A 72,089-nucleotide genomic window follows, 5' to 3' on the forward strand; every position below is an offset into this window, starting at 1 on the left:
TATTTTTACACTCTGCTTGAATGGTGGTTTCCCATGGTATTATATAGTATAGTACTAAGGGAACCATGTTTGTTTTGATTATTTTTTAAAATATATGGTATGTTATGTTTTAATTTCATGGTTCGGTAACCATGAAAACCTTCACTTTATGTAACCACTGATTTGATGGTATCTCATGATTTGCTTAATTTTTTTCAATTATACCCATACATACATGGAAAACAAAGATATAAAATTTCTTAATAAAAATATGCAAAAACTACTAAGGCTAAAACAAACAACTACAAAATATTATAATAAAACCAATTTTAAAAATAGATCATTTAGATTATCTTAAAGTTTTAATATTATATATACTTAAAAACATAGAAAATATAGATATTAAGAAAATAATATTAGAAAAAGTAATAGACTACGAAATTGAAACTATAAATTGTCTAGAACAGTTATACGGAGAAATTTACCCAGAAGGATATTATTCAGATTAAAAAAAAATGTTAGAATATATTAGACAAACTAGAGAAAATCAAGAAAACCTAAATAATGAAATTAATTATAGAAACCGAATTAGACAAATAATGAAAGACCTAAAAGAAAAATTAATATGGATAGAAAAAACCTTAGAAAATTTAGATAAAAGTATATGTGATAGTTTATATAATTTAAAAAACTCACTACAAGAAGAACAACACAAGATGATAAATAACATTGAAAATCTAGAATTAGATATATATTATAGCACAGATAGGATAAATTATTATACAAGAATTTGTAACTCTGCAATTACAACAGGATAAAATAATTAATGAATATATCTTACGAAAAAAGTAAAGATATTAAAACAAAATATCCACGCACTAATAAAAATAGATTCACTAGAAACCTACTAAATCTATTTAATCTATTAAATCCGCACACCCCCTCCAAATGGTATCAGAGAAGGTTACCCTATTTTTTCTTTTGTGTCAATGTCCATTACTTTTCTTTTATCTGTAGAATACTATTTTTTTCACATAAGGCCACTGATTTTAGCAATTTCAGGTAAGTTTTTCTCTTGAATTTTTGCCCGAATCTTCTTCCAATTTTTGAATTTGATGAATTGGTGGTTCCTTCCTCTGTTCTTTAATCTATTTCTTTTGACATATTTTCATTTTTCTTCACACTTTTGAGTTTCTTTCTTTTTATCATCTCAGCTGAGTGTTCGAATTTCAGTTAAGTTTTTTTCACTAAATTTCTTCTAATTCTCTTCTCGCTTTAAAATTTATTATCTGAAATTTATTATTTTCACCTTCTTCTAGCGTATTCAAAGGATTGTAATATGTAAAATGTAGTTGTGGCCTATGAGATTGGGAGTTGAAAATGACTAACAAAATGTTTAAAAAATTCATTTGTTCTTTTTAATTTCAAAAATGCCCTTTCATGTTCTATTAAACACCAGTCTGATTGCTTCGAATTGTAACTTTCCATTTCATCTTCCATACACTCTTTTCTGCTCCTATTTTTGATAGAAACGTTCAACTACTGTTAATACTAGATTGATGAGCACATTTTGAAATATTCTGCTCAAAATTATCATATTTGTTCATGTTGAATATAGTACATGTAAATTGGTGTTATTTGGTATTTTGCTATATATATAAGCAAGGAACGGTGGAAGAATACAACACATATAGATTGTACCAAACGCAATATACGTTATATATCAGGGGTGTACCATTATCTTCATGGACTATGACGTGTGTTATGCATTTCATATTAGCAAATCAAGTGTTCTCCGACCCTATTCTTCTTTCATTTTAAAGATGGAACCTAAAGGCAAATGTTTAATTTGACTACTCATACAGTTCAAAGGTGATACAAGCATGGTTAGCATGGAAAATATTAGAAGGGGCTTCTACATATAGATAGATAGCTTGGAGCTCGGAGTATGCTATGGAGAAACAAATGCACAAGGCCATGAGCGATTAAGATGCCATTTGGGAAATCAAGAAGGGTTCTTGTGGGTTATTTCCTAAACACACTTTTGGGCTATTTTTGCTATATGCTATCTGTGTAAGGTAATAAGTATAAATAGCTCTCTTAGTTGATGACTTAAAATTTGAACTCCTTTGAGAGTGTATGATGGAATTCCTTTAGTATACTCATAGTATAAGTGAGATTAGTGATGGGTGAATTCCCATTGTTGATCTAAAATTTTTTAACCTTGATTTTCAGAAGAGTTGCTCATTTTTTTATTCAAATCGAGTTTCTCTATTCTAATTAAAATCAAGTTCTCCTCTTTCTTAGTTAATTGATTCAATTGTCCCTTCTTTCTTCTATTCTCGTCTCAATTTCTTCTAATTTTTATCTCTTATTTCTTCACTATCTTTATTTTGTGTTGTTACTTTTCTGCATTTTTGATATCGATTTTAGTGACTCGATTGAGATTGTTATCAAAAGGTTTGAATGGCATTTGCTCCTTACCTAACGAAGGAGGTACAAGGAGAGGGGTTTCGTAATTGAACGCAACTGCTTACTCCAAAAACTTCACATTGTTAAGTTTCAATTTCTAAAGGAATGGCTCAATTCAATGTAAGTTCATCTCTTTCCTCCCTCCAGTGATTATAATAGTTCATGTGTTTTGCTGTGTATTATACTATAAATTCCATATGAAGTTTCCGATAAAATAAAAATCAATAACAAGAGAAGAACATTGATGCAACCACTGTGTATCTCTGCAATCAATCAACCTATCTGCATAGCATTGGACAAAAGACACTAAACTTAGGTATTTTCTTGTCATGCTATCCCAAAATTATCTCTCCTATTTAAAAAGTGCATATCTTAAACTGGAATCTGATACCCATTTAGCTAAATTGGATTTTCTATGAATATATTACATTCATTTACTTGGAAATTTGAATTTTTTTCACAAAAGACGGCAACCTTTTATTTGCGATTTAAGAAAAAGAATACTAAATGAAAAAATAATCTTCTTCTTTAGAGTATTGTATGATCTTAATTTTCTCCCGAGTAATTTACTCAGAAAGAGTCTTATGCAAATAGTGGATAAGACTTTTTAAATTTTGGTTTACCTTAAATTGGGATTCTTTTTATTTGTGTGGTTAATAAATTTTCATTTACAAGGGTGTTACAAGTTTATTAATAACATATTGCTTAACTCTTTATATGTATTGTTATTGTTGCTCTCTATTTTCATTAGTCTTTCCCATTTCATAGCTGGCTGCTGTAGATGATTCTAAATTTTGCATCATAAGTCATTTGTTATATTACTTTGAGTATGACAAACTTTAATCATAAATAAAAGAGGATATATTGTAATTTAAAACTCTCTAGAAGTAAAATAATCAAACTTCTACTTGTATCTAGATTTGATTGATATCAACATTATTTATTCTAAAGACCAACTAATCAAAACCAGATTCATGCTTTGAAAACTTATGTTCATATTAATAGTTGGATGATTATGTTCTAAGCTCAAATTTCATCCTGCTTTTCAATTATGATGTAATAAAAAATTATGTTGGTTTTGACGGTGTTTGTCGTTGCACTACTGGATTGGCAGATCGAATTAAAAATGAAGCTCTTTAAAATACTCCTTTATGTGATCAGGTGTGTGTCTAACTCGGTTTATACTACATAACATCTTGTCCTCTTTGTTTTCTTTTATAAAGTCACTATCTTGTGTCAAGAAGCGCATTCACTGATTGGTCTTTCATGCATATAAATCATGCAACAAAGTTTAGCAACTTATTTCTTATAATTGGAAGCTAACCCCATATGTATTACTTGCTTTTAGAGTTGATGCAAAGCTTAATTTGAGGGTGACTAAGGTGGCGGCTGCTAATATATTATGTAGTTATGTAATGACCTGAAGTATGAAATTTAGCTTTTTTAGGTAATTTGATCATTTTATCCTTTTCTTTAGTTGTTATTTTTTTTTTTGTTTTGGGTGTGAGAATGGTTTACACGATTTTTAATGCCTTACGAAGGATTTTGGGAGAGTTTGAAGTGTTTAGGGGCTTTAAATGTCCTATAGTTGACTTTGATCAATATTTTGTGTTGTGAGAATTAGATGGAGAGTTGGACAGTTCATTAGAATCAGAACATTGAATTTGGGTTAGCGGAGGGGTCGGTTCAGGTTCGGAACCTTTAGTTTGCATTTTGACTCTTCATTTAAAAAATTAGTGAAATTTGTTGTAAAGGGGTTCCTGGGGGATATTTTGTTGAAAATAATCTTTTGTCAAAAATTCAATATCTCCATTAAGTCCAGAACATCGAAAATAGCATAGCAGCATATATAGTATGTTTCTATGGGGTCTCAAATGAATTCTGAGGGTCCGTTCGAAGGCATTTTTGACTTGAAAATCAGCTGGTGCACAACTGATAAGGTAAGTTGGTCCGATTTAGGTTGTTCCCTCCATTGCGGACACAACAGGGCTGTCACGAACACGAAGGTTTGATTTATCAATTTTTGAAAATATGATGTTTTGGCCGTAAACTCCAAGGCTAATTTAATTAGTCGGCTAAATTTAACCCGGGCAAATGCGAAGGGTTGATCGTGTTCACGAGATACTATTCACATAACATCATAAATGCTTCATTTTTGTGATTTTCCTCTATTTTTCGACCTTCAAGATTTGGAAATTTTTGAGGGTTTCTTTATCAATTTTTGTGTAGGTAACCTATAAACTCATATTCTTATTATTTTCCTTTGATTATATCTTCAAAAACACCTTTTTACCTTGATTTTGAAATGAATTTTTAGAGTTTTGCCGATAAAGCTTTAAAATGATTTTCCTTTGATTCATGCTCCATTTTTAACTCGTTTTTACATGGGTTTCAACTGTAGACTCCTATAACCTTGGAGAATGTGTTTTAAAGTAAAAATTCAATTTTACCTCTTTTGTTTTCAAACTCATTTTTCAAACCCGTTTTGGACCCTTCTTAAAAGTAGTTGATATGGGTATCAAGCTTTCTTTTGATGCGTAGATGTTATATTGTATATTTTAGTTGATTCTGAGACTGTTCAAAGGAAAAAAATACCGTATTGAAGGACTTTAGGCTTGAATTTCAATATTTTGAGGCAGGTTATGGCTTAGCTTTCTTCAGACTGGATTGAATAGCTAATGAATAAGTAAAGCATTATATGCTGTAGTGATTTGAATTGTGAAAACTTGATTTTTATGTATTTTGACCAATTTTTTCCCTTTTTAGTTGCTACATATTGATTTTGGGGCGTGGGGATGATTGACACAGTTTTTGGTGTGATCAAGAATGATTTTGAAGAGTTCGAGGTTTTAGAGACTTTAAAAGCCATATTGTTGACTTTGGTAAAATTTGATTTTATGAGTGTCAAATGATGATTTGAACAGTTTTATTAGGTCCAAAATGTTGAATTTGGGTTAGTAGCATGATTGGTTTGGATTTGAGATCTAAATTTTATATTTTGATCGTTTGGAAAATAATGAAAAAGGGATCCTAGGTGTGAAATCATTGAAAGTGATCTTTTCTCAAAAATTCAATGTCTCCATTAAGTCTAGAATGCTGAAAATAGCCTAGTAGAATATATGATTTATTTTCGTTAGGTCCCCGAATGAATCCCAAGGGCCCGTTCGAAATATTTCAAGTTACATTTTAGTTGGTTTGTTGAAGTATGGTACAATTCAAAATCCTTATTTGCGAACATGGTCCCCTGGATGCTAAGACGGAAAAGGAATTATTCAAAGGGGATGGTCCCCTGGATGCTAAGACATAAATGGGATCCAGGTCAGTTCGTCCTTCTTCGCAAATATGACGGGCTGCCACGAATGCAAAGGCCTAAATCATCAGCCTTCGCGAACGTGAAGCCTTGGTTGCGAACGCTAAGGCTAATAATTTGGCCTAGTCAAAGTTGACCCTCACGTACGTGAATGATTTATCCCGTTCACAAGACACTATTCACTAAAAACTATAAAAGCCTCATTTTTGCAATTTTCACATTTTTAGACCTCCAAGCTTTGGGAAGAGGTAATTTCTTAAGGTTTTCTCACTATTTTTTCATGGGCAAAGTCCTAAATCATATTTTCATTAATTCTCATTGATTACATCTTTGAAAATACCTTTTAATCATGATTTTGAAATGCGATGTTGAGATTTTATCGATAAAGCTTAAAAATAGGTTTTCTTCGATTTGAACCTCTTTTACGCTTGTTATTGTTTGGGTTATCAACTGGAGACTCTTATAACCTTAGCAATTTTTTTCTTAAAAATAAAATTTCAGTTTTACTCCTATTTTTGAACTCGTTTCTAAGCCCGTTTTGGACTCGGCTTAATTATGGACAATATGGGTATCATTAACTTTCTTTTAACACGTAAATGCTTTATTTTAATGTTGTAGTTGATTCTGAGGTTGTTTGAAAGTGAAAAGCTCTATGTTAAAGTAATTTAGGCTTGGATTTTGTCATATTGAGGTAGGTTACAACTCAATTTTTTTTAGATTGAGCTATATAGTTAATAAATTAGTAAAACATGCTATGGGTTGAGGAAAATAACTATTGGAGTTTATATTTCGGTATTATTATTACTATTATGTGCCCGTGTAAGGGTTTATATTTTGTCGATTGTTAACTTGAGATATCTTATATTGCGTATCGCTCATGTAGGGGCTTTATTTGATATTAGCCTTATCTGTGAATTTCAATACCTCTAGTCTAGATATAATGCCCGTATGGGGGCTTGAATTGTTATTATAGGCCTTATTAAGCATTGGTTGCCTTTATCATAGTAGAAATGCTCGAGTTAGGGGTTGGTATGATATTTATGATATTTTGTATACATATGTATTTTGATAGTGCCTAATAGAATTTATAATCATGAGTGGTGGACATATTGAGTTGATTCCTAGCTCATATATATATATATATATATATATATATATAGTGAGTTGATTGTGAGCATTACATCCCCATTTCATACATATACATTCATAAGACACTGGTACTATGAGGAACACTATTTTTGAAAAAAAATGAGCCATTTTATAAAAACCTCTCTGTGAACACGAGCCAGAGAGGCGGGTTGGGATACTGAGATATGAATTATAGTATATTGGTTGCAAACTCCCTATGAGTCCTATCTTGGGAGCTGCAAGCTTGGTAGGTGTATACAGAAAGTCATGTGATAGCTTTCATCATTTATCCCGTCCTTTTTGCATTGCATTTCATGTATATTTTTCATGACTTTCTTTAGTTACTCTCGACTTGTATTTAGTTTTTGTATATTCGCTGTGTATCTCTGTGTTGTTTTTGTTTCATATATATATATATGTGTGTGTGTGTGTGTGTGTATGTGTGTGTGTGTATGTATGTATGTATGTATGTATGTATGTATGTGCGTGTGTGTGCGTGTGCGCGCGCGTGTGCGTGTGCGTGCGCGTGCGCGTGCGTGTGTGTATGCGTGTGTGTGTGTGCGTGCGGGTGTGTGTATGTATGTGCGTGTGTGTGTATGTGTGTGTGTGTGTGTGCGGGTGTGTGTGTGTATGTATGTGCGTGTGTGTGTATGTATGTATGTGCGTGTGTATGTGTGTGTGTGTGTGTGCATGTATATGTATGTATGTATGTGCGTGTGTATGTATATGTATGTATGTGTGTATGTATGTATGTATGTATGTATGTATAGGCTTAAGTCATCAATAGACACTTAAAGTTGTTCCGAAAATTTGCTTAGACCTCCCAACTACGGTCTGTACCTATCAGACACCTCAACTTCTAAAATTGATACCTATCAGGCACAAAATGTTGATTCACTTTTCTTGGGTGTGTGAATCGAAGAAAAAAAATAATATTTTACTTTTTTTTAATTAAAAAAATTATATTTAAATTATTTTATTAATATATTTTAAATTATCCTAATTTCTTAATTTTGTAAAAAAAAAAAAAAAGAAAACCCCTCTCCCCCCTTCATCATCTTCTTCATACACACACCTCCTCTTATCGTCTTCACACCCTTCTCCATCCTCGTTGTCTTCACACACTCCACCCTCCCGTAGAATCGTCTTATATATATACACACAAAGAGACGAGGAATAAACAACCAAAGTAATTTCACCAAAAATAAGAAATATTAGTATTGTCCAAATCCATGCAAATTTCAAAGGTTAAAAAAACAATCATAAGAATTGCCAATTACAAGAACAATAATATAACCAGTATAATTTCACAAATGGGTCCATAACAAGATTGAACCTTTTTCCTTTCTTTAACATAATTGTGTCCATTTCCAAGATTTAAAATCAAATGATAACAGAAAGTTTAAATCTTTAAAACCTAAGAAAGGCAAACAAAAAGAAAAAAAGAAAACATGGGAAAGTTAGATTAGCTTAAGTTGAGTGAAATTCACCTTCAAAATTGGTGGAGAAGACAGGAGAAATACAAAGAATAACTTGGAACAAGAAGAGAAAGGAGTAAGGAAAAGCCATTGAGAGAAAATGGAGAAACAATGGAAGTGAAAAGTCAAGATCAATAGGCCAAAAATAAAAATGGAGAAGATGGAGAGGAAAATGAAAAAAAAAATGGAGAAAATATGAAAGAGCGAGTGGGGTGGCCAGCGGGGGGGGGGGGGGGGGGGGAAAAAGGGGGGGACGAGTTTTTTTTTTTATTTTTTAAAAATATTTATAATTAGTTTTTAATAATTATTGAACCCACAATGCCACGTGTCATCTTTCAAGTAGCCCTTTATGCCATGTCAGGCGAGTGTGTTACATACACTCTATGCCTGTTGCTGATTAGGCAAAAAAGGTCTTATTGGATCAAAATTCGGGTGGGTTAGAGGCCTGATAGATACAAAATATATATATATATATATATAGACCCTCAACTAAGACTTGTATCAATCAGACCCTTAACCCACTCGAATTTTGATCCAATCAAGTTTTTTTTACATAATCAACAAAAGGAATATAGAGAGTGTGTTACACTCGCATTACGTGGAACAAACGATGAATTAAACGATGACACTTGGCATTAAATTCAAAATTAATTAAAAACTATTTCATAATTAATTAAATTATAATTAAAAAAATTATAACTTTTTTTAAAAAAATAAAAAACTAAACCCCTTGCCCCCCAGCCCCACCCTCCTTTTCTTCAGTAACTCTTTTTTTTTTTAAAAGGCAAAAGAACTAAACACAAACACACACCCCGCCCCTGCTCCCACACCCTACACTCTCCTTTTCTTCATCTTGTACTAAAAAATTCTCTGGCATAGCTCTAATTTTTTCGACAAAATTCTTCCTCTTCTACAACGATAATGTAATGGAGAAAACTCAAAATGGATTAAGGAAGATGAAATAGCTTATTGATTTATGAAAATAGCATTATTGATTTTTCTTTTTAAATTAAATTTACAATTTTGTTGATTTGTGGAAAAAATAAATTTACACTTTTCTGGCAAATTTTTATTTTTTCTGGTAAAGTTTTATTTTTTCTGGCAAAATTTTATTTTTTTGAGCAAACTAATGAAGGAAAAGAATTAAGAATAAGATCGAACTAAGAACAAAAAATTTAAATCGAATTCAAACATAAATTCAAAACTAAGAACAAAAAAGGAGAAAAAGTAGAAAAAATGAGAGGTAAATTAAGTTTAAGAAAAAAATAAAGAAGAAGAGTGAAAAAAAAGATGAAGAGGGGGGGTATCAGATTGGGTGGGCGAGCCTTTTTAAAAAAATATATTTTATTAAAAAAAAATTAGGGCCCTCAGTGCCACTTGGCACGTTTTTATTCATTATTTAGTCAAAAAATCACGCCTCACGTGCTCCTATTGAGTGGACAACATGCGGAGTGTCATGTAGGCAAAAAAAGGTCTGATCGAATCAAATTCGGGTGGGTTAGGGGCCTGACAGGTATAGGTTTTAGTTGAGGGGTCTAAGTGAATTTTTGGGACAACTTTAGGTGTCTGGCAATGACTTAAGCCTATATATATATATATATATATATATATATATATTAAAAAAGTTAGTTAAGATGGTGTGATCTACCGTTTGGGACTTTTCTGCTTTCAAGTGACGTGCTTTTAATTTTCTTTACTTATGTCATTTTCTACTTTGCTCAGTCTGTCTATATACCTACTGAGTACAAATGGATCTTATTCATCCCTACTGTGTTCTTTCGATGTAGATCCTAGTACAAGTACAATGCACAGACCGAGTTGGTGCTACTGAGTTGGGGATATTTTGAGGTTCTAGCGTGCTCTGGAGTTCAGAGCTATTTCCTAGAACTTATCTTACCTTATTTGTGTCTTTATTTTAGTTTTTAGAGACAAATATGCATTTTCAGATTTTGTTATGTAATATATGCTCTTATACTATGTCACTAAAGTTTTCGGGGATCATTATATTTCTTTTTGATTTTCGTTGTTATGGTTCTTGAATTGGTATGACTTGTTCTAGAAGTTTCATCTGGTTTATGTTATTATTGATTTTTTTTCTTTATTAGTTTGGGTGATTGGTTTGCTAATAAAAAGTTGAGACATGATAAGTGGCATCATGACCTTAATTGTGGGTCATGACAAATTGGTTTCAGAGCAACCAAGTTCACCGATCTCATAATTATAATTATGGGATTTCTAGTGTAGTCTCGTAGATCAGTATGTAGATGTTTGCATTTATCTTCGAGAGGTTATAAGATATCTTTAGGTAAAACTTCTCTAATTTCATAAGTTGTTGTGTAGGTTATTCATACCCAACATTCTAAAATTGTGTTGTATTTTTTTCTGTGTAGATACTGAGGACTAGGTCGATAGGTTAGAGATGCTTAGTCCATACTTGATAAGGGAGCCTCAATTTGAGAATTGCGATCAACCCCAAGGTAGAGGATGAGCACGAAGAGCTACCTCAACCAAAGAACAAGCTAGGGAGGCGTCTTCCGAGTCTAGGTTATTTATTCTTAGGAGTATTATTAGACAGGCGATATGAGGCCAACTTAGGATCTACAGAGTTCAGTCAATACCCCGGTACTTCAAGGTCTTTTGGTTCTTCTCTTGAGTCATTTGGAGGATGTTCCCTTTAGAATATCTGGTATTTCTCAGTCTTCAAGTGATATTCCACCCTGAGTGCCGGTATTTGCTTATGGTATTCCCGCTTCTGGGGTACAACCATCATTTATAGTACCCCCATATATGGAATCTTTGCCTACCAGACCAACTATTTTTTTGTTGTTTTGAGTATAGTTATATCTTCTGATGGTCAAAAAAGATTTGAGAGGTTTATTTACTTGGGTTCGCCGAAGTTTATAAAGCTATTGGCGAGGATGCTTACGAGTTTTTGATTGATTGCAGGGAGAAGTTACATAATCTTGGATCCCTTGAATCTCATAAGGTTTCTTATACTACCTATCAATTGACGGATGTCGCTAAGATTGGTAGAGGTCGCTTGCCAGTTATAGGTCATTGGGTTCGCCTTCTATGACTTGGATTTAGTTTTTTGAGGCCTTTCATAAGTGGCAAATTTGCCACTCATCTATATCCAAATTCGTGCACACTACGATGAAGTGAATGTATATATGAGGCAAATTCTTTATTGAAATGCATTAAATCCTGTGCTTTGTATGTTTGTAGGTAATCGGATAAAAAAGAGTGAAGTTAAGCTGAAATGGGAAGCAAAAGACCAAAGTAATTGCACAAGTTGAAAATCAAGACCAGGGATCGACCCTCAGGTACCACGATCGTGGCTTGAGGGTTGCGATCGCAATCCTGAGCCAACTTAAGCCTTGGCGATCGCGAGGGGATCACCACTATCGCGTGAGTCGCGAATGCGGTCAACCAAGAGCGATCATGATGGCGCAAAAATTTCCAAAGGGTAAAATCATAAATTAGTAGAGCTTAATCCCAAATCTACAAAGCACAAACTCTAGCACAAATAGGGTATCTTGCAACTAATTTTCAAGTTTTGAGTAGAGAAAAACATTCTAATTTTGGGAAAGAACAATTGTAGTAAATTCTCAAGAGATTTTAGTTGTAATTCGAAATTGAAGTTTGGATTATTCTTGCTTGCTTTTAAATGGATGCATTGAATGTCAATATGGGTATATTTTTTTCTCCAATTTCATGAGTAGATAAAATTCTTATCTTGGGGTTTTGTGAAATTAGGTGGTTAACTTTATGTGTGTGCGTTGATTGTTAGTCTAAATAATTAGTTAAGGAGGTTGGCTTTTGCTATTACTCTAGGTAGGGGTGGGCATGGTATAGTATATACTGAATTACCATACCGAACTGAAATTTTTGATACTGTGATTTTTGTTATTATGGTATTTGGTATGATCTATGGTATACATTTTAAATTTTTTTGGTATATGGTATGATATACGATATTTACAAATGACATACCGAATACCATATCGAAGTATATATAGTTACATAAATAACCTTTTTATATATATATATATATTTATATATATATATATACAAAAAAAAAAATACTTAGTATTGGTATAAAAATGTTTAAACTTTGAAACTTTCGCTACTCTATCTTGAGTGAAATGTCTTTTTGATGTAATTGACTAATAAAAGGAATTGTTTATACTTCTTTTTCAATATTTTTACACGTGTAATGCATTTTTATGATACAATTAAGACATGTTTTTGAAAAGTCAAAGTAATAATATTCTAGTATATGAGTATATATTGTCAAAGTTAAACAAACTATGGTTACCGATTGACATACCGCAAAATACCGAAACCAAACATCAAAATACCGAACCATACCGAATTAATATGGAATGGTAATGGTATAATGTTTTTAAAAACTGAATACCAAAATTACCTTACCAAAGTTTCAAATACCGTACCATACCATACCATGCCCACCCCTAACTCTAGGGTTGACATGAGAATTATGGGTGAAAACCCCAATTGACTTGGATCCCATATCATCCTTGAAAGAGAGATGTGGGTGATGAGTAATAGTAGTCTACACTTTGATTTAGTTTCTCTCATGGCATTATATTAGAAATAGGGATGATGTGTGGGAGTGCTATGTTGATAAGCATTATCTTAGAAATAAGGATCCAAGTATGAGGTGTTGGGTTGATGAATTTGTTATGCTCATGAGGTACTCGAAAAAATCCATGAGTGAAATATAGTGTTTTGTTGAAAGACTAACACTGATACATAACGCCCCAAAACCTAGTCCCAAGATATCACACAATGCTCAAGACTACGAGTAGTCTTAAGCTAACTCTGTCTATCTTCTACTAAGTCTGAATCTCATAGTAAAGGAAATATGGACATAAATATCATACTAAGTACGGAAATTCATCTAAAATATCTGAGAATAATCTGAGTATAATCTCTAAAAATCAAATACTATAAGTCTGAATCAAATCTAGCAGTCTGACAAGCCTCTACTACTAATATCTAGAGAATCACTAGGACAAACCCCCAGCTGACTTGAAATGTCTGAAAAATACTGAAATCGTCTATACTAGAAAGCTGAAAATATGAATGACTAAGTCCCCAAACTATGAGGACTCACCAACTGTCGGATGTAGAAGGGGATGCTCAAAAATCACTCATGCTGCAGAAACTGAGCACTTGAACCCACATTATGAGACAATGTAGCACATAGACGTATATATGGATCAGTACTTTGAGGATGTATTGAGTATATGAGGGTGAATGCATAAGTAAAACAAATTGTCAATAATCATCATAATTTGTAAAACAATGCATGCTAAATATAAATGACTCACATAAGCTGGAATATCTGAAAAACTGAAATCTGTAATCATAAATAGTAAGTCATACTCTGTAAATCTAGTGAGTCATAACATTTATTTCCGAAAGTTGTATTAATGTTCTGTCTGTAACTCATACTATCTACGTGTAAAAAGGGCTCACTTCTGTATCTGAATTTGAAATCTCTAGTCTATAGCTAATATCTTTCTGTAAAAATATAATCTGAATAAAACTTTGAGCCTTTACACTTAGTATTCTTGAAAACTTTTTTGTTATTCTTTTCTGTTATGATGAAAGCTTAAAATTTTAGGGAGGTTTTTCTAACCGACATATATCATGTGAGCTAACATAGAGTCCAACGTCTTGTTCCCCTATAGGGAAAACCTCACGATGAAGAGAGGTGCCATACTTTTGCCAAAGAGTATAACTTAATCTAAGTGATCACATTTGTAACTGTCATCCATATAGAAATGAGAAAAATCTGATAATCTATACCTACGTCGGCTACGTAGTTTGTGAAAGATAGGGCACGCTAATCCCACACTTCTCGCTCGGTGCTAAATACTACTTCCTTTTTAATCTGTATGCTCATTCTGTTGAAAATCCTCTTTAAAACTAGAATAAGGGTTTGTTTTGAAACCAATTATGCATTTATCTAATTAAATCTGTAAATAAAGCTATTCTGATTTCTGTAATCTGTAATAAATCTATAAAGTGGATTCAAATCTTATCTGATGATCAAAAGATCAAAGGTTTATTAAAAATTTGTAAATAATCTGATCATAAGATGCTTAAAACGTCATCTTTCTTGAAATAGAAGAACCGACATAAATCATGTGAGCTAACATGAAGTCCAACATCTTGTTCCCCTATGGGGAAAACCTCACGATGGAGAGAGGTGTCATACTTTTGCCAAGGAGTATAACCTAATCTAAGTGATCACATCTGTAACTGTCATCCATATAGAAATGAGAATAATCTGATAATCTGTACGTACATCGGCTACGTAGTTCTGTGAAAGATAGGGCACTCTAATCCCAAACTTCCCACTCGGTGCTAAATACTACTCCCTTTTTAATATGTATGCTCATTCTGTTGAAAATCCACTTTAAAACTAGCATAAGGGTTTGTTCTGAAATCAATTATGCATTTATCTAATTAAATCTATAAATAAAGCTATTCTGATTTTTGTAATCTGTAATAAATCTATAAAGTGGATTTCAAATCTTATCTGATCAAAAGATCAAAGCTTTATTAAAAATTTGTAAATAATCTGATCATAAAATGCTTAAAACGTCATCTTTCTTGAAATATCAACATATAAACTTGGGCTTAATAACTAATGCATCAAGTTCATGTCAAAATATCATAAAATTCATGCTTGATATTGAGAATAATGATAATTCAATTCAAAATCTGAAATTTATTGCAACAGGCATGAAAATATAGAAATAGACATGCAATTCAACTTCATAAGCACTAGAAATCTCAAAATCTTGTAATTAGCAATAATGGGTATAAACCCTAATTTAAAACTCATGTATATTAATACAAAATCATGTGAAATTGAAGTAAAAAGCTAGTTTTGGGCTCAAGGATGAAAGAGGATCCTGGTTCATAAACCCCACATATCTTAATTGATGACTAAATGAAAAAACTTGAATTTTTTTTTATTCCTATTTGAGTTCTTGAAGATGGATTCTTGATTATCTTGATTTGGAAATCCTCAATTTTGAGCTTTCTTGGAGAAACAATGGAGGAATTTAATTTCTTGAAAAAGAATCTTTGGAGTTCTAGGGTTTTCTTTTGAAAGAGAATGGATGAAAATAAGTATAAAGTGCTTAGAATTGGCTTAATATTATGTTTTGGACGGATTGGGGGCTTGAGAATTGACCAAAGAGCCCTTTCTAATTTTTTATCGGAACTGGAAAATCCCAACTTTGCATGCCACCATGATGCGCCACTATCGCGGTGGCTCACTGGAAATAGGACAACTGGGAACTAGCAATTTACCGTGACACGAAACTATCGCGATGCTCCATTGGAATGCCATTTTGGCTATCGTCACGATGCGGTACCATCGCGCTGGCCTACTGAAAATTGACAACTGGGAAGTTGGACATCTCTGTGATGCAAGCTTATCACGGAGGTCCACTGGAAATTGACAAATGCGAAATCAACCTTCAGCGCGATGCAGTGCTTGTCCCAATGACACACTGTTAACACTAAAAGTGTCATAACTTCTCAACCGAGTATTTTATTTAGGCAAAATTGGTATCGATGGAAAGCTAATTCAATTTTCTACATAATGAAGGGCCTAAATCTGGAAGATTTCATATAGACTAAACGTTATTCATTTTTGAAGATAACCTTTGACATCCTAGGAGTGAAATTAAGCTAGGAAAAGTGCGGGATATTATAGATACCATTAACCTAGCCTATCCAAACCCTTAACTAGGACTAACCTTTGTTTACCATATATAAGTGACCCCTAAAGTAGCATAACCCCAAGATTTCTCTTAATTTTAACAAAGATTCACACCAAACCCCCAACCTTACTTTAATGTGTAGTTTTAGTTGCGTATCACATGTTAAGTCGTAGTTAAATCTTAATACTCGAAAGGTGTTGAAAACTAGCTTGCACTCCTTGTGGATACGACCCCAACTCTTATTGGGTTTATATTGACAACGACCGTCTTACATCAAAATAATGGTGTAAGTTGAGTGTTATAAAAAATGGCGTCGTTGCTGAAGAGTGAAGCTTTGTTTTTTCTTTTGCGGTGTTGTTAGTAAACCTGGGTTACTCGTGGTGCTTTTGTTTACCTTGTTTGTTGTTTTTGTTTTGTTAGGTGATTTTCATAGTAATCACGATACCATGAGCCACAATGGGAAAAATGAAGGCTCATTTAGTGGACACCTTGAGGATGAGGATAATCTTCATGGGGTGGGGCGTGTGAGTGCAATCTGCATCCCACTGGCCGAGGGAAATGGGGTGTTCTACATCACTAGTTTCATGCTCCACATATTATAAATGAAAGGTCTATTTGGGGGTGAAGCACATGGAGATGTCAACTTGTATTTGAAAAACTTTATTGAGGTGTGTGCCTCGTTTGATATTGCTCATATCACTCAAGAGTCCATTCAATTGAGGCTTTTCCTATTTTCCCTAATGGGTGAAGTGGTTTTGTGATTGAGATCTCTATCTGCTGGGTCTATTACTTCTTGGGTTGAACTTACAAAGGCTTTTTTTGGATAGATATTTTCCTCCATATAGAATGCTTCAACTAAGGGACAAAATCACAAATTTCCCTCAACTTAGTGGTGAGTCCTTACATGAGGTTGCAAAGGTCCAATGACAAACTCATGCAATGCCCAAACTATGAAGTACCGGAGAAGATGCTCCTCCAAATATTTTATAGGGCATTGGACCAACTCAACAGGACAGTGGAGGACAATGCATCGGGTGGTTCTCTTGTGAAGTTGTCCTATGATGTTGCGGCAAATATACTTGAGCAGTCACTAAGCAAAATCGGGGATGGCATACTGTAATGCCCCATGTTTCAGGCTAGAATGAAAACCGTCATTTCTATGAGTAGATGATCCAAATGCCATATATTCTATGCAAATTTTCCATGTTAATCAATTATGTAGTATGGTAACCTATTTGAGCATGAATTGAGATCATAAAGGTCCCCTAACTCAGGATCAAGTTGAAAGCTTTTCTATCGTTCGAGTTTTAGTGAGCGTCAAAAATTGAGTCAACTTTAATAGACCATATCTCCTTGTATATAACGAAATGGGTGGCCTATTATATATCAAATGAAAGATCTTTGAATTAGCTTTCCATCAATACCAAATTCGCCTAAAACAGATACTCGGTGAAGAAGTTAGAGCATTTTTAGTGTCAGTATTCCCGATTGATTGGCCACTGCATCGCGATGAGCCTTAAATCGACAATTGTCAATTCCAGTAGCTCACCGCGATTTCCAGCGCGTCACGGTGAAGCCTTTTACGGCGTTCCAGTCCCAAATTTTAAATTTCAAGGTCAAACTGGACATTTCCCATTGGCCCAAACCCATCCAAACACGGGATTTAATCCCATATACACTTAAATACATACACTTTCACCAAAATTCATCAATAACGCTCTCTAAAGTTTCAAACAAGAATCCCAAATACTTTAAGATTCAATCGTGAGTTTTTAAAGATATTTAGAGTTTTGGAATCCCCAATCCGTAAGCTTCAATAATCATTCATTATTCTCCGAAATAGAGATACGTGGGGTTTATCCTAAAAACTACATGGGCTTGAAATTGTTAAAGCATGATTTAAAGGTTTTGATGCATGTATTTTATGGGGGTTTTGAAAACTATATTATTAGTTATGCATTTTGGAAGTTTCAATGTTACTATTGCTTCGGCCTTGTGGTCTTTTCTCCTAAATTGATTTACATATATATGTATATGTATGAAATTGAGATTTAAGATTGTTGAGAGCATAAATTATGAACTCCCTCTCTTGTATTGAATTAAAGATTACGGTTTTGTGATTTGAAAGATGTTTTCGCAATATTATAGCATTTGAGCATGATTTGAAATTGTTGAGAGGACATTTCTTGATATAAATGTGTTCTTGTGTTTAAGAGAAAGAATTGCATGTGAATTGAAAACTTTGACATGACCACCTTGTATTGTACTATTGAAATGCTTGACAAAGATGAGTTCCTTACATGTGTTTACATGAGGTTTGAGAAAGAGTTTCTTTGAATTGAATTATTAAAATGGTGGTCTCAAAACTTGTGTTTTGAAAATAGAGATGTACGATAGACTAATAATGGCTCAGAGATGTGACTTGCAAGTCAATGGTGTGACGATACCATATGTATTTATGCCATAATAGATCATGTTTTCAGAGTATGTTTTCAAAGCATGTTTTCAGAGTATGTTTTTAGAGACTGGATGTTTTGATAGAGTTTTAAAAAGGGGCTTAAAGAGAGTTAGGTGGTTATCCGAAGAAGGAACGAGTTCAAGCAACTCTTAGCCTAAAATCGTATTTGCTGATACGGGTAGATTATTATTGTATGCTGGTGACGACTATGTGGCGTAGTAGATTCAGAGACTCCGACCCTTGCGGCACACTTGGGTTGGGGGCTTCGCTGCCGAGTTAATGGCAGTTTCCATATAGCCCATGGAATTTTCAGAGTTGTAGGGTATACCACCTAGCGCAGAAGTAACACAGATTTCTCAGAGTTGTGATGATTTTTACAGAGTCTTTTAAATGCCTATGTGATTTCTTACTATATGGTATACTCATGAACTGTTTTAAATTGCTCTCATATATGTTGACTAATAAATTATTATTTTGGATATGCTCTGCGTACCAGTACATCTGTATTGACCCCCTCCCCCTACCTCTTAGGTTCTGACGCTCAGTCTAGGGGTCCAGATAAGCAATAGATAGTTCAGACAGCTGATCAGATTATGCAGTGATGAGCCTTCTCTATTCCAAAAGGCCCATCTTTTCAGATTATGTCACTTATTTTAGTTTTGGTCTACTGGGGGTCTTGTCCCAGTTTCAGACAGTTGTCAGATTTTCATATAGTAGAGATTTCGCAGACTGAGTCAGATGTTATTTAGATGTAGTTGCTTTACAGTTTCCATACTTATGTTGAATTTAGAATTGACCATGGTTCCATAGCAGATTATGTTTCCGCATCTTTTTTTATTATATGAATGTTGTGCATGATTATCAGATAAAGAAGGGCGTTCTGAGCCTTTATGGTTCGGGATATCCGTCATGATCAGGCCCTAGTTTGGGTCGTGACAAACTTGGTATCAGAGCACAGTTCATGGACCCATGGTATCTGCAAAATTATGTCTGGTAGAGTTTTGTTTATAGGTGTGTAGCGCGCCACACTTATAAGTAGGAGGTTACTAGGCGTTTAGGAATGTTTTCCTTTCTTCATATTCTAGTTTGTGCTATTGAGCCAGAATGTTCCTTTTTTATACTTTAATTCATGCTATGGTGTCCTCATACAAAAGTAAAGTCATCTCAATTTTTTCCATACTTTGATGTGTTCAGATATGTCTCCTTGTTGAAGTGATTCTAAATGATATAGCCCTTTTGATTGAGCCATATAAGATTTTAAGATTGTGCAAGGACTGGAGAAGAGTCTGTTAGTTCTTCAGAGTGTATTAATTTTCGTGTGAACTTTGATTCTGATGAAATCGTGCTTTTAAACGTGTGGTATTAAGTGTATTCAGCCCCTTTCAAAATTTTTATGTTGCAAATGTCATGCTTATGAGGGAATAAGGTATAGCAGACTATTGGAACTGTATTTCCACCCGAGTAGTAGTATAAGTTAAAGTGTCGGTGTCATGACCTGTTGGTAGTGACATTAGACCAAGAAGTTGGTGATACGAAGTCACAAGGTTTGAAATCAGAGTGAGGATGGATTTTGTGTAGATAAATGTGTTTAGTTGAATAACTAATGTTTGAGGATGATTTACCCCTTTATAGTGATAGACTAATGTGGTAGCTAGTAACATGTGTGGATTGTATGGTAGTCTGTGGGGGCAGTGTTTGACTCAGATTTTTACTCATACAGAGTAAGATATGTATTCTTAGATCATTGATTATTGTGAGTCAAGTTTCTATCTCTTGTAACCTTGTTATCGTTGTGTTGTTGAAAAATCAAAGTCTAGTAGAGCCGTGTGGGATCTATTTTGATTCACTAGTAAATTTTTGTCCATCTTGTTGATTCTTGTGTTGGTTGAAACTGGGGGTTTAGGGGCATAATGGCAAGAAAAGTGGAAAGGGCAATTTATTGAGTGTATGTATAGACGAATTTTTTTGCATACGATTGAGTTGGTATTAAAGTGATACATCCTTGTGTGTTAGTTTAGTAGAAGGTAGAGAAGGAGTTATTAGTTAAGGTGAATTGTTGTCTGCTTGAAGTATGAAAATGGCTAGGTAAGCCAGTACATAATAATTATAGACTCATGGTTGTTTGTGGAATTTGAAAGTAGTCTAAATGCACGCTTGGGCAAGTAAGTGTGATGTGAGAAAGCCGTATAAGTAGATAATATTGTATGGGGTTATAATATAAGATTAAGGTTGACCATGTCTATTACGTGACTTTACCCCCCTTGACCTTCTTTCCGTTGGAAGTTGTAAACTAGTACTACTTGTGAGAAGGTATATGTAGATTTTTTAGGTATTTGGGTATAATGTCCCAATTTGATGGACTAGTATGTTATGTTGCCTTCCTCATTTGTGGTAGATGATTGATGCTAGACTGTTGGATTGAATTTAATGTAGGATGTGGATGTAAGAATAATGGCTTAAGATTAATGATGAATGTTTTGTTAGAATTGTGTGTCAGGTTGGGCTATAAATCATGCTTAGCACTAGACATTAAGTTTGAACAATTGATGGCCATTAAGGTAGTTGTGATGATTGCTTGGGTAATGATACCGGTTTTATGGAAGTAATCTAATAGGCTTGAACATGTACGTAATAGATTGAGTTTATTTAATTCATAACAAAGTATGATATTGTATGTATGAGGTAGAAGAATGCCCAAGGTGATATATAGTTGCGGCATTTTCTAAGACTATTACATGTTGCATATGGCTAGTAGACATAGTAGTACCGTTAAGTTGCTAGGTGGAGAAAGACTAGTGGTATGATTCATCAAAGGCTTGGTGATATCCATGTTAAGAGTTATAATCTAAGTTTGAATTTTGAAGGTTAAACCAAAAGAAATAAGAGTTGAAGCGCTATAGGGTGCGCACTCCGACTATGGGAATACTCACAAGGATTCGGAGTTAGTAGTGTTCAAGTATTATGTGATCAACTATTGGGGGCTATAGAAAGATAGAGTGTGTCTCAGAAGGTAGGGTTAACGGTGGGTTTTCCCCTTCCAGGTGTAACTATGTGGGTTAAGTTCTATTAATTGTAGGTATTGTCGTATTCCAGACTCTAGAGTGCAGTGAGTGTAGTTCAGTTTAGAGTATAGTAAGGGATCTCTCAAACTTAAGATGATGGCTTAAAGCTAAGGGGGAGATCATAAAACAAGTGACCAAGACAGGCTCTCAGATTCTAGTAGTGATGTTAGTATGATATAGAACATCAGGAAGTGATGGTGAGGCTCAACCCATTCTTACCTCAATATTTTTCAGTTATCCCAATACTTACTCATGCCTTACGTTCTAGTTCCACGATCATAGTTCTTTTTCATGTATATGAGAGAGAATCACGTGCTCTTCCAGTTCTAAAATGAGGAGTTCTAGTTTATTCAGTAGTCAGAATCACATTCCATATGTTATGAACTTCAAATTGAGGTCATGCAGCTCATGACTCATGTACTCACGCTTTATAGTGTTCTCAGTTCCCAAAATTCATGCTATACTGTTTGTGATTGACGAGATTCAGCTTATAGTCGTGTATGCCCCAATTCAGATCACTTTGATGAATCCCTGATGTTGATTTGGTATTCTTTTGGCCTCAGTTAAGTATCAAGTCTCGTATAATATCCTCCCATGCTTCAAGGTCTTATGTTCTAACCTTTTTGTGACTATTTATTATGTGATGATAGTGGTGATGATTAAATGCTTCTTATTAATGGAAGATCATAGTATGTTTATTTTAGATAAGGCCATAAGTGTGAAGTATGATCTGGGGCCAAGTCTTTGATATATGTGATAATTAGTGGAGATTTGTGTGTGTATGTTCTTGGGGTAGCGCGTGGGAGTTATATTGATAGTGGGTTAGAGAATACATGAAGTATGTCCTTATGGGTCCTTTGCCTTGGAGTTCATATGTGGTTATTAGGGTAGGCTTGAATGATATGTTGGGATTTAAGTGGAGGAACGCTATATGCGCTAGTGAACCCATAGTGAGAGTTCAGAGTTGGTCATTGAGGTGGTAAAACACGTTATGCTTAGAGTGTGATCTTTAAAAATATATAGAAGGTTGAATCATATGGTTTAGGCTAGTATCGTGGTATGGCCTGTTGTATTTTGTGATTTAGAATTATGCTTGATCATGGTGAAATTATTTAAGCTACTTTAGACATTAGTAGATAGGTTTAGCAATGCCCATATGAGAATTATAAGTTGAATCAAAGGAGCATAGTACTTGAGGGGAATAGTATAGTTAAGGGATATTTGAGAAATGTGCGGAGTTTGAAAGTAAGAAGTTGCATTTCCTAAGGCCTGGTAATTCTATCCTACTTTATAAGTTATATATCTCTATTCCATGCTATAGAGTAGTGTCATTGTTGTGATTCCTTAGTTGGATATCTTGTGTAACTAGTGCCCAAGATTCTTTGCTCCCTAACGCTACTATGACTTCTTTAGAAAGAGTGTTGAATGAGATACTCCAGTTAAGTATGAGGGTCCAACATAATTCAGTCTGTATAGCCAGTAATTCATTTTAACAGTCAGATAGACAAGTTTCTGTGGTTTTTCACCTATTCACCCAGTCCTACTATCCGAAGTCTCAAGCGTATGACCAACCCAAGAGATAATATATTTCATCCAAGTAAATTGCGAATTCAGTTCAGTCAAAGCATCATGTTTCAGATTCAGCTTCTTAGTCATGACTCAGTTCATAAGAGTGTAGAGCATAATTTCAAATGTTTCCAAGTATTTTAGCTCAGGCATTACAATAACCTGGTGCGATCTAAGACATGTTGCCTCATGATTTGTACTTGCATAAGTTATTAATTCTAAATTCAATATGTATGATTTGATCATGAACACTTCAAGGGAATCTTAAACTCTCAGCATGAATTAGCTCCATGAAGTAAGTGAAGTCAAGTCAACTCAGAATTCAGTTTCATGATAGAATTTTAAATGTTTCAGATAAGTTATATCCTTTCTTAGAAGACACATCAGGTCCGCGTTAATCCATACCTTTAAGCTTCAATGTTTCTACCCATCATTCGAGGACGAATGATCCCAAAGGGGAGATATTGTAATGCTCTATATTTCGGGCTAGAATGAAAACTATCATTTCTATGCGTAGATGATTCAAAAGCCATAAATCCTATGTAAATTTTCAATATTAATCAAGTATGTAGTGTGGTAACCTATTTGAGCATGAATTGAGATCATAAAGGTTCCCTAACTCAAGTTCAAGTTGAAAGCTTTCCTATCGTTCGAGTTTTAGTGAGCTTCAAAACTTGAGTCAACTTCAATCGACCATAGCTCCTTGTATATAATGAACTGGGTGGCCTACTATATATCAAATGAAAGATCTTCGAATTAGATTTCCATCGATACGAAATTCTCCTAAAATGGACACTCAATGAAGAAGTTAGAGCATTTTTAGTATCAACATTCCCGATTGACTGACCACCGTGTCGTGATGAGCCTTAAATCGACAATTGTCAATTCCAGTAACTCACCGCGATTTCTAGCGCATCGTGGTAAATCCTTTTACGGCGTTCCAGTCCCAGATTTTAAATTCTAAGGTCAAACTAGACATTTCCTATGGCCCCCAACCCATCCAAACACGGGATTTAATCACAAATACCCCTAAATACATACTTTCACATGAATTCATCAAGTACTCTCTCTAGGGTTTCAAACAAGAATCCCAAATAATACAAGATTCAACCGTGAGTTTTTGAAGATAATTAGAGATTTGGAATCCCCAATCCGTAAGCTTCAAGAATCATTCATTATTCTTCAAAATAGAGGTACGTGGAGTTTATCCTAAAAACTACATGGGCTTGAAATTGTTAAAGCATGATTTAAAGGTTTTGATTCATGTATTTTATGGGGGTTTTGAAAACTATATTATTGGTTATGCATTTCGAAAGTTTCAATGCTACTATTGCTTTGGCCTTGTGGTCTTTTCCCCTAAATTGATTTACATATATACGTATATGTACGAAATTGAGATTTAAGATTGTTGAGAGCATAAATTATGAACTCCCTCTCTTGTATTGAATCAAAGATTATGATTTTGTGATTTGACAGATGTTTTCGCAATATTATAACATTTGAGCATGATTTAAAATTGTTGAGAGGGCATTTCTGGATATAAATGTGTTCTTGTGTTTAAGAGAAAGAATTACATGTGAATTGAGAACTTTGACATAACCACTTTGTATTGTACTATTGAAATGCTTGACAAAGATGAGTTCCTTGCATGGGTTTACATGAGGTTTGAGAAAGAGTTTCTTTGAATTGAATTATTGAAATAGTGGTCCCAAAACTTGTGTTTTAAAAACAGAGATGTACGATAGACTAATAATGGCTCAGAGATGTGACTTGAAAGTCAATGGTATGACGATACCATATGTATTTATGCCATAACTGATCATGTTTTCAGAGTATGTTTTCAGAGACTGCATGTTTTGATAGAGTTTTAAAAAGGAGCTTAAAGAGGGTTAGGTGGTTACCCGAAAAAGGTGCGAGTTCAAGCAACTCTTAGTCTGAAACCGTATTTGTTGATACGGGTAGATTATTATTGTACGTTGGCAACGGCCTTGTGGCATAGTAGATTCAGAGACTCTGAACGTTGCGGCACACTTGGGTTGGGGGCTTCGCTGCCGAGTTAATAGAAGTTTCCAATAGCCCATGGAATTTTTCAGAGTTGTAGGGTATACCACCTAGCACAGAAGTAACACAGATTTCACAGAGTTGTGATAATTTTTACAGTCTTTAAAATGCCCATATGAATTCTTACTATATGACATACTCATGAACTATTTTAAATTGCTCTCATATATGTTGAATAATAAATTATTATTTTGGATATGCTTTGCATACCAGTACATCTGTATTGGCCCTTCTCCCCCTACCTCTCAGGTTCTGACGCTCAATCTAGGGATCCAGATAAGCAGTAGATAATTCAGACAGCTGATCAGATTATGCAGTGGTGAGCCTTCTCTATTCCAGAAGGCCCATCTTTTCAGATTATGTCACTTATTTCAGTTTTGGCCTACTGGGGGCCTTGTCTCAGTTTCAGACAGTTGTCAGATTTTCATATAGTAGAGATTTCGCAGACTGAGTCAGATGTGATTTTGATGTAGTTGCTTTACAGTTTCCATTCTTATGTTGAATTTAGAATTGACCATGGTTCCGCAGCAGATTATTTTTCCGCATCTTCTTTTATTATATGAATGTTGTGCATGATTACCAGATAGAGAAGGGCATTTTAGGCCTTCATGGTTCGGGATGTCCATCACGACCAGGCCCTAGTTCAGGTGTGACAGATACTCGAGTTTCTAAAGTAGCCATAGGGTCCCCCACTACATCTTATGTTAACAAAGAGAAAAGAAAGAAGGATGAAGAAAGTGATGAAAATATGGCCAAGGTGATGACCCAATTAGAGCTCCTCACTAAACACGTTATGAGAGCACCTACAAAAGCTATCAATGTCGTGGCCTTTTAAGGTGCCATAGGTTATGATGAGGATGAAGTTAAGGCACTCGATGAAGAGATAAGGATGTTGTCAAATTATTTGGGGGATTCCAACCCCTCCTATCAAAGAAAAGCTGGGAATCAAGGTTGGGACGATCGAGATTGATTTCTTGATTAGTATGATGGAGAAAAAGATAAATATCATGATTAGAGGGAAAAGGAGAAAGGTTATGATAGATATTTGCCCCCTTATGATCGTGTCAGCGACAAGGAATCGAGCTCGGTAGATCCAGAAAAATTCAATAGAAGATATGTTTGCTCTAATTTTGATGTGTGTTGAAGGAACCGACAAAGTGGTAAGGAAAATAAAGAGCGACTTTTCTTAACTTAACTTAACGGTTATTTCACATTCAGCTTCCATCAAGCAATTGGAGAAACAAGTAGGAAAAATTTCTACCCAACTAAATGCTAGGCGAAAGGGGGCCTACCTTGTGACACAGTGGTAAATCCCAAGAATGAAGGCCATGTCTTGGAAATTGTTACTAGATGTGGTAAAATTCTTGGCAAGCATATAATCGAGGTTGATAAAAAGTCTCTTGATGATCAAATGGATGAAGAGTAAGTGGTCCAAAATTTTAAGTGATGGTGCTTCAAAATCTCTTGAAGCGGGGGATGAAGAACCAAGGGTAGTTGGAAAGAATAATGATAGGGAGAAAACTTCTAAAGTGATTGTTAGTGATAAGATAATAGGGGATGAGCCTCAAAGTGTACCATTTCCCCTGGTGAATATTGCTCCCCCTTTTCCATAAAGGTTGAAGAAGAAAAAAGGCAATGAAAAGTTCAAGAAGTTTATTGCACAATTTAGCAACCTCTCAATCAACATTCCATTATTGGAGACTCTTCAAGAAATTCTTTGGTATGCTAAGTCGATGAAGAACTTGATGCTGAAGAAGAGGCTTGTGGATGGTGAGACTATTGAAGTGACCCATAGTTGTAGTGCCATCATATCCAATGCCATGGCTGGAAAAAAAGAGACCCGGGTGTTTTTACAATCCCTTGCACCATTTGGACTCACAAATTTGACAAGGCATTATGTGATCTTAGCTCTAGTATAAATTTAATGCTATATGTGGTGTATCAAAGGTTTGGGTTGGGTGCTCCTGCACATACCATCGTGAGATTATGGCTGGTGGATCGCTTGATCAAGAAATCGATTGAAGTGCTACACGATTTGTTGGTAAAAATTAATAGAATCATTCTCCCGACAGACTTTGTTGTGCTTGATTGTGAAATCAACCTTGAAATACCCATAATCCTTGGGGGACCTTTCTTGCCAACCGAAAGGGTGCTAATGGATATGGAGCATGGAGAAATGACATTTTGGGTTCATAGTGATGGAGTCTCATTTTGGGTATGCAAAGTCAATAAGCAACCAAGTGAGTTACAAGTGGTCTCGATTATTGATGCTGTTGATGAAGACGAGGAGATTGGTCATATCATCTTAAAGACCTAACTTGAAGATTGAAGAAGGTCATGCCGCGATGCTAAATTAGGTGTTGGACAGGAGGCAACCCATCAATGCCATGAAAATGGCTTATATTCCTTACATTTTGATTGTTAGAGTTAGAGTAATTTTTATTTTGGTTCAGCTTAATCCATGCAATCTGGCACTATAAGGTGTGTTTAAGAAATTGAGTAATGGGAAGTGTTATGGAATAGAGTGGAAAGCTAAGCATCTGAAAACATGGGAGCTGAATCAGGCCTCAGTTACTGTGATCATGGTCATCATGCTATCGTGATCGCATTCACTGTGTCATCGCGATCGCAGTCCTTTGGCTGTGATCGTGGTTTAGACGGTTTTTAAATATGAACAGTCATCCCAACGGCTTTTCCTATACTTTCTTTCAAATAACACACAATTGCATCAATTTTTACTTGTGTTAAGGGCATCCAAAAGTGCTTAGCAACCCCTCTGTATTTCCTTATTTGGTATGTTATCTTATTTTCCTCTTATATGTATACTTATGGGCCTAGAATGCATGTTTAGGGCCATGGCTAAATTATTATTTATATGCTAAATCTTGAGATTAATTAAGCTTGATTGGTGTGTTGGCTAATGTTATTTATGTGTGCATTGTTGGGCAAGTCTTGAGTACCCAATATTGTTCCAAATTGGTAGGAATAGCATTGTACACCAAGTGTTCAGTAAAATGCCTGAATGAATTCTTTGCTAGTTTTCCATGTTTTAAGGGCATAATTAAGTGTTTAGGAATTGTATTTCTTGTTCTTAGTGTCATCTATTGGTTATGAACACAAATTGTTATAGAAAATTAAAGTTTTTGTCATGATCATTCTAGTCCAACAGCTGCAGGTACCGCAATCGCGGAATTGCAATTGTATATTAGCCAGGATCAAAATCTTAAAGTTCCATTTTTATTCCAAATTTGACCAAGGAACCATCTCTCAAGCTTAACTAAATCACATAGCATAGTTTTCACATGAGGATATTGTTTGCTAATGCTTTGTGTTGCTTTCATGTTATTAAGGAGACAAATGGCAGGCTATGATTAAACTCGCTTCATGGCCCCTGAGTGCCAAAGTCTATACTATGGAGACCTGCCCAAGACAAAGCTACTCTCAAAGCGAGGCATATGTTTGGACAAGTTGCTAAAGAAGCTCCTGGTCTTTCATGATAGATTGGTAGCCACCGGGTGGAGATGTTTTACCCCGGATCCATGCCAGACAAATGAACATTGGGTTAGGGAGTTCTACGCAAACCTCAACATAATATCTTTCTCTGACCCAGTTATAAGAATTTGGCAGAAAAAAGTTTACTTTGGAGTCGAGCAGATCAATAACATATATCGGCTGTCGGATGCTGACATGACATAGTTTGAGGCAAAGGATTGTGAACCAGGGAGATAGCTAGCTGAGAATTTGTGTGCTGGAAGAGAGGTCCCATGGGCAGCCACGAAAATGGGCATATTATTGCATGATTTTACGGTTGAGGCACAGATATGGTTGGCTATCATCTGTAGTCGAGTTTACCTGTGCACTAACATGACCTATGTCCCAGATACATGAGCTTGGATGGTTGTGTGCACCTTGGACAACATTCTTTTGAATATTGGGCGTATTTTTCTCTCAGGCATAAGGCATTTAAAGAATAGAGGCAGCTCCCTACTCTTATTTACTTCTTTGATCATTGAACTATGGAAGAGAGCCGGGGTTGAGGAGTACCCCAAGGATAATTGGGTATGCCCGAAGAACCCCATTTACCCTCTTAAGATTTAGGGTGAGAGTGCATTTGGAAAAAACAAAAAGAGGAAGATCGACTCGGGCATATCGATAGATGATGACACGAACTCTTGCAATCCATCCACGGTAGGGCCATTTGAGGAAATCTTGAGTGAGATGAGATCAATCTGGGAGTTTGTGTCTGGGTTACCCATGGGGCCAGGAGGGCCTTCTACCACTCGCCACTCTTATGTTGCACAGACGGACTATAAAAGATTTCTGGCAAAACTGGACGAGTAGGGGGCCACCATCTCTAGGCTTGAGAGGGCCTACTCGTCCTTAGCAAAGTCACATAGGGATCTATGAGATTCTTATGACAATATGGGAAAAGGGGATAAAAAGAAAGATAAATTTTTTACTCATATGTGGAAAGGGGTGAAAGGCTAGTGGAAGGTCCTGAAGCCTATACAGAGACTTCCTTCTCCCAGGGAAGATTCTGATGATGAGGTCCTAGCTACGCAGCCAAACTCTGAAGATGTTGAGGATGATGCGGAGACCGAAAGTGACAACAGTTCTTGATGCAGTTACACGGAGCCCTTTTACTCTTTCTATGCTTTCATAATTATGCAGTGATGACACTGTAAGCTTTTAGTTTGGGATGCCCGTCTCCGTATTCATTTGATATTTTATTCTTTGGTCTTTATGATTTGGATATTTATTTAGATATTGTTATGTTTATTTGTATGATTTTACTTTAGTTTTATTGGGTTGTAATATTGGGCATTCTGTTGGTGCCTATATTTTGTGGATTAGTCACTTTTATTTTTCATTTTGAGCTTTTATTTGGTTTTAATACTGATGTTGGACGAGCCTTTTCTAATGATAGATTTATTGACAATATTCTTAAGGAAAAATTATCATGTTTTGGGGTTTTGAGCTATAGATGCAGTGGATACCTAGAGCTCAAAAAAAGGTTCCTAAAAGCTAAGCAAATAGAGTGCCTAAGATCTAAGCAAATAGAGCAAATGAGTAAGAGAAAAAAAGGAATCATCAAAAGAAGGAAAAGTATGAATTGTACAAAAGAAATAGATGGAAAGAAAATGCTTCCAAAAGATGGGTGACTCAAGGTAGTGAAAGTAGGCACATGTGTGAGTTGGAAATAAATAAAGTGGTCCATGACCCAAAGTTTGATCGAATAGTGTTTAATGTAGAGTTCAAGGAGGGTGTAGTCACTTTGATCCCAAATACGTATCCTAACCTTCCTCGAGGATACATTACAAGCTTGAAAAAGTCTTTCGAGATCTCCAACCAAGTGTCTTCAAGTTAGTGGCGATTGAAAATAAGGGAAAGCATATAGCATGATACTTGTGTGCATTGAGATATTATTTGTGAGAGTGAGTTCTTGCACTTTAGTCCCTTGTTGTGTGATAGATACTTTAATGTGTGGGACTTCCTTTCATGACAAGACATGTAGACTAATTGAGGTCGGTGAAGTTGTTATCTTCCAAAAATGAGGCAAAAGAGTGTAGTTGAGTCGCTATTAATAGAGAGTTAGTGATTCCTACTTGGTTGTTCTTAAGTTTTTTTATCCTTAAAAGCGTGATTGATTTTGAAGGGAGTTATAGTAATAGCTTTTCCCATACTTGAGGGATAATCGTTCGTGCTAATCGAGTTTGGAATCATTGTGATTATTTGGTTGTATGAATTGGCTTATAATTGAGTAGTCTCATTGAATATTGAGTAGTGTTGCTTGAAAACAAGCACTGTTTTAAGTTACGGGTGTTGATGTGTAGCAAATTTTCCACTCATCTATATCCAAATTCGTGCACACTATGATAAAGTGAACCTATAAGAGGTAAATTCTGTATTGACATGCATTAAACCCATGATTTGTATATTTGCAGGTAATAGGATGAAAAAGAGTGAGGCTAAGCTGAAAATCAAGACCAAGGATTGACCCTCAGGTACCGAGATCACGGCCTGAGGGTCGCAATGGCAAACCTGAGCCAACTCAAGCCTTAATGATCGTGAGAGGATCACCGCAATTGCGTGAGTTGCGAATGCAGTCAACCAAGACCGATCTCAATGCAAGGGGAATTTTTGAAAGGCAGAATTATAAATTCATAGAGTTGAATCCCAAATCTAAACAGCACAAACCCTTGCATAATTAGGGTATCTTGCAACTAATTTTCAAGTTTTGAGTAGATAAAAACATCCCAATTTTGGGAAAGAACAATTGTAGTAAATTCTTAAGAGATTTTATTTGTAATTAGAAATTGAAATTTGGATTATTCTTGCTTGATTTTCAATGGATGCATTGAATGTCAACATGGGTATATTTCTTTTCTCCAATTTCATGAGTAGCTAAAACTCTTATCTTGGGGTTATGTAAAATTAGGTTGTTAACTTTGTGTGTATGTTAATTGTTAGTTCAAATAATTAGTTAAGGAGGTTGGGTTTTGATATTACTCTAGGTTTGACTTAAGAATTGTGGGTGAAAACCCTAATTGACTTGGATCCCATATCATCTTTGAAAGAGAGATATGGGTGATGAGTAATAGTAGACTACACTTTGATTTAACTTCTCTCATGGCGTTATCTTAGATATAGGGATGTTATGTGGGAGTGGTATGTTCATAAGCATTATCTTAGAAATGAGGATGCAAGTATGAGGTGTTGGGTTGATGAATTTATTATGCTCATGAGGTATTCAAAATAATCCATGAGTGAAATATAGTGTTTTATTGAAAGACTAACACTAATACCATAAACCTAGCCTACCCAAACCCTTAACTAAAACTTGGACTAACCTTTGTTTTCCCATACATAAGTGACCCCTAAGGTAGCATAACCCTAAGATTTCTCTTAATTTGATTTTCTAATCACTTGTTAAATCCCTTATTAGTGCTAGTGTGTGGTTTTGTGTAACAAAGATTTACACCAAATCCCCCAACCTTACTTTAATGTGTAGTTTTAGTTGGGTATTATGGGTTGACTTATAATTAAATATCAATATTCAAATGGTGTTGAAAACTATCTTGCACTCCTTGTGGATACGATCCCGACTCTTTTTGGGTTTATATTGACGATGACTGGCTTGCATCAAACTAATAGTGTAAGTTGAATGTTATCAGCCTTCTTAGAGAGATTTGTGCCGTATAACTTGAGAGATTTGATACATGATGATTTTGATCATTTGGAGTAGATATCTATTTCTATTACCGTGTATGAGACATATTGTAAGACCTCGTAAAATTCTAAGCTTAACTCAGTCTATTAAAGCTTGAAGAGAGGTCCCAGACTTAGAATATTTCAGCGAAGTGTTTATACTTAGAAGTATTTTAGCCTTCTTTAGTTGACCTTAAAATATTGATCTTTATGTTGATTCATGATCCAAAATATCAGTAGGCATTCTCGGGCGAGTTTTAGATGTTTCAAACATCATTTGAGACACGTTTGGAAGTTCAAACCAGTGGATCAATGCGATCTCGATGCGTCACATCGCCTATTGCGTTGATATTTTTTTTCCAACTACCAGTGTCAAATTCTAGTAAGACGATGCAGACTCAACATGGTGCGTCGGCCATATCGTTGATCCGATTGATGCGGCGCTTCGGGCTGCGCGTCACTGGGCACGTTTTCAGTTATTAGAAGCCTGCGTCCAGAGAGGTAAATGAGTCTTTTCCCACCTTATATCCGCCCCCCAAAACACGAGGTTATGCCACTTTATAGGCAAAAATCCATTCTCAATTCTGAAATTACTCAAGAACAAAACCCTAGGGCTTCCAATTCAAGATTTGAGAATGCACCATCAATCTTCATGGATTTAAGCACCAAGGTATGTTAGGTGTTCATCTAAGGATTTCCTTCCACCCTTGGAGTTCGAGAACCTCTTTTAAAACTTCAAGATTATTGAATTCATAAGTTCCATGTTAGGCTTGAATGTATTCAGAATTATAATGTTAATTGGTTTTCTAATCCATGATTTATTACAAGATTCATGTAAATTTATTTGACATGTGTGTAGTATTACGTGAATTCATGTTAAAGCTCTTGAATTTGTAAGTTGGGATTTGAAAATCATGATGCCTACTTGTTAATTAGTATTATGTGTATAGATTATGTTCCCAAGTGTTTTATAAATTGCTCATGTGGATTAAATGGGAAAATCATGACATACGAGCATATGTGCAAGCCTATATCTTACAAATGTTTGATAAAATATCTCTATGAACGAGTTATGAACATTATAATATTTTTAAGATCATGATATGTTTTACTTTTCATGTTATCGAGTCCTGTGGGTATCTAATACCCGACAATATAGCTGTTTAACTAGAATTATAATAACTTCAAAATATCCTCAGTGATGTCATGTACAGTAGTATTTAGTCAGTAGAGAACTCAATATATTCAGTCAGCAAATAGAACTCAGAATACTCAATCAGTTACAGTACTTAGTGAACTCAATCTAGTTCAGTCAGTTTACATGATCAGTAACAGCTCAGTCTAGCCTAGAACAGTTTAGAAATCAGTTCAGTGTATTTTAGTTGGGAGTAGGATTTATCACCGAGCGAGTGCAGGGATGACGGCTTCCTCGTCAGAGAGGTAGAGTCGTTAGTAGCAATCCCTGTACTCTAGAACTGCGTAGCCAACGCAGGATAAAGAGTCACCCATCAGATTAGGCTTGACTACCTCCAGGGGTCACCCATTAGATTCGGCTTGGCTCTGCCCAGGTGTTACCCGTCAGTTAGGCTTGGCATCCTAGTTTTTCAGTGTTAGTACCCATGGCATGGTATTAGCACCCTTCCAATTGGGGTCACAGGTTGGACCCCTATCAGTTCAGATTTGGGGCATGTCAGTTAGATGATTATCTCCCATAGTTTCAGTTTCAGTCTCAGTATAGAACTTAGTTCAGTTCTACAGAATCAGGAATATTAGACACCGTCACCCACCTTAGTATAGAACTCAGTTCAGTACTATAGAATCGGGACTATCAGAAACAGTCACCCAGCTATTAGTAATATAGTTATCACAGTTATTAGTAAACTCAGATATTAGTCATTCAGTTATCAGAACTCAGTATCCAGTGTTAATATGATCTCAGACACAGTATACGTAGATAAGTGCACAATATTGCATAATCAGTGTTTCATCAGTTTCAGTTATACATGTACTCTCCTTCAGTTGTATTCATGTTATTCAGTCAATTATTGCTCATGCATATGAACCCTTACATAACAGCATACCTCACTTAGCATACTAGTACATTCAAAGTACTAACATATACCTTTTATTTTGAGCTATGATGTTTTATATCATAGGTTCTGACACACGAGCTCCTGATCATACTTAGCAGCCCAAACTACCAGCAACAGTTTTTGTAGTGAGTCCTCATCTATCAAGGGCATGCTTTTAATTCAGTTATTAGTTTACTAGTAGTTTAGTAGTTGGAGTTAGTTGAGGGCTTATTCTATCAACTCCACATTCAGACAGTTCAGTTAGAGGCTTTACAGACTAGACTAGCTCAGACAGTATTCAAATTTTAGATGTTTATCAGATGTTATTATTTACTAGTATTTCTAAACCTTATGGAATTTCAACCTATTTTTCCTCATTTATTACAGTATCATTATTCAGTACTTGCAGAGGATATTAGTCATGGGTTAGCTTGTGGTCCTTCGGGGTCATAAGTACTGTGTAGCATCCAAGGTACAGACTCGAGGCATTACAAACTTAGTATCACAGCCTAAGGTTCAACAGATTCCTAGGGAGTCTGAAAGATGCATTAAGTAGAGTCTTGTGCGTGGGTGTATAGCGCGCCATATTTATGGACAGGAGGCTTCGAGATGTTTTAGGAAAAATTTCCCTTCTTTCAGTATTCATGTCGTGCGAGTGAGCATAAGCTCAAGCTAAATACTCAATCTAATCTTTTTCTTCCTTCTAGTTATAGAACATGCCTCTCAAAAAGACTAATCAAAGAAGAATTGGAAATCAGTCAGCACTTTAGCCCATTCAGGCAGATCCCCTGGACGAGCATGTCTCCCATACAGGATTCAGAGATGCATTCACTACTCTAGCTAATTTTGTAGCATCTCAAAATGAATGGCCAGCTTTTTTCAGGCCAACCCAGTGGCCAATACTGCTGTAGATAGGATTCAAGACTTTACCCAAATGAATCTTCCCCTATTCTTAGGATCTAAGTCAGAAAAGGATCTATAAGAGTTCTTCGATCAGGTTCAGAAAGTCACAGATATCATGGGGGTGACTTCCTATGAGAGTGCTAAGTTAGCTACCTATCATCAATAATATGTAGGTCATACATAGTTTAAACAATGAAAGGTAGACAGGGGCACAGATATAGAGCCCATGGAGTGGGAAGAGTTTGCTACTGCTTGTCTAGATAGATTCTTTCCCTTAGAGCTGAGAGAAGCCAAGGTGTTAGAGTTCATCAATCTCAGGCAAGAAAGTATGAGTGTTAAAGAATATTTACTTAAGTTTATTTAGTTATTCAGGTATGCTCCCCATGTAGTAGCAGGCAATAGGTCCAGAATGAGCAAGTTTGTGTTTGGGGTATCTGATAGTATGGTCAAAGAGTATAGGACTGCAATGCTAATTAAGGAGATGGACATATCTAGGTTTATGGTCCATGCTCAACAGATTGAGGAGCAGAAACTTAAGAAGAAGGAGGGAGAGAAAAGATATTAGCGAACTCTCCTTACGAAATAATGTAGTGATGAGCGATTGCTTAGATAAGAGAGAGTAAATGTTTTATGATAAGGAAAGATATTTGCATGCTTGTTTTATACGAGGCTATATTTATAAAAATAGGCATGAATTTTAGGTTAGTGTGCTAAGTAAATTGCTAGCAAGAAGTTGTATTTAGTGGTTGAAGGGAGGGAAATCAGAATTTTTCATGAGAGGAGAAGTTGAGAAAATGCCGAGTGTAAGTGTCTATTCAGATCCTTGATTTATGTCAGTATCCATCACCTAGCTATCTGAACTCAGTATTTAGTTCTAGTACGGTCTCAGTTACAGTCTTAGTTACAGTCTCAGTCGCAGTCACAGTCCAATAATCCGATCAGCAACTCAGTTCAGTTTTAGGTTTGCTTGACCATAGCATACAGTTATCATTTATTCAGTTATCAGTATTTCAGTACCTCAGTTTATAAAATATTTTAGAATAATGTTATACGCTTGGTCTTACATTCTTAAGTAATACAGCTTTCACAAATTCATGCTTATCTATCTTATGTTACTCAGTCAGTCCTTACCTCATATGCGTAATACTCTACAGTTTTAGTCCTGACTAAGTACAGTTCAATATTACATGACCAGTATTCATCTATTAGCCATTCAGTTAATCAGATAAGTTAGTGTGTTTATGCATTCATGCTCAGAGCCAATGTGAATATTTTAGTGGTCTCAGGTGAAGCGCCTTGCTAAGGTGTAGAATATAGTTGAGAGGGTATTGGAGGAATATATCTAAGCTTGAAAATTAGTAGTTGCGGTGCATAAGTTTTAGTCACTCCATCTTAGATGATGTTCTGTAGGCCTTGCCTCATATTACATAATTTTAGCCAGAATGTGATTTCTTATTCGGATGTTTTATTCAGTCCATACCAAGATTTCTTTGCTCCCTAAAGTTAGTAGAACCTTATAGAAAGAGTATCAAGAAATGCTCCAGTTTAGTATAAGTTTTCAGTATGAGTAGTCTGTAAAGACAGTAATTCAGTTTAGCAGTCAAGCGGACAAGTTCGTATGGTTTCTCATCTTTCCATCTAGTCGTACTATCCAAAGTCTTATGAATGTAACTATTCCAGGATGGACCAACTAGGTAGTTGCGAGTTCATCTCAGTTCATGTATCATGCCTCAGATTCAGATCCCAAATATTCAATCACGATTCAGTTTGTAGGTGCCTTATGCATCGTCCCAATCTTCCCTCATTAGCTCACCCAAGTTAGTATTTAGGGGATGTATTATCCCAAGGGAGAGATGCACTATAATCCCCCAAGCTTTCATGATCTAAACCTTTCATTTTCTCTTCACATAACGAATCTAGTTTGGAGTAGTGGATACTCATAAGTGGACCCTCAAGTTCCAATCTCAGCTGTAAGCCCTGTATTCAGGGGCTCATTTCAGTTTATGATATTCAGTTCATGTATCATGTTTTAGTCTCAGTTATGTTCTCATGTTTCGTTCATGCATGTTCAGTAAATGATCTCGTGTTTGAGATCAGCGATTTTGTGCTCCTGAAAATCTCTCCCATGAAGGGAGTGAAGAGGTTTGGAAAGAAGGGAAAACTCATTCCTCGATATGTCGATTCTTACTGATATCTCAGTCGCTTTGAAAAAGTAGCTTATGAGCTTTAGTTGCCTTTTAATTTAGATTCAGTACACCCAGTGTTTCCCATCTCCTTTCTTAAGAAGTGCATAGGTGACCCAGTAGTTGTAGTCCCTATAGGGGGTATAGATATCTAGAACAGTCTCTCTTATAAAGAGATCCCAGTAGAAATCCTCGATCATCAGGTTCGCAAACTGAGGAACAAAGAAGTTCCGCTAGTCAAAGTTCTTTGGGGGAATCAGTCCATTGAGGGAGCTACTTGGGAAGCAGAAGCAGATATGCAGACCAAGTATCCTCACCTCTTCTCTTCAAACTCAGACTCAGCTCAAGGTAACAGTCTTTCTTAGATTGGCTTAGTTCCATATTTAGTTACAGTTAAAAACTTGGTATCCATTAGCATTGCATATTCAGTCATGCATTCATGAATCAGTTCAGTCATGTACTCATGCATCAGATATGCATATTCAGTCTGAAAAACTCAGCTTAGCAGTACTTTCAGTCAGGTATTCCATTCATCAAATATGCATGTTCAGTGTATAAACTCAGTCCATCAGTATTTCTCAGCATAATTAGTATCACTCAAGGAAGAATGTTCCCAAGGGGGAGATATTGTAAACCCCTATAAAATTCTATACTTAACTCAGTTCGTTAAAGTTTGAAAAGAGGTCCTAGACTTAGAATATTTCAGCTAAGTCTTTATACTTAGAAGTATTTTAGCCTTTGTAAGTTGGCAATCCTATTTCATGACCCTTATGACCTTAAAATATCGATCTTTATGTTGATTGATGGTTTGAAATGTCAGTGGACATTCACGGGTAATTTTGGATTTTTTGAACATCGTTTGAGGCACATTTAGAAGTCTAAACCAGTGGATCAATGTGATCTCGACACATCACATCGCCTATCGCATTGATAAATATTTTTCCCAGCTCCCAGTGTCAAATTTCAGTGATCCGATATGAACTCAATGCGGTGCACCGACCATAGCGTCGATCCTATCGATGCAGCACGTCAAGCTGCGCATCACTAGACATGTTTTCATTCATTAGAAGCCTACATCCAGAGGGGTAAATAGGTCTTTCCCCACCTTATATCTTCCCCAAAACATGATATTAAGCCACTTTAGAGGAAAAATCCATTCTCTATTCTCAAATTACTCAAGAATAAGACTCTAGGGCTTCCGATTCAAGATTCAAGAATACACCATCAATCTTCACGGATTCAAGCACCAAGGTATCTTAGGTGTTCATCCAAGGGTTTCCTTCTACCTTGGAGTTTAAGAACTTCTTTTAAAACTTCAGGATTATTGAATTCATAAATTCCATGTTGGGCTTGAATGTATATATGATTATAATGTTAATTGGGTTTCTAATCCATGAATTATTACAAGATTCATGTAAATTTATTTGACATGTGTGTAGTATTATCTGAATTCATGTTAAAGCTCTTGAATTTGTAAGTTGGGATTTGAAAATCATGATGCCTACTTGTTGATTAGTATTATATGTATAGATTATGTTCCCCAAGTGTTTGGTAATGCTCATGTGAATTAAATGGGAAAATCATGACATGCAAGCATATGTGCAAGCCTATATCTTACAAGTGTTTGATAAAATGTCTCTATGAATGAGTTATAAACATTATAATGTTTTCAAGATCATGATATGTTTTACTTTTCATGTTATCGAGTCTTGGGGCTATCTAATACCCGATAATCTAGCTATTTACCTAGAATTACAGTAGCTTCAGAATAGCCTCGGTGATGTCACGTACAATAGTATTCAGTCAGTACAAAACTCAGTATATTCAGTCAGCAAATAAAACTCAGAACACGCAATCAGTTACAGTACTTAGTGAACTCAGTCCAGTTCAGTCAGTTAACACAATCAATAACAGTTTAGTCTAGCTTAGAATAGTTTAGAAATCAGTTCAGTGTCTTTTAGTTGGGAGTAGGATTTAGCACTGAGCGAGTGCAGGGATGACGGCTTCCCCATCGAGAGGCAGAGTCGTTTGTAGCAATTTATGTACCCCAGAACTGCGTAGACAACATAGGATGAGGAATCACCCATCAAACTAGGCTTGACTACATCCTAGGGGTCACTCGTTACATTAGGCTTAACTTTACCCAGGTATCACCTGTCAGTTAGGCTTGGCATCCTGGTTTTCCAGTGTTAGTACCCGTGGCACGGTATTAGCACCCTTCCAACTAGGGTTACAGGTTGGACCCCTATCAGCTCAGATTTAGGGTATGTTGGTTAGATTATTATCTCCCACAGTTTTAGTTTTAGTTTCAGTCTTAATATAGAACTCAGTTTAGTTCTACAAAATCAGGACTGTCAAACATAGTCACCCAGCTTAGTATAGAACTCAGTTCAGTTCTACAAAATTAGGACTGTCAAAAATAGTCACCCAGCTATCAGTAATACAGTTATCATAGTTATCAGTAAACTCATATATTAGTTATTCAGTTATCAGAACTCAGTATCCAGTGTTACTATGATCTCATACACAATATATGTAAATATGTACACAATATTGTATAACCAGTGTTTCATCAGTTTCAGTTATACATGTACTCTTCTTCAATTGTATTCATGCTATTCAGTCAGTTATTGCTCATGCATATAAACCCTTGCATAACAACCTACCTCACTTAGTATACCAGTACATTCAAAGTACTGACGCATACCTTTTCTTTTACGCTATGATGTTTTATATCATAGGTTCTGATTCACGGGCTCCTGACCGTACTTAGCAGCCCAGATTATCAGTTTCAGTTTTAGTAGTGAGTCCTTATCTATCAAGGGAATGCTTTTATTTCAGTTATTGGTTTATCAGTAGTTCAATAGTTAGAGTTAGTTGGGGGCTTGTCCCATCAACTCTACATTCAGATAGTTCAGTTAGAGGCTTTTCAGACTAGACTAGCTCAAACAGTATTCAGATTTTAGATATTTATCAGATGTTATTTACCAGTATTTCAGAGTTTGAACCTTATAGTATTTCAGCCTATTTTTCTGCATTTATTACAATATTATTATTCAGTGCTTGTAGCAGATATCAGTCATGGGTTAGCTTGTGGTGCTTTAAGGTCATAAGCACCGTATAGCGTCTAGGGTACAAACTCAGGGCGTTACACATATTTTCACACCTTATCCAAATTTTTAATTGGAAGCATCTCCATCAATTTTGAGAGGATTCAGACATTTATAAAGAGGTTAGATGGTACTTATCAGTTGGTTATTACGTATATGGTAGTTTTAGGAGCATTTTTCTAGAGTATTATTGAGAATGCCAAAATAACCGAGTCTATCATCTAGGCTACTTAGGGAGGAACTAAGAAGGTGCATTGTTAGGGTGATTTCTCTAGTAAAGGTTCCTATGGTTATCATGGTAGACCGATTCAGGTTGCATTTTCAAGTCATAGATTTTTAGGTTCTACGACTTATGGTTGTCAATTATCGGGTCATAAGGATAGAGAGTACAAGATCAGTTCTTTAGGACAGAGCAGTCATTCTAGTTTATTCATACCTTCTTAAATTGAGATACGCCATAGAGGATGCTTTATAGATGATGATTTTGGGCATGTGGCCAAGGATTTTCCTCAATGTGTGTATGGACCCACTCAGTAGGGTTCTTAATTTCAGCTTATCCCTACTCTAAATTTTACAGTGAGAGATGGTTTATAGAGTGGTAGAGGTGGTGCCAGTGGTACTAAAGGTGGTAGAGGTAGAGATAGGGGAGCTTATGATGGTGGTGGTAGGGTTACTTAGTTCAAAATAAGACGTTGTCAGTGTTATGCTATACTTGGAGACCTAAGGTAGAGACTTATAATGTAGTTATTATAGGTATCATCCCAATTTGCTACAAATATGTTTTGTGTTATTTTACCTTAGGTATATACTCTCCTATGTGTATACATATTTTGCTTCTGGTTTTGATATTTTATGTGAGCCTCTCCTGTGCCTCTTCATGTTTCTACCCTTGTGGAGGAGATTCTTTGGTAGTGGATCGGGTGTAACGGTCCTGAGTAGTTACCATTGTGGGTTATGAGAATTAGATTGAATTGATTATCTTAGATATGGTGGATTTTGATGTTATTTTGGGTATGGATTGACTAACTACTTATCATATTATTTGGTCTATTATGCCAAGACAATGACCTTAGCTATATCAGGTATACCAAGGTTAGCCTGGAGGGGTATGCTTAATTTGGGTCCGAAGGATTTTATATCTTTTCTACGTGTTCATCACAGATAGAGAGAGGTCGTTTGTCTTATTTGGCTCATGTCTATGATACTAGTGTTGCCTCACCACATCCTATGGATTCTATTCGAGTAGTTTATGAGTTCATGGATGTATTTCCAGTGGATTTTCCTGGTAAGCTTCTAAATTATGATAATAATTTTGCTATTGATGTGGAGCCAGACACCAAACCCATTTTCATCCCTCCATATAGGATAGCTCCTACTGAGTTAAAGGAGCATCTATAGCATTTATTTGGAAAGGGGTTCATTAGACCTAGTGTATCTCCTTAAGGTGCTAGTCTATTTAGTAAAGTAAAAAAACAGTTTTATGTGTATGTGCATTGGTTATAGACAGTTGAACAAAGTGATGATCACAAACAAGTATCTTTTTCCTTGCATTGATGATCTTTTTGACCAACTTTAGGTTGCTTTGATGTTTTCCAAGATTGATTTGAGATCTTGGTATCATCAGTTGAAGATTAGAGCTTTGGATACTCCAGAGATAGTTTTTTGAACTCAATACGGTCATTATGAGTTCTTGGTCATATCTTTTGGATTGACCAATGCCCTTGTAGTGTTCATGGAGTTGATTACCCAAGTATTTTGATCATATCTTAACTCATTTTTTATTGTATTTATATATGATATCGTAGTTTATTTCAAAAATAAGGTCATCCAAGTGAAGCATTTGAGGATTGTACTTTAGAGGTTATGTGACAAGAAGTTGTATGCCAAGTTTTCCAAGTATGAGCTTTGATTGGATTCTATCTCTTTCTTGGGTCATGTGGTAACCAAGAATCATATTATGGTTGACCTGGCCAAGATAGTTGTTATTCGTGATTGGGCTAGACCTTCCTCTCTTATCAAGATTCAAGTTTTACTGGTTGGTGAGTTTTTATCAGTGCTTTGTAGAGGGTTTCTCATCTATCATGGCTCATTTTACCTGGTTGACTTTAAAAAGTCATATTTCAGTGGTCGAAAGTGTATAAGAAGAGCTTCTAAAAGCTTAAAGAGTTGTTGACATTGGCTCATATTTTGACTTAGCCCAAGGAGGGTGTGGTTTTTAATGTATTTTGTGATGCTTTTGGGATTGGTTAGGGTGCAATGTTGATGTATGAGGGTAAGCTGATTGCTCATGCCTCTCATCAATTGAAGCCTTATGAGAGAAATTACCCTACCCACGATTTAGAGTTGGAGGTCGTAGCGTTTGTGTTGAAGTTCTGGTGTCATTAATTGTATGGAGTATCTTGTGTTATTTTCTTACTTGTATGGAGTATCTTGTGTTATTTTTGGACCATCATAGCCTTCAATACTTTTTTATCTAGTAAAACCTTAATATGAGGCAGCATTGTTGGCTTGAGTTGCTTAAGGATTATGACCTCACTATTTTGTATCACTCGTTCAAGGCTAATATGGTTGCGGATGCCTTAAGTCAAAATTCGACTAGTATAGGGAGTTTAGATCATCTATTGACCTAGAAGTATTCTTTAGCATTGGAGGTTCATTCTTTAGCTAACCAAATGGTTAGGCTTGATATTTTGATACCCTAGAATATTTTAGACTTTGTCGATGCTAGATCTTTCTTAATGGAGTAGACTCGATCTTTGATGATGATAGTTTGAGGGTGATTCAAGATAAGGTGTTGAGTGTCAAGGATAAGGCGGAATATCTCGATCTAATGGTGTTTTGAGGATTGGAGGTCGAGTTTGTGTACCGAGGGTTGGTGTATAAGTAAGATTGACTTTAGAGAAAGCACATTTCTCTAGATATTTTATCCATCCAGGAGTAGGTAAGTTGTATCTTGATTTGAAGTATATTTACTGGTGGGGTGGCATGAAAAAGGATGTGAGACATTGTGACCCATTTCTTATGTTGTCAACACATGAAGGTCGAGCATCAGACACAGGGTGGTTTGCTTCAGATACTTTCTTTAGTGAAAGTAGGAGTGGATCACTCTAGACTTTGTGAGTAGGTTTCCTCATACTTCTTGTGGCTCTGACAATATTTGTGTCATTGTGGATCAATTAACCAAATCATCCTATTTCATATATATTCAAAATTCCTTCAATACGGAAAGGTTGTCGGAAATTTATGTTCATGAGATAGTTCATCTTCATGGTGTACCCATATCTATTATTTCAGATAGAGACTCAGCATTCACGTTTACCTTTTGGCAAACATTTCAAGAGGAGTTGGGTACTTAGGTTGACCTTAGCATAGCTTTCCACCCATAGACCGACGGTCATTTAAAGTGGGCTATTCAGGTCTTGGAGGATATGCTCCATGCATCTATTATGGACTTTGAAGGTCAGTGGGAGAAAGATTTGTCCTTAGCAGAGTTCGCTTATAATAATAGTTACAACTTGAGTATTGAGATGGCACATTTCAAGGCATTGTATGGTATGCATTTTCATTAACCTATTGGTTGGTTTGAGACTTTAGATACTTTCTTCGCGAGTCATTGTATAAGGTTCAGATGATTTAGGATATACTTCAGGCTATCCAGAGTAGGTAAAAGAGTTATGGAAATCGTAGGATTTGTGCCTTGATGTTTGGGATTGGTGATTGAGTCTTCCTTTATGTATCGCCTATGAAGAGCGTGATGTGATTTGGGGAGAGTGAAAAGCTTAGCCCAAGGTACATTGGAACATTTGAGATTCTTCAACCATTTGGGAAGGTTACTTATGGGTTGTCCTTACCTCTAGATTTTTTAGCCGTTAATCAAGTTTTCCATGTATTTATGCTTCGATGCTATATTTCGGATAAGTATCATGTGCTTTATTGGGATTCAGCTCAGTTGGATGAGAGGTTGACCTTTGTAGAGGGTCAGTGTCCATTTTATCCTGGAATATTAGACGGTTACATTCTAAAGATTTCTTGTGGTTATGGTTTAATGGAGACACTTTCCTATTAAAGAGGCTACTTAGGAGGTCAAGTCCGACATGTGTAGTAGTTACCCCCAACTTTTTATTGATTCCAGATATTTTCCTTGTCTTTTAGTTCAAGGATAAACTAGAGTCTCCGTGGTGGATGCTTTAATGGCCTGATTTGTGAAAACTTTCTTTTTAGGTATTTTGACCATTTTTCCCTTGCCCGTAGTTACTATATATTGATTTTGGGGTGTGGAAATAATTGGCACAGTTTTTGGTTCGATTGGATGCGATGAGACCTGTGAAGTAAGATACAGTACAATAGGCACAAAATACTTTATTGAAAACACCTAGACTAAAATAGATGATTGTTCTGGCGTAAACATAATATAACATGAGTTCTTAGGACTGGGCATACTGAGAATCATGAGTGTATATGTCATGAGTTGTATAACATAAGGTTGGATTCATAAATTTAAGGATTATGACTGATTGTTTCTTAAAGCCATTGCTTCTCATTCTGGGAATTAAGAATGGTCAAGAGTTTGCATAGAGAGTATTGCTTTGGGCTTAGACATGACACAAAATGGGTCGGTAACATATAGAAAGTATAGTTTCTTATAACTAAGAATAATGTGTGGCATGGATTTATAGATCATGAGCGTCGTAACATAGAGCTTAAATACTTGAAATCTTGATTTCTCAGAGACGTGATTGCTTCTAGTTCAAGGGTCGGAGCATGGACATAAATTGCATAGAGAAGTCGGACCTTGGGCATAGGCACAATTTGAATGCATAAGACTTTGGTCAAATGTTCTCTTAAACCAAAGTAGGAGGAATTTGCTAGAATAAGAATAGATTTATCATGACTCTTCCCTGAAACTCGCCACCGTGAGAAAATTCAAGATCTGCCTTAGTTTATTATCTCCCCCTTAGCTCAAAGGGCGCTATCCTAGACTTGCTGACATATCCTCCCATTAAATGTCTAAGCACAACACTCAGTACAATGGGGGTATCAGTATACATATGAACAATAGCTCGCCCTAATAAACTATTATAGGAAAAGTACTAACTTCGTGTTATGACATTCCGTCCAGGGGTAATACTCTAAACTTCCTCTAGCCTCCATAGTCATCGTCTTATAACTAACATTTTCATGAACATTCGTATTCACTTTCTCTAACACTTAACAATCTAGTATCCTCTTCTTAGTCTACTAACATCATCCCTCCAATCTTATATTTTTCCAGTTCAAAGGAATTTAAATATATACCAAGATGATCAACATCATCTATCAAGATCTATAATCCCATCAATCCAATTCTAAAAAAGTTTAACGATAACTACCTAGCTCCTCCATAAGAAACAAATTGAGAAAACTAACTAAATACATATAACACTTATAACTTAAAACCTCACCTAAAGCATACTAACTTGGGTATAATTTATCACTATAAACTTAAGGCTGCTACTCAATGACTTAGCCACAATTTTCTACTTCAACACTAGACCTTGTGTATAATCACCGTTACCCACTCAATTTTTTCTTAAGTTGTCAACCTAAGCTCTTTGACACACTATATCAAGCCTACTAGTTCATTCCCACAAATCTTGCATCACTATTCTTGAGATACCATTTTTTCACCACAATCAACATCTAAAATTTAAACTTAGTATCAGGTATCAATCATGTAGTACCAATGAAACATTCTACATACTATACTAGTCCATCAATTTTTTTAATAGGGAAATCAACCTTAATTCCTTATAACTACGCTTTACAAGCACATCTTCTTCAGAATATTATGACTACACCTTAAATTTACTACACGTCTTCTCACCTACTAAATTGGCTTACAACTGCTAGATAAAAATCAAGGGACACTCAGTGTAGTAAAACTATATTATAAGGATAGTCAATCTTAATCTTATAACATAACCAATTATAGTCTATTAGAAAACTATCCTTTCTCGCATCACATATTCATACCCATGCATACATTTAAACTACCTTCAAAATTCTATAAACATCACTGAGTCCCCCTCTCTATGATTTCCCAATTAAATTCTAAAATTTTAAATTATTAGTCATTCTATCCTTTCTTTCACAACTTATGATTAATTTTACTATTAAAATAACTAGCATTATGAGCTCCTTTCCTATTTCAAATAAATTTTAAGTCATCATAATGAATCACTTCATTTACTAACTGTCATAAATCTATAAATCTTGCTACAATCTTAGTCAATCACTTTAAAATCTCATATCACCCTTCACTCAAAGGTTATACGACTACAACTACATTCTTTTCTCAAAAGTTATCTTTACTCTAACTTCTAAACTTATGACTTTATATTTCTGTCTCTGCGATCACTTGACTGCTCATAGCCTATAACACTCTTATTAACACTATCTCATTAGGTAGCAACACTACCCCAACATTAAGCTACCTATTTCCCCCTTAAGCGTGACATTAGCAATAAATTTTAAAAGGGGTCTAAATATACATCTCACCTCAAATCAACCGCATGACACATGAAGATAGGGGTATAACCTTCAAACAAATAGACTTATAATGTACTAATGGACTCCTCTTAATTCATTATGTAGTTTTGCAACTTTTTGATGACTTAATCAAAAGAGATCACATCATTAGGAATCTAAGCTTTTGTACTTGTAATACTTTGATAATAAGACATAGACAACAAAACTAGAGTCAGATAGGTAGTTAGATAACTTTCATATGGAGAACACTATTGCACAATCTGGAGTATGAAAGAATGGGAAACATTTCTTAAATTTCCCATAGCCTCCTGATTATAAGTGTGGTGCACAACACACCATATATAAGACTCTACTAGACACTACTTTGTAACCACCCTGGGACCCTGAACCATGCTCTTATACCAAGTTTTTCATGACCCGAGCCAACACCCCGATCATAATGGGCATCCCAGACCAATGAAGACCCGAGAAGACCCCTTAGTTTTACATCATAAGCATAGTTATAAACAAATACAAAAATAAATTAAACCCAAAATAAGTCATTCAAGTTAAATGAAACAATAATCTAAGACTCTAAAAATACGAGATAATAACATCCAACTAAACCAGTCTGTGAAGCCTTTAACATAAGAAAATTGTCTAAGCCAGGAAAAGGCCCTGGTGATACCACAATCTGAAATATTGAATCCCTAAAAAAGACCATCTTTCAAATGATGGAGGGCTCACCATGTCTAATCTTGTAATGATGACCCTAACGATGTACAAAACCATGGGAAGGTTCTTCTAAATCTACATCATAGAACGATCCAGCCATCTGGAGCTGGTCAATACGTGAAATGTCTTGGCATATAAAATGACCAATAATAATAATATAAGCTTTGAAAAAATATATTATAAGAGTGGAAGTTAGATCACCAAGATATAAATAAAGACTTCAATTAAGGTCTTACTGTATAAACTCTATTTTGTTTCTTTAATTTTGATCTAGATGATATACCCAACATTTATATAAAAACCACGGGCTATATAGATCCAGCTTTAACTTGTCGACCAAGCCCTCAATCCAAGTTTTTCGTAAGGATTGGAGTTTTTGATTTTTGGTATATCAAAGCATATTTAGGACATAATCAACCCCATATAAGCAAAACACGATTTTGGGTAATGAGTCCTTTGAGCCCATGTCTTCTCAGTTAACCATCTAACTCTTTTCAAGTCCATATTTTAGCCTCTTTAAAATAGTTATCTTTCTCAAAAATCATTCTATTTCTAAATGATTATTTTTAATTTGGTATCGCCATGCAAAGACTTTCAAGTCACATAAGCCATCTCTTAACTTTTGTTTAATCTCTTTCATACATTAATTTATTAACCACCATAAAGTAATTTAAGGATCATGTAAGAATGCTCTTCAAAACCAATATAGGGGTTTAGGAAAAAGTAATTCTCATTCAAAATTTCTCTAGATTTCCCATATCTTTCAAGTATTTAGATAAACACTATGAAAACAAATGTAAAATTTAACATGAATAAAACTCTTTAAAATCATTTGCATGAATAATAAATAATTTGGTAAAGTAAAACATTCCAAACTCAAATATTTTGTTAATCATAAAATAACCCACATCCTTAGATTAAATCTACGGTTCTTGGAATAAATGAGGAATTGGGGACATACTCTTGAAAATAGATTGAAACCCATAATTTATACATAATTAAGAGTTTAGAAAAATATATTTTTAAACACCATAGAAATAAGGTCTCTCTACATACCTTTTTGACAAGAACTCAGCTAATAAATGTTATGGAGGAACCTTAAGCTTGAACCCTAGGTGTTCTTGAACATTGGATCCCTTTGGAGCTTGGGAATTTGAGAAAAATTCTTCTTGGATTCATGAGATTTGGAGAAAGAAAATGAATTAGTGATTTGGGAATGTATATGTTAGATAAGGACAACTTTGGGTATTTAAAATGAATTTGGTGAGACACATAAATAAGAGGACTAGTTTGCCCTTGATTTAATAAGAGAACAATAAAACTCGAATTGATGAACAGTCAGTGGTGTTGGAAAGAAGACTAAAAAATCTTTAATTTGGTAGGAAATAGTCCACCTAAATCATTATATTCTTGGAGTAATAGTTGATTAAATTTAACCAAATAAGAACGTCTACTAAAACTCAATCGTAGGTAAGTTCTCAACTCAACTTTGAGCTAGGAATTTTTTATGACTGCAATTCATCTCTAAGGATGTTACCACAATAAAGAATTGATATTCACACTTATATCAAAATAAAAATTATTGGGTTCGCATACACGTATGAAGTATGGTTCAAATTATAACAAAAAAATGAGAGGTGTTACGCAGTCAAAAATATTTCAAGTTGCATTTTAGCAAGTTTGCTGAAGTCTGGTGCAGCCCAAAATCCTTCACAAACGTGGTTCCCTAGCCGTGAATATGGATAAGGAATTATTCCTTCATTGCAATCGCAAGGGTGGTGTTTGCGATCGCGAAGAGTAAATGAGATCTGGGTTGATTCGCCCTTCTTCACAAATGCAACGAGGTTGTCGTGAATACGAAGGCATAAATCATTATAGTTAATTAATGTGAATATTTGGACATGATCGTAAAGGACAATAAGTTGTCCTATCAAATTTAACCCTCGCGAACACAAAGGGTTAACTGTATTTATGAGGCACTATTACTAAATAGTATAACAGCCTTATTTTTACAATTTTCACCATTTTCAAACCTCCAAGCATTGGGAATAAGAGATTTTTTAAGATTTTCTTACCATTATTGCTTGGGTAAACTCCAAAATCATATTTTAATTAATTTCCATTGATTGCATCTTTGAAAACACCTTTTAATCATGATTTTGAGGTTTTTACCAATAAAGCTTAAAGATACTTTTTCTTTGATTTGAAACTCATTTTAATCTAGTATTCACATGGGTTTTCAACTATGGACTCCTATAAGCTTGGAGAATGTGATTTTAAAAATAAAATTCTGATTTTACCCCTTTCATTTTCTAACTCATTTTTTGAACCCATTTTGAACCTGGCTTAAAATATGGACAATATAGGTATCATTTGCTTTTTTTAATACGAAGATTCTATATTTGAATATTGTAGTTGATTTTCAAGTCATTATAAAGGAAAAGGTTCTGTGCTGAAGCACTTTAGACTTGAATTTTGTTATTTTGAGGTAGGTTATAACTTCACTTCTTTCGGATTAAGCTGGATAGTTAATAAATAAGTAAAGCATGCTATGAGTTGGGAAAAAATAAATATAGGATTCATATTTCAAGATTATTATTACTATAGTGTGCCCATGTGGGAGACATATTCTGTTGATTATTGACTTGAGATATCTAATATTGTGTGTTGCCCATGTAGGAGTTTTATTTGACACCAGTGGTCTTCTGTATTTAAATGGATTTAGACTAGATATAATGCCCATGTGGGAGGCTTGAATTGTTATCATAGGACTTATTGAGCATTGGTTGCCTTTATCATGATAGAAATGCCCGAGTTAGGGGTTGATATTGATGTAGCAAAAGTTTACAGGAACTCTCTAATCTGCTAAATAAAGTAACTACATAATTTGTTAAAGGAATAACTTCAACGTGTTGTAATATAATGCTTTAAAGACAATCCGAATCCACGGATAACAAGAGCTTAATCCAAAGCCCTTAAAACACAAGATCTAATCCAAGATCTTAAAAGAAAACAAAAAGTTTCATTAATAGAAGAGTTGAACTAAAAACTTCATAGCTAGAGGTCATTGTCTCTACTTACAGGCATCAAAAGCCTTTGTACAACTCATTGGCAACTCATACACAACTCATTGGCAACTCATAGTTGACAACTCATTTTCTTAATAGTTAAGTATTCTAGAATTATGTAAAAGATAAACTTGACAACTAGTAGCAAAATTCAAATTGACTTTCTCTTTCTATAAGTAGCAAAATTAATTTTTGATTCATGAAGGTTCTGGACTAGGTTTAGAATTTTAATGTTCCTCATCATTCTCCTCTACTTCTTTGAAACTCGACCTCTAGTTTTCTTCGTAAAGTGTTTGCTATGGATGATAGAGTGGTAGGTCAGACATATTAAAAGTATTTGAAATATTCATCTCACTTGGCAAATCTACCACATAGGCATTGTCGTTGATCTTCTTTAGAATAGTGTATGGGCCATATTTTGTTTCCCTTAATTTTCCATGAACACCAGTAGGAAATCTCTCCTTTCTAAGGTATACCATTACTTTGTCACCAACTTGGAATGACATTAGCCTCCTATTCTTATCTACCAACTGCTTGTATTTCTTGTTAAGATGCTTCTAATATGTCTTGAACCTCTTTAAATAATTTTGAATAGTTGTCACCAAAGGTCATAGCTGATCTTGAATTTTTCCTTGTTGGTAGCTTCACTAAATCAACCACATGTCTTGGAACTCTAGTGTACACAATGGAGAAAGGGCTACGACCCATAGACCTATGCTTAGAATTATGTAGGCAAACTCTGCAAGGGATAAAGATAAATCCCATTGTCCTCTCTTATCTCCATAGATGCATCAAATTAAATTTCCTAGAAATTTATTCACCACTTCTGTTTGGCCATCGGTTTGTAGATGGAAAGTGTTTGAAAACTTCAATTCTGTGTTGAATTGTTTCCATAAAGTAAGCCAAAATGCAGCAAGAAATTTGCTATCTCAATCGGAAATAATTTATCTTGGAATAACATGTAGTCTAAATACTTCTCTGAATAAAAGATTAGCTATATAATGGGCATCCATTATCTTACGGCAAAGGATAAAATGAGTCATTTTAGAAAATCTGTCTACTATCACGTAAATAGCATCATGTCCTCGCCTTGTCCTTGGTAAGTTAAGTACAAAATCCATTAATAGGTCTTCCCAAGGTGCACTTGGAATGGGTAATGGCATATAGAGTCCGATGTTTTGAACCTGACCTTTGTATGTTTGGCAAATGGGACACCTTTGTACAAATTTATCGGTATCTCTCCTAAGTTATGTCCAATAGTAGCATGCTTTCAAATTAGCAATAGTTTTATCACGCCCAACATGGCCGCTAAGATTACATAAATGTATTTCTCGAATCAATCTGTCTCGTAGAGAACCTCTAGGAATACATAAGCGTTTTCCATTAAAGAGATCTCCATCTTGTACCATAAAATTCTCTTCTAATGGTAAACCTTTCGTTTGTTTCACCCAGATTCACCCAAAGTCTTCATCATTTTCATATAGTTCTTTTATTTGGTCTACTCCTGGTAACTCAGCTTTAAAAGAAACCATGAGACTTGCAAATCAGCTTAAATCATCTGCCACTGGATTAGTTACTACTGACGTGTGGACAATAAGATAATTGAATCTCTCTAGGTATGATGTCCATTTTGCTAACATGCGATCCACATGCTTTTGACTTCTAAAATGTTGCAAGGATTGATGATTAGTGTAGACAATGAATTCTTTAGGCAGTAAATAGACCTCCCATGTCTTCAATGCTCTATAAATAGAATACAACTCTTGCTAGTAAGTACTCCACTTTTGTCTTGCTTCACTTAGCTTCTCACTGAAGAAAGCAACAGGTTTCATTTCTTGTGATAAAACAGCCCAATGCCTACTCCACTAGCATCATATTCCAACTCAAAGGTCTTGTTGAAATTTGGTAACACTAATACAGGAGCTTGTGACAACTCTTTCTTAATCTTTATGAAACTAGCTTCGGCTTTTTCATCCCATTTAAACTTCTTTTTTTTTAAATGTTCAGTGATTGGTGCCATGATAGTACTAAAATTCTTCACAAATCTGCTATAGAAAGGGGCTAAATCATGGAAGCTCCTTACTTCAGAGATAGTTTTTGGAGTTGGCCATCCCTTTATTACATCTATTTTAGACTCATCAACTTGAATCCCCTCACTTAAGATAATAAAACCTAAGAAAACTAGTTTTGTTTCAAGGAATACACACTTCTTCAAGTTAACATAGAGCTCATTCTTCTTCAATACATCCATCACCTTTTTGACATGTTCAAAATGTTTCTCCATATTTTTGCTATAGATCAATATGACGTAAAAATAGACAACTACAAACTATGACAAGAATGGACAAAGAACCTGATTCATTAGGTGCATAAAAGTATTAGGAGCATTAAAAAGTCCAAATGGCATAACTAGACATTCATACAACCCCTCTTTTGTTTTGAATGCAGTCTTTCATTCATCACCAGGTCTAATTTGTATTTGGTAATATCCGTTTCTTAGATCAAGCTTCAAAAACACCTTTGCTCCACTAAGTTGGTCAAGCATGTCATCCATTCGTGGGATAGGAAATTTGTACCTTGTAGTGATTTTATTGATAGCCCTACTATCAACGCACAGTAGCCAAGATCCATCTTTCTTTAGCGTAAGTAGTGCTGGTACAGCACATGGACTTATGCTTTCTCTAATATGTCCCTTAAATAATAACTCTTCTATGTTCTCCCTTAGAATTATATGCTCTTTTGGGCTCATTCTATAGTGTGGTAAGTTGGGAAGACTAGCACCTGGAATAAAATCTATTTGATGTTGAATATTCCTCATAGGAGGTAGATGTTGAGGCTCTCAAGTATGTGTAACGCCCTGAGAGTACACCCTGGGTGCCACACAGTGGTCGCGGTCATAAGTAACTATAAGCTAACCCCTGAGTCGGTACCTATTATGAGCACTGAATAAAATAATAACATATGCGGAAGAATAACTGAAAAGTCATAAGGTTTTAGCAACTGAAATTAATATTGAATCATAGTTTTAAATTTTTGAGAACAAACTGGTAATACTGATAAACAACTGAAAATAACAACTAAAAAACTAGCCAACTATCTGTACTAGTCTGAAAGCCTCTAAACTAACTTACTGTGGAGTTGATGGGACAAGCCCCCAACTAACTCCGACTGACTGGATAACTGAACAACTAACATACTGAATATAAGATAAATCATCCTTGAAAGATGAGGACTCGCCACTATTGACTGTTACTGATAGGCTGATCTGTCTAAGTATGGTCAGGAACCCAAGCATCCGAACCTATGATATGATACATCATAGCACAAGAAATGAGTATGCGATTAGTATTTTGAATGTACTAGTATGCTAAATGGGATTAGGCTATTATGCATAGTTTCATGTGCATAAGTAATAATTGACTGAATAAATAGCAAGAGGTACTGAATAAAATGCATGAAATCTGTAAATGCTAAAAATACGTGAAATTTGTAGATACTAATGTATGCATGACCAAGCATAAAATGTGTTCTGAATATAGACTGAAAACTAAAATACTGAGTACTGATAAATAAGTAACTGATATTTGTATGCTATGGTCAAGAAAAAACAAAACTAAATTACTAAGCTGAATATTGGACTGAGACTGTGGGAGCTAGCTATAACTGACATGCCCTAATATATGATCAGGGTCTAACCTGTAACCCCAGTTGGAAGGGTGTTAGTATCATTCCATAGGTACTAATACTAGCTGTGTGGATCTACTAATCTGAAGTCCCGAAGGACGAGGGTGTCATGCCTAACTGACGGAGGACCCCTCAAAATCTACGGTGGCGCTGTAGTTCTGGAATCTAGGGATTATTACTATCACCTCATACCTAAATGATGGGGGATACATCATCCCTACGCTCACTCGGTGCTAAGTGTTACTCCCAACTGAATGACACTGACTATTAGACTGAACTGTGTTTAACTGAATATAATAAATGGTCGAACTGAGAATGCTCCTAACTATTTTAAAACCATTCTGTAGATATTGAAAACTAGGTAAGTAACTAAATTTTGGGTATTCAAACCCCCAGGACTCGATAACAATAATAGGAAGATCATACTAAAACTTTGAGGACATGATATGCAAGCATTTATTCAAAACTCATATTTGTTGGCATTTTATTAAATACTTGCAATGCATGGTTGAAGACAAGCATGAGATTAGTTTTAAATCTTGTAGTAATAGCATGATTTCAATAATAAGGTCATCAATTATGTCTTAAATCAACAAACAACACCATTCAAACATATGGGATTTAATAACAACAAGAAATAGGTATAAACATGGTATAGAATCGAAGTTCACGGGAATTCATGGTTAAGATCATAATAATCATGTAAAAATCATAAACTTGAATTTGAAATTGGGTTCTTGGACTCTATCTGTGAAAATGACCCATGGATGAACATCTAACATACCTCAAAAGCTTGAATCTTGATAGAGAATAACTTTTCTCGAGGGTTCTTGAATGGTGACGTTTTGATTCTTGAGCTTTCTTGAAGAAGGGTGTGAATATTGTTCTTGGGGATTGATCTTGAAATAAACCCTAATTTTGATGTTATGCATGAATGAGGAGTTATGTGCTTTGATTTGATGTAATTAGGAGTTAAAAAGGGTGGGAAAAGACCTAAAAATCCTTTTAAAAATGGCTTTAAATCGCTAAACGGAGGTGTGGGACGGTTTGGGTGACGAACTGTCACCCTGGGGACTGACCGTCCCTCAAACCATCACTTTATCTCCAGAAAATGGGCTTAATGCCTCAGTTCTGACGGTTTGGGCGACGGTCCGTCGGCCTTCCCGTCGCACTTTGGCAGTTCGGACAGCTCATTGTAAAATGGCCATAACTTTTTACTTCGATATTGTATTTTGAAGAAATTAGTATCGTTGGAAAGATAATTCAATTATCTATCTGTTGGTACCTCATGATCTCAAAAAATCTTTGTATAATGGAATATATGCTCATTTAAAGTTGACTATGGTAATATCCTTCTTAACAATTCAATCCGTAAGGGATGTTTTGATTTGTCTAATAGATAGGATGTATTTGAGGCCTTAATATACATAAAACTAGACCATAAAACTACCAATTTATTTCACATGATCTTGAAGCATGATTCTACTAGCAGTTGGGATTCTCGGGGTATTACGGTATGCTTTGGTATTCAGATAACAGACTTTGAATCTCCACTAGAATTTCTTTTGTAGGTTGATCATCTCCTTTGATGAATAATGTGGCACATAATTTTGATTTCTTCAAGTCTTGAGCAAATTCTTTTGGATTTTGAGTGATGGTTTACATACTCTTCTCCTCTACTTCAGAGGCATTATTAGTAGTCTTGTTTGGAAGTATAATGATTTTTAGTTTGTTCCAAATAAAAGAATACTAATTGTATCATCCTTTAATTATGGTGTTCACATCATATTTCTAGGGTCTTCCCAGAAGAACATGACATACATCCATACCAACCACATCACATAGAACATTTGATCGATAATACTTAATTAAAGAAAGTGGTAACCAACATTATTTGGTGATCCTGATCTTCCCTCCTTTCTTGAGCCATCCGATAGTATATGGATTCGGGTGATCATGTGTCTCAAGATTTAAGTGCTTAACCATATTTTCAAAAACTAAATTCTTACAGCTACAACTATTAATTACCAACTTCCATACCTTTCCATTCACAATGCATTTGCTTTCGAATATCCTCTTTTGTTGTGTCTCTTTAGGTTGCATGGTTGAGCATAGAAGGTGTTTGACAACATATATTATTTTTTCTCCCTCTTTTTCACATAGTTCGGGTTCACCTTCACTTTCATAGTTGTCGACCTCTTCATCACTTTTATCAAGACGAGTGGTGTTGGCAAACTTCCTTCTTGGACAATTGCTTCATATGTGTCCTTCTTCACAACACTTGTAACACTTGATCATATTAGAGGGTTTCTTATCATTATTTTTTCTAGAAGATGGTGCCTTTTCATCTTTCTTTGCTTTATATGGAATAAAATTTCCCTCCTCTTAGCGTGGAGAACTTTTTGATATACTTTATGGTGAGAATAAGACGCGGCTTTATAAGACTTCTTGGTCTTTATATATCCCTCAGCTTTCAAGGCAAGAGTTTGAGCTTGATCTATTGACCAAATTTTTATATGCCAAGATTTTCTTGGATAGAATCATTGAGACCATTGATATACCTTGCGACTTGTTGGTCTTCATTTTCAAAAAAATTGCACCTTGTAATCTTAAGAACTCCTCTGTATAATCAAAAATAGATTTATTACCTTGAACACAGTTATGAAACTGTAGGTACAAGAGTTGTTCATAATCCATAGGCAAGAGCCTATCCTTTAGAAGTGTTTTCATTTGTGGCCAATATCTTACACTATTTTCACCACTCAAATAAAGCTCTTCTTGATGACGATTTCTCCAAGCTCCAGAACCTCCTTTCAATTTATATGCCACCAATGGTACTCGATGATCTAGAGAGATGTTCATAATCTTAAAGAATGTCTCCACCTCATAAATCCGATCAAGAAACCCTTCAATGTTTACATTACCATTAAAAGTTGGGATTTCAGCCTTAATCTTGTACATATCTCCACCATTTGCATGACATATTCTTGGTTGTGCATAAAGATCATGTTCCTCCATATCATCTTCCTCTTCCATATATTGAGATCGATGTTTTCTCTGCTTTCTGGAAACATATCCTTGATTGTTTCACACTAATACAATAAGCTCTTCAAATCTCCTAGTGAGTACTTCATGAAGAGTAGCAATTTGTTGATCCAATATTTCTTCTATGTTATTCACACTCGTTGTAACATCCTCCATTGGTCTGATACCAAACTGATTTAGCATAAGTGTAGAGGAACTCTCTAATGTGCTAAATAAATTAAACTACACACTTTTTTGAAGGAACAACTTCAACGTATTGTAAGATAATGCTTTAAAGACAATCTGAATCCACTGATAACAAGATCTTAATCCAAAGCCCTTAAAATACAAGATCTAATCCAAGATCTTAAAAGAAAACATAAAGTTTCATTAATAGAAGAGTTGAACTAAAAACTACATAGGTAGAGGTCATTGTCTCTATTTATAGGCTTCAAAAGTCTTTGTAAAACTCATTGACAACTCATTGGCAACTCATTCACAACTCATTGACAACTCATTTTCTTAATAGCTAAGTATTCTAGAATTATGTAAAAGATAAACTTGACAACTAGTAGCAAAATTCAAATTGAATTTCTCTTTTTGTAAGTAGAAAAATTGATTTTTGATTCATGAAGGTTTTGGACTAGGTTTAGAATTTTAATGTTCCTCATCAGATATGATATTTATGATGTTTTACATACAGATTTATTCTGATGGTGCCTAATTAGAGTTGATAATCATGAATGGTGGACATATTGAGTTGATCCTAATCTCACTTATATATTCATTTTGTATTGATTGGATATCTTCATATTGAGTTTATTGTGAGCATTACATCTTTATTCTATATATATACGTTCATGATATACTGGTACCATTGAAGAATAGTATTTTTGAAAGAAAATGGGACATTTTTATAAAACCCCCTTTGTGAACACGAGCTGGAGAGGTGGGTTGAGATATTGAGATATGAATTATAGTATATGATTTTAAACCCCCCATGGGTCCGATTTTGGGAGCTATAAGTTTGGATGTGTATACAAAAAGTTATGCGGTGGCTTTCAGTATTCATCCCATCCTCATTGCATGCACACTCTACATGACTTTCTTAGTTACTCTTGAATTTTGTTTAGTTTTTGTATGCTCATTATGTATTTCTATGTTGTTTTATTTTTTGTATTAATATTAGAACTGTTAGTGGAGACGATGTGAGCTACTATTTAGTATTTAGGACTTTTCTGCTTGCTGGTGACGTGCTCTTAGTTTTCTTTTCTTATATCATTTGCTACTTCATTCAGTCGGCCTATGATATCAACTGAGTAAAAGTGGGACATACTCATCCCTACTGTGATGTTTTGGTACAAATCTTAGTACGAGTACGACGTGCGGAAGCTAAGTTTGTGCTACTGATATGGGGATCTTCTGAGGTACTGGCATGCTCTAGAGTTCAAAGCTATTTCTCGAACATCATCTTACATTATTTATTTCTTATTTTGGTTTTCAGATGTAGATATGTATTTTTAGATTTAGTTATATATTAGATGCTCTTATACTATGGCACCAAATTTTAGGGGATTTATATTTCTCTTAGATTTCTGCTATTATTGTACTTGTATTGGTTAGACCTTAGTCTAGAAGTCTCACCTAGGTTATGTTATTGTTGATTTCTATTTTCCTTTATTAGTTTAGGTGATTGGCTTACTTATCAAGGCTAGACCACGATAAGTATCATCATGACCCTAATTTTGGGTCATGGCATATGGGTGGGGAAAATAACTATATGATATGTTTTTGAGCTATTTTACATATTGCTTGATGTCTGAGTAAGGACTTATATTCTTTTGTTGTTGGCCTATGATATTATACACTATGTGTTACTAGTGCGGGGACTTTATTTGACATCATGAGCCTTATTTATTCATTTGAATGCCTTATTTCATAATGTGATGCCTGAGTAGGCCCTTGAATAGATATTATAGGCCTTATTAAGCATTGTTTTCCTTTATCATGGTAAAATACTCGTGTTTGTGGGTTAAAATGATATTAATGATGTCTTACATGCATAATTATTCCAATGGTACCATACTCAGATTGATATCTTGAATTATTGAAATATTGAGTTGATGTTTGAGCTACTTATATACGTCTTGAATGGATTGACGATCTTCATACTAATTTGATTGTGAGAAAATTATCCTCATTTCTTACATACATTTTTATGAATTGGTGTCATTGAGAAAAATTGATTTTTGAAAGAAAACGAGACACTTTTAAAATTCCTAGATCGAGGGATATATTGGTCAGGTAGATTGAGACATGAAGTTGAGATTGGTGAAAATTTAAGATAGTATACAGGTTGCGAACCCCATTGGTCCTATTTTTGGAGCATTGAGGCTCGATGGGTGTATAGAGAAATACATATGATGACTTTTAACTATTTACTTTATCATTCATTGCATTGCATTATATTTGCATATCATGTGTTGTTTTATGTGTTACTCGGTGTGTAATTTGGTTCTATCTATATACTTTCATATATGTCTGTTTATATATAGATTAGAACTATTAGTGGAGATGGTGTATCTACCATTTGGAAACTTTCTTCTTGCAGTTACGTCCTCGCATTATTTTCGTTACTTATCTAATTTTCTACTTTTCTCAGTCATCCTATGATACCTATTGACTATAAGAGGACCATACTCACTCCTCTGTGCCCTTTTGATGCAGATCCTAGCACGAGTATGACATGTGTAGGCTGATTTTGTGTTATTGAGTTAGTGATTTTATGGTACTGGCCCACTCTCGGCTTTCAAATTCGACTCCAAACCACCTCTTATCTATTTCTAATGTCTTTATTTGTTTTCAGAGATAGACAGTTATATTTTCAATATTTTCTAATCTATTTATTAGATGTTCTACACTTATGAGACCAGATGTTGGGATGTTATATGTTTTGTTTAGGTTTTTGCTAAATTTACATATGTGTTGACCTGACTTCGTTCTAGAACTCTCATCTTGTATTATTTTGTTATTGTTTTAAATCTTTGTTACCTTTGAGGGATTGGATTACTTATCAAGGTTGACTGTGATAAGAGCCATCATGACCTTGATTTTCTGGGTCATGACAAGTTAAGACCACATGTTTACGAGCCTATAGATATATTATGAGATGATGTTGTATATTTGATTCCTTATTATTTATCTTCTTCCACATCGTCCCTCCCTTTTTGTGTTTTAGTTTGGTGTCTTGTAAAGTTTACATTTTTTTACTATCATAATGACTCTCCAGTCACTCCAAACAAATTCTGAAATATTATTGTGAGAGACACAAATAGGAAATTGAAGAGTGAAAACATTTGATCTATAAATTCTTAACTTGGAAAAGTCTTGAATTAACTAATTTTTCTAGGAACTATTTGGCTTTTATGAAAGAAGAATCATGAGGTTTTACAGAAAAGCAGAAACCTTGTGAGAATGCAGAAAAATAGAAACCATGTATGAATGCAAAAATGTCTAGAAAACAAATTAACATTAAGATCTCAATAGTAATTGGTAATTATAATTAATTTGGTGTATTTATGTGCTACCGACAATTACACAAAACTGATGGCATAAGGCATAAATGGGAGGATTCAAAGCCAAGGAAACTATGACTATTCGATGAAGCTCAGTAAGTTTGTTCAACTTTATCAAAAGGGCTTCGTATACTTGATATATTATTATTTTTTTAAGAGTTCTTGAATTCATTATTTAGCTTTCTACTGTATATATTTCATTATTGAGTTACAAAAGAGGCTATTGGTGAATTTTAGAGTAGTTGGTTGTAAAGTCTGAAGCAATTTCTAGTTGTTGACAATACCCGCACCTAGTGAGAGCATTAAGGTGTTCATTTGGTACTACACTAGGACTTAACAACACTATTCATATTCTTCATCATAGAGAAGATTGTTTCACTCAGTTATAGTGTTTCAAGTATAACCATTTTGAGGTAATAATCATTGTCACGACCCAAACTTAGGCCTGGCCATGATGGGTAATATCAATCCCACCATGGACCGGAGACCACCCTCTTAGCCTTACCTCAAGAGCACATAATAATAATAAAGCAGAAACCAACCAAGATAGCAAAGAAAGATAGATAAACCAAATGAAATCTAATAGTCAAAGCAAACATCCCACCACATTTTTTCACAAAATCCTCTTAAAACCAGAATACCAATTAAGTTGGGACATGCCCCCGACTATGAAAAATAAGAACCCAAAAGAATTACGATAAAAAAGACAACTCAGAAATGACAGGGCCTTCCGAAATATGGAGGCTCACCACTTCACAACAAATCCATAGGAGTACTCCACCACCTAACACTGCACATGAGCAACAGAAAATCCCTTAAATCCTACATCATGAAACAATGTAGTGTTCAGAGATGGTCAGTGAGGCGAGCACTAGCATGTAACTCAGAGGAGGGGGATAACATAATGCAATTATCAAAATCCAGTCATTAACCATATGCATCATATTTATATACATATATATAGGATGCCGGGATAGGGACAAGGGTCATGAACATGATGGTTTAAACCATTAGCCTGAACTATGCAGCTCGCTCCATCCTAAAGGCACCCATAGGCTATATGAATCTAGCTCCCCCTGCTAGAAAGACCCCAGTGCGTGTTAGGCGCACGAACTGAGGAAAACAGCGGAAAGGCTAAATACCTCAAGGTCGTATCCCCCCTAATATATGTATATATATATATATTATGTGCACTAAGCACACGGTCACATGACCCCCAACACGGGAAAATATAGTTTCCATTGTTCGTCCCCCCCCCCCCCCCGACTTACATTTTCACGATGAACTACAAAATTTTCTTTAAGCTTATATTAAAATAGTTGCACATAAACCAACCATTAACACAGGAGTCTTTCATTAAGGTATTTACCAACTTGATATCATCATACCAATATGCTTGATATATTTATACCAAACCAATACGCATGACAAAATTGACTCCCAAGTTCCATTTATAATCCAATCCATGGCCACCAAGGCCATCCAAAATCCATTACTTTCCATTTATCCTTTAATGGAATGAAATGGGTTCAAAGGTTAAGTTAAATCATGCAAGTATCCATATTTGAAACCAAGTTTCAAAGGTGGGTTGAGGTTAATAACATTATCAAGACAAAATTCCATCAATTTGGGAAACCTATCTCCCTTTTTTCAACCATTTAAACAATGCACCAATTCAATACCAAAAACATCAATTTAAAGCAAGAATAATAAATTTAAAACACGGGACAAGTAATTCGAGCAAAAACAACCAAAAGCCCTCAACCCACCCACAATTTAAATCACATGAATATCTAATCAAATTATGTCATAATGAAAAATTATAAGTTTGGGATGAGTAACATGCCTGAAATACATAAGGAATTGAAGACAATTCAAAGTTTGGAGCCTGAAGTAGTGATTTCTTGGAAAACCCTTTAGCTTTCTTGGGTTTTGAGTTTAAGAGAGAAAGAGTAGACTTTGATCTTTGAAAACTAATGGAAAAAGGTTATTTTATGTTATAAGTTGTGTAAGGGGTAAAGATACGAAAATCCCCTCACACCCAAGTGAAAAAAACAAAAATTGGATGAAATTAAAACAACAACATGGCACGCCGCTATCGCGGAGGGTAGCCTCCGTGCCATGCCCTTATCATGGAGGTTAACCTCCATGGCATGCCACTATCACGAAGGCTCACCACTTTGGATCCCAAAATGACCCCAAACCCCTTTTGAAAATTATAAAATCTTTCCAAATAACCCTTTTAATACCCCATAACACAATTCAATTCAAAGGTTGACATTACGCACACGAGAGAGTCAAAAATAAAATCGTTGAAATTTTTTGAGGTCTCACATTATCCCCTCCTTAGTATCATTCATATTCGAATGATAATTTTGGACACATTTAGCACGAGAATGAAAGAATACATTAGAATCATCTGATAAATTCAAAGTGTGAAAAGAGGAAATGAAACTCATACCTCAAGCACTGTTATCCAACATGGGGAACAAGAATCGATACTTGGCTTTCATATCTTCTTCAGCTTCCCATGTAGATTCTTCTACCTTTTAGTTCCTCCAAAGAACCTCCACTCAAGCTATATCCTTAGTCTTCAATGTACAAATTTGCCTATCCAATATCTCAACCGGGACTTCCTCATAAGACAAAGAATCCGTAGCACCAATATTATTAACAGGAACTATCAAAGAAGGGTTACCCACGTACTTTTTCAGCATGGACACATGGAAAATAGGATGAATCATAGCCAAACTAGCTGATAAATCTAACTCATAAGCCACATTACCAATCCTTCTCAAAATCTGATACAGAGCAACGTAACAGGGACTGAGTTTCCCCTTTTTCCCAAAACTCATGACTCCTTTCATAGGAAACGCCTTTAAGAATAACCAATTACTTACTTCAAACTCTAACTCTCTTCATTTCATATCTGTATAAGACTTTTGGTGACTTTGAGCAGCCTTAAGTCTTTCCCTAATCACCTTCACCTTCTCAATTGCTTAGTGAACCAAGTCGAGACCAAACAACCTAGTCTCACCCTTCTCAAACCATCCATTAATAAACCTGTATCTTCTATCATAAAGAGCCTTAAAAGAAGCTATCTGAATGCTAGAGTGATAACTAATATTATAGGCAAATTCAATAAGTGGCATGTGATCAACCCAAATACCTTTAAAATCAATAACATATCCTCCAAGTCCTGAATGATATGTTTTGCTTATCCATCCGTTTGAGGGTGGAAAGCAGTGATTAGGTTTACCTGAGTGCCCAAACCTTTCTAAAATGAATGCTAGAAGTGAGTAAAGAACTGCGTACCTTGGTCTGAAATGATGGACACCGGCGCACCATGCAACTTTACTATCTCTTGAATGAACAACTTAGCATAATCTTCTCTTGAGCAGTTAGTCCTCACTAGCAAGAAGTGAGCAGACTTAGCCATCCTATCCACAATGACCCAAATAGAATCATACTGGTTTTGCAACTGCAAAAGACCCATAACAAAATCTATATTAATAATCTCCCACTTTCACATGGGCAATCTATTTCTAGGGACATGCCACCAGGCCTCAAATGTTCTGGCTTGACTTACTGACACACCATACATTTTGATTCGCCACATATCTCTTCATATTATTCCACTAATGGATTTTCTTCAAGTCATGATACATTTTGGTCAAACTCAGATGAATTGTATATCAGGACTCATGAGCCTCAACCAAAATCCTTCCCTACAGCCCATCTACATTAAGCACACACAATATTTCTTGATACCTCAAGATGTCATCTCCCCCAATATCGAAAACCATAACCTTTTTGTTAACCTACATCATCCTTAATCTGCATAAGTATGGGATCCATAACCTGTTTCTCCTTTACCGCAGCACCAAGACACAACTTAACCAATTTCTGAACAATCACTTCCTCATCGTTAGAGTACAAGAGAAGAACTCCCAAGTTAGCCAACCTGTGAATATCCTTCACCAACCCTCTTTTCTGTCATGACCAAAACCAGGGCCTAGCCGTGATGGGTACCTCAAGTCCACTGAGGATTGGATACCACCTTTTTGCCTAGTTAAACAGAACATAATACAACTAGCAGCGAATAAATACCAAACATATAATAAGATAGTCAATCAACTGTCTTATAAAGAAATCTAAGAACTTTAACATCCATCTCAATCCATAGTAATCCACAAAGCCTCTACTAATAAAAAGACATTACTTATCGGGACATGCCCTCGACGATAACCAAATAGAGAAACTAAAAAAATAGTCTATGACATAACTAAACCAAGAAGAAATAGTCCTTACAAAAAAAGAAGGCTCACTTTCACGACCCGAACCAAGGCCCTGGCCATGACGGACATCCCGAACCATAAAGGCCTGAGAGCCCTTCTAACTTGTAATCATATACACCATTCATATACAAATAGGAAATGCAGAAATAAAATCTTCTAGGAAAATATGATCATAATCTAAATTTAGTTTAACAATGACGAATAAAATCCCATATCAACTAAACACCATCTGAAAACCGTCTGTGAAATCTCTGCTACATAATTAAATAACAACTGTCTAAAAACTGGGATAAGGCCCCCAGTAGACCAAAACTATAATAAATAATAACTATCAGAAAGAAACTAGGCCTTCTAAAATATAGAAGGCTCATCAACTGGTACTCTTCACTCCTGTCTGATGAAATCTACTGCTTATCAGGACACCTAGACTCTACCTCAGAACCTGGAGGGAAAGGGGTCAATATAGATGTGCTGGTATGCAGAGCAATCCAAAATAAAGCTTTTATATAAATAAATAGTTGAGAGCTAGTCGTAAACATCATGAAATATATAATTTTCAAAACAAATCGGCATTCTTAAAAAAAAAACATAAAAACTCTTCTGTCAAAAGCAGTTTCTGATCTTTGTATTACTTCTGAGTTAGGTGGCACTCCCCAATAATTCTGATATTCCACAGGCGGTATGGAATCCACCATTGACTCAGCGGGGAAGCCCCCAACCCGAGTGTGCCGTAAGGGTTGGAGTTTCTGATTCTGATACACCACACGGCACTAGGCCAGCGTAATATAACATACCCGAATTGACAAATCACAGTTTCGGACAACGAGTTGTCTGAACTCGTGCCTTTTTTGGGAACCACCTAACATCTCTTTATGCCCAATTTTATCCTATTTTAAATCATGCATTATTCTAGTTCAACATCTAAAAATTATGACTTCAAACATGCATTCTATTTTGTTCTGAATTACCATGGCATAATCTGAATTGGTGTCGTCACACCAAGACTTACAAGTCCTCTTTTTTGAACCATAATGTCTAATGCAGAATTCTTTGATTAAAACATAGTTCAGACCACCCAAACATGCAAACAATAAATGATTTCATGTTTCTAAAACACCAGTCAAAACTATTCTGAGATTATTCAAACACATGGTGGTCATGTGTTCTTTTGGCAAACTATGCTACTCTTTGTTACATGCATATTCAACATTTATCAACAGGCATAACCCTCTCTTTTTATTTCAAAATCATATTCAAGTCATAGCATAAATAAAGAAATTTCATCTCATGATTTCAAAATGCAATTTAGAACAATTCATATCATATGAAAGATGGAAAAAATCATAACAAGAAAGGGGTTCATTATAATTCATGCTCTCAGTTGAATATTCATCCTTAAAACACATTTATACATACATACATACATACATACATACATACATACATATATATATATATATATATATATATATATATATATATATATAATTTTTCAATTAATTTGGAGGAAGGTATAAAGACCAAAACCATACTGTCAAAACTTCTAAAACATGATTATATTCATAAATCCAAAACCCTTTTCTTAAAACATGATTTCTATACCCATGAGATTTTTAGAAAAATCCCGCGTACCTTAGATTATGAACTTTGGATGAACACTTTCTTTTAGGACTCTATTAGAGCTTTTGATGGATGATTCTTGAAGATCTTAATTTGGGGATTCTAATTCTTGAATCAATTTTGGAATTTAATGGTGAAATTTTAAGGGATCTTGAATCTTAGGTTGAGGTCCTAGGGTTTGGTTCTTGAGAGTATTTGAGAGAAAGGATTATATTTTGGTGAATTTGGGGCTTAATCTTATATTTATGGAGCTATGGGGTGAAGGAAAAATAACAAAATACCCCTCCAAAACCATTTGAAAAATGCTGAATTTATCAGCTGACGACATTGGGTTGATGTCATCACATATGTGACAAGCCGTCAGCTCATGTCATCACAAAATGTTAAAATTTATGACTTTTTGCCTAAGTTTGATGACATTTTCTGATAAGTCATCAGAAATGTCGTCAGAAATGTGATAAGCCATCAGAAATGTCGTCAGACAGTTGCCAACCTGATATACTAGAGTAAAATAGACATAACTTTTTGCTTCGATATCGGATTTTGGCAAAATTGGTAGAGTTGGAAAGAAAACTCAAAGGCCTTTCATTTGATATATAGTAGGCCACCCAGTTCGTCATATATAAGAAGTTATGATCGATTGAACTTGACCTAAGTTTTGACGCTCACTAAAACTTGAACGATAGGAAAGCTTTCAACTAGTCCTTGAGTTAGGGGACCTCTATGATCTCAACTCATGCTCAACTATATTCCCACACTACATTATTGATCAACACACAAAATTTTCATAGTATTTATGGCTCTTGGATCATTTACGCATAGAAATAACGGTGTTTCATTCTAGCCTGAAATGCGGGGTGTTACATTATCTCCCCCTTGGGATCATTCATCCCCGAATGATGGGTAGGGATGTTGAAGCTTAATGGTATGGAGTAACTAGGACATGATGTGCCTTCTAAGAAAGTACATAACTGATCTGAAACATTTAAACTTCTATCATGAAACTGAATTCTGAGTTCACTTGACTTTACTTGCTTCAAGGAGTTGATTCATGCTGTGAGTTTAGGATTTCCTTGGAGTGTTCATGATCTAATCATTCATATTGAATTGAGAATTGATAACTTATGCAAGTACAAGTCATGAGGCAACATGACTTAGATCGTACTAGGGTACTGTACTGCCTGAGCCAAAATACTTGGAAGTATTTGAAATTATGCTCTGAACTCTTATGAACTGAGTCATGACTATGTAGCTGAATCTGAAACATGATGTTTGAATTGAACTGAATTCGCAATTTACATGAATAGAATAGATTATCCCTTGGGATGGTCATACGCATGAGACTTCGGATAGTAGGACTGGGTGAAAAGGTAGAACACCACAGTAACTTGCCTGCCCGACTATTAAACTGAATTGCTGGTTATACGGGCAAAACTATACTAGAAACTTATACTTAACAGGAGTATCTCTTCAACACTCTTTCTAAAGAATTTCTAGTAGCATTAGGGAGCAAAGAATCTTGGGCATGAGTTACACAAGACATCCAACTAAGGAATCACAAAAATAACACTACTCCATAGCATGAAATATAGACATATAACTCATAAACTAGGATAGAATTTTCAGGCCTTAGGCAATGCCACTTCTTACTTTCAAACTTAGCACACTCCTCGAATATCCCTTAACTATACTATTCTCCTTAATTACCATACTCATTGATTCAAATTATAATCCACATATGGGCATTGATAAATCTTTCTACTAATGTCTAAAATAGCTTAAATCCTTTCACCGTGATCAAGCCTAATTCTATATCACAAAATACAACATGCTACACCACGATACTAATCTAAACCATATGATTCAACCTTCTATATCTTTTTAAAGATCACCCCTAAGCATAACGTGCCTTACTACTTCAATGACTAACTCTGAACTCTTACTATGGATTTACTAGTGCATAATGCATTCCTCCACATAAATTCCAATATGTTATTCAAGCCTATCTTTATAACCACATATGAACTTTAAGGCAAACACCCGTAAATACATACTTCATATAGTCTCTAAACCATTGTCAATATAACTCCCACGCACTACCCCAAGAACATACACACACAAATTTTCACTAACCATCATATATATCAAAGACTTGGTCCAAGATCTTACTTCACACTTATGGCCTTATCTAAAACAAGCATACTATGATCTTCCATTAACAAGAAACATTTATTCATCACCACTATCATCACATAAATAAGAGTCACTAAAAGGTTAGAACATAAGACCTTGAAGCATGGGAGGATATTATACGAGACTTGACACTTAACTGAGGCCGAAGGAACAGAAAATCAACATCAGGGATTTATCAAAGTAATCTGAATTGGGGCATACATGACTATAAGCTGAATCTCGTTAATCATAAAGAGTATAACATGAATTATGGGAACTGAGCACACTATAAAGTATGAGTACATGAGTCATGAGTTGTATGAACTCAATTTGAAGTTCATAACATATGGAATGTGATTCCGACAACTTAATGAACTGGAACTCCTCATTTTAGAACTGGAAGAGCACGTGATTCTCTATCATATACATGAACATGAACTATGATCATGGAAATGAAACGTAAAGCATGAGTAAGTATTAGGATAACTGAAAAATACTGAGATAAGAATGGGTTGAGCCTCACCCTCACTTCCTAATGTTCTATATCATACTGACATCACTACTAAAATCTAAGAGCCTGTCTTGGTCACTTGTTTTATGATCTCCCCCTTAGCTTTAAGCCATCATCTTAAGTTTGAGAGATCTCTTACTAGACTCTAAACTGAACTACACTCACTGCACTCTGAGGTCTGGAATACGACAATACATGCAATTAACAGAACTTAACCCAAAAAGCTACACCTGGAAGGGGAAAACCCACTACTAATCCTACCTTCTAAGACACACTCTATCTTTCTATAGCCCCAATAGTCAATTACATAATACTTGAAAACTTACTAACTTTGAATCCTCAAAAGTATTCCCAGAGTCGGAGTACACACCTTTTAGCGCTTCAACTCTTATTTCTATCGGTTCAACCTTCAAAAATTCAAACTTAAACTATAACACTTAATCATGGATATCACCAAGCCTTTGATGAATCATACTACTAGTATTTCTCCACCTAGCAACTCAACAGTACTACTATGTCAACTAGCCACACGCAACATCTAATAGTCTTAGAAAATGCCGCAACTCCTTATCACCTTGAGCATACTTCTACCTCATACATACAGCATCATACTTTGTTACTAATCAAATGAACTTAATCTATTGCATACACCATTCAATCCTATCAGATCACTTCCATATAACTAGTATCATTAACCAAGAAATCATCACACCTACCTTTATGGACATCAACTGTTCAAACTTAATGTCTAGTGCTAAGCATGATTTACAACACAACCTGACACATAATTCTCATAAAACATGCATCATTAATCTTAAGCCACTATTCTTACATCCACATTCTACATTTAAACTCAAGTCTATAGTCTAGCATCAATCATCTACCACCAATGAAGAATGCAACATAATATACTAGACCATCAAATTGGGATATTCTATCCAAATACCTCAAAAATCTACTACATACCTTCTCACAAGTAGTACTAGTTTAAAACTACTAACAAAAAGAAGGTCAAGGGGGGTAAAGTCACATAATAGACATGGTCAACCTTAATCTTATATTATAACCCCATACAATCTTAGCTACTTATACGGCTTCCTTATATCACACTTACTTACCCAAGCGTACATTTAGACTACCTTCAAATTCCAAAAATAGCCATGAGTCTATAATTATAACTTACTGGCTCATCTAGCCATTTTCATACTTCTAGCAGACAACATTCACCTTAATTAATAACTCCTTCTCTACCTTTTACTAAACTAACACATAAGGACGTATCACTTTATTACCACTCAATCTCATGCGAAAAGATTCGACTATACATATACTCAACCAACACAAGAACACCAAGTTGCTAGTGAATTAAAATAGGCCTCGCATGGCTTCACTAAACTTTGATTTTTGTGTTTTGAACAAAAAAATGAAATGAATAACAAAGCAACTATGATAGTGAATTGAAAGAGCCCCACAGACTACCATACACTCCACATATGCTACTAGCTACCACATTAGTCTATCCCTATAAAGTGGTAAATCATCCTCAAACATTGGTTATTCAACTAAAATATTTATTTACACAAAAGTCACCCTCACTCTAACTTCTAACTTTGTGACTCAAATCACCAACCTCTTGGTCTAATCTCACAACCAATAGGTCAAGACACCGACACTTTAACTTATACTACTAATCGGGTAAAATACAGTTCCAACAGTCCGCTACATATTATTCCCCCTGAAGCATGACATCTGCAACATAAATTTTTGAAAAGAGATGGAATAATCTTAATACCGCAGGCCGAAAAACATGATTTCATCAAAATCAAAGTTCAAACAAAAATCAATACACTCTGAAGCACTAACGGACTTTTCTCAAGTACTTGCAAAAAGTTTAAACTCTTATATGGCTAAATCAAAAAGTACCATACCATTTAGACTCTAAGCTTCTGCACTTGAATCACCCCAATAACGAGACATATCTGGGCACATCAAAGTAAGAAAAGAATTGGGATAACTTTACTTTCGTATGGATGACGTCATAGAATGAATTAGAGTATGTAAGAGGAACATTCTGGCTCAATAGCATGAACTAGAACATGAAAAAAGGAAAACATTCCTAAACGCCTAGTAAC

This window comes from Capsicum annuum, chromosome 6 (assembly GCF_002878395.1).
Source record: "Capsicum annuum cultivar UCD-10X-F1 chromosome 6, UCD10Xv1.1, whole genome shotgun sequence".
Classification (NCBI taxonomy): Eukaryota; Viridiplantae; Streptophyta; class Magnoliopsida; order Solanales; family Solanaceae; genus Capsicum; species Capsicum annuum.